Below are 57,218 nucleotides of genomic sequence, written 5' to 3'. Positions count from 1 at the left end.
AGGACCATCGTATAGCACCTTTTTGTACATTTCCGTCCAGCCTTCTTTCTCTGAGAATTTGACCACGAAATAATTGTTAGGGATATCAATCAGCTCAAAATCCACCATTCTCCATGTTTTGCACAGTAATTCTTTTAAAGTATGTACATTGTATTTCCTGCCGAGTACCGTTATGATAAGAGCAGCGTTCCATGGCTTACACCACTCGGTGTATTCTTCTGGATCAATGGGAACTACAGGGTATTGGTTCATTAATTCCTTGAGCTCCGCTGATGGTTCCGGTAATTCCCAGTCCTTATTAAGCATGTCCGACAATAGTTCATCTTCTTCCATGCAGCAGCTTCCATTCGCCACTCCATTGAAACCCAATAGTGAATCACGATAGGAAATTGGTTTATTGATACAGCTGCTAAATGCATTTACCCTACCTGCCTCTTCCCTCCTTTGTGCTTCCTCCATTACTTGCGTCCTGTATACAGTAACCTCTGTCTCCATTATCTCCATTGGTGATTGCTCGGTTTCAATCTTGGATTTTTTCTGCATATTACTACATTCATTGTCATCTACGGGTCGGTCTGGAGGAATTTTCCGGTGAGAAAGATCGTCCATTCTTCCCTCTGAGCTTCGATTGATTGAAGTTTCTGAGTGCGAGGAGTGAGCGAGCGAGCGTGAGAGAGAGTTCTCGAGTCTTAACATTCAGTAAGAATGTTTCTAGATTAGCACGGTTTTGCAAAATTCTTACCGCAAAATTAAACCTGAGTTTACATGATTGGTGTCATGTTTATATATATATATATATATATATTTCTTCCAGTTTACCACCCTCATTTCATTTGTGCCTTTTATAAAATAAAAAATTATAAAAAATGATCAATTTGTCATTTTATTTTGAATTGTGTGTTTAAAATACCACATAGGAAGGGGGCTTCATGCTTGTGGGAATGCTGTTGGTAACCAACCAAAAAGGACGCGGAAAGAAATAGAGCAGAGAATTCAGGGGCCACGGAATGCTTGTGGCTTGGAAGGGAAGCAATATGCAGTCCTGAGAAATGGATGATGTACAACAGATTATCCCGAAACGCCTATTTTTTCAGCCGAAAAATATCTGATGATTGTATTTTTTTTTTTTTTTTGCTTTCTTTCTTTCTCGTTGTGGATATTCTCATATTCCCGTCCTTCTCATCCTGACTCCCATCCATCTCATGCCCATATCTAATTTCAAGCTACGGGGCTCCACCCCGGTTTTGTCCCTTACCATTGATGCTCCTTGTGGACCCCACCTTTCTACATCCCATCTTACGTGTCCTATTTTGATTGGAGACTCCTCAGCTCTTCCGTTTTTGGGAAGTTATTGCGTGTTCCACATCATTTGCATTCTGACCAGTACAAAAAATGACGAGTTACATGTCATCAGGCCCCACGACTTTCGCAGCTTTCAAAACCCCGAATTCCAGTGGAATGGAGGCTCATGACTCATGAGTGATGAGATGTAAATTAAATTTTTTTTTTAACTGGTCAGAGTATATATGAGGTGGAATTCATGGAGGACGCAAGAATTTCTCTTGGAATTGTAGTTTCGCCGACTTGGCCAAATTTTTTCTTTTTTTATTTGTTTATTTAATTTATCATCACATTTTTACTTGACGAATTAATAACATAAAAAAATATAAACGGACGGGTTCGTAGGTTTAAGCTAAAAAAATGATTCTTTTTTTTTTTTGCCAACTAAGCTAAAAAAATGATTCACAGAATTTATAACTTAAAAAAATATAACTTCTTTTGGGGGGGGGGGGGAGGTGAGATGGCCATGACATACCATATCCTCACCAGAAAATGGAAAACAGAATTCAGTTTCGGAGTTAGATATGAAGTTATCATGCGTCCATCATTCTGGGGAAATTTGGGTTTTTCAAAATGATAAATTTATAAAGCATATTCGAAATAATTAAAAAAAAAGGTTGGAAAAATTAAGTAACATAACACTCGCACTTGATATACACTCCAATTTTAAAGAAATACATATTGAAAAATTGATGACAAGACGTTACCAAAAAAAATTGATGAACATGTTGCATTTAACAATTTTATTGGTAAAATATTTAATATAATTTTGAACTAAAAGCTAAATTTTGTATTAAGAAATGAAGGTAGTATGTGAAATTTTATATAAAGAAACACCAATACTTCAATTCATATCTTTCTAATCAACAAAATTTTCAATGGGAAATTTCCATCCACCTCTCCTTTGCAAATTGGGTTGATAATCTTTAATGATAACTTAATAGGCGTGCTTAGTAGGCTCGCTAATCATTAATATTCATTCGGCCGTCAGATAAGTATGAAAATTTGGCACTTAGCCTGGCGGCGAATTTTTTCACCATTCTTAACGTGACCTTATTTAATTAAACTCTCAGTCGAAAATCAGTTATCCTCGTCATATCTCAACTATTCAAATTTAATATAAACAGTTAAAATTTATTTTTTTTATTTTATTTTTTAAAAATATTTTTATTTAAGAAGTAGGTAATCCAAAATAGATGTAATCTTTTAATTATTGTAAGTTTTTTAAAAACTATTTTTTATTTAAAAATTGTTTGTTAAAAATTTTAAATCGACATCACTAAAACTGTATCTGAATTATGTAGATTATGTTCATCATTACAATGAGTACTAAAATTGGTTCTCAACATCATACGATAATTTAAAGATCAAGTCCATGATTTGCATATGCTTTAGAGAGAGAGAGAGAGAGAGAGATGATATATTAAGATGCAAAAAAGTTGACAAAGTGCTCGAACAAATAGAAACATAATTATCTCCTAAAAATTTAGAAAATACATTAAAACGAGTTAATTTAAATGGAAGAAGCATGAAAATCACGAAGAAAAGCTAGAATATTATGTGGGTATTAAAGAACGATGATAAGCTGCCTTCCTTTCATGATGATTAAGTGATACAAACATGTGGGATAAAATAATTTTTTATTCTATAAAACGCATTCTCAGCTTATCGCCGGGGTGCATATGAAAAGTTCATACATCTCGCCTTCTCATTAGAAAACCATTTATTTTCAGCTGGAATTAATATTTTCCTTTAAAAAGCTGATTTTTTTAATAAGCCTTTTATTTGATATCATATAATTAATTTCAAAACCCTGAGCATAATAATTAAACAACCTTTTGTTTAATAACAACACTCCTTTAAGGAATCGATTCCCTTGGGTCCTACGTACATGAGCCAGGGAAGAGATGACATGTGAATTTGGCAGATCAAATGGGTTAATTGGCCAATGATGTCAAGCGGGTCCTTCTTTTATCTTCTTATCCTTAGTGAGCCGACATCATCACAATCTTCAATCATGCATGCATACCCCAAATGCCCCTTTTTATTCCATGGGTGCTCCACTTGCACACTTGTCCATCTAATATAATACTACTTCTGGTCCTTAATATAAAATCTCGTTTGACTTTTTGTTTGATCCTAATTATAAGACCCCAATCCATTTTGTCTCTCATATTTATGTATTTTTTTCCAAGATAGTCCTTCTAATAATGATAGTTCTAGCCAATACACTTAATTAGCAAGGATATTTTAGGAATGACAACACTTATTTATTACAAATAACTAACTTAACTTACTTCCTTAATCTCCTCAAATTAGTCAACTGGATCTTATAATTAGGACCGGAGGTAGTACTATCTGGTTGTAATTATAAGACCTAATTGACTAATTTAAAGAGATTAATGAAATAAGTTAAGTTAGTTATTTGTAATAAATACGTATTGTCTTTCTTAAAATATCCTTACTAATCAACCATATTGGCTAGAACCACTATTATTAGAAGGACTATCTTAAAAAAATGTATAAATATGAGAGACAAAATAGATTATGGTCTTATATTTATGATCAAAATAAAAAGTAAATAGAGTCTTATATTAAGGACCGGAGGTAGTACTAAGTCCGACCCTAATTATAAAACTTTAATTAAATGAGGTTTTATAATTATGATCAAAGGTAATGTCATTTTAACATTTTTTTAAAAATATATCTTGCCACCACGCTATTATTTATACTATTTTTTATGAAAAATAATTAAATAAGATGTGTGCGTATTAATTTCTTTAAAATAAAAATATTCTCTTTAACTATGTGCGTTAAAATTACCTGAGAAATAAGTAATAAATAAGAATACTTTAAAAAAAAATTATACGTTTAAAAAATAAATAGATTAAAATGTTATATTTAGAACTAAAGTAAATTATTGTTTAGTTTTTATATTTAAAATTAGGAGTAATATAAATTTGTATTTGGAAGAAAACAAACACGTATCTGGTTGTGAATAATTCAACATGAATGGATTATTTTGAAGAAAATCCACCGCAAATTTGGACAGTGGTCGAGGAAATTGGGGTGGTCCGAGTCGGCTGTCCTGTTGAAGGGATTTTTCATAAGCAGGTCGGTAGGCTCAACGTGGCGAGGATGCGGAGAGCGAGCCATGAACTTGTGGCCTCAATTATCTCAATGTTGGGTTCTTGCCGCCCAGGATTTTAGCGGCCAAATGCCCCGGCGGCACCCTCCGTTTCAGAAAAAGGGGGATTCTTAGGATATTCATTCCCATACTTTTGAGAGGCGTGTGTTTGTGGCCAGTGGCTGCTTGTTAGAGCCGGGAAAACAGGTCGAGCCCATCGGGCCGGCCCTTTTAGGTCCTGAAATTATGAGGGTCGGGCTTGATATTTTTCTCTTAAAATAAGAAATAAGCCCTGGAGGGCCGATGGCTTAAAAGGGCCGGCCCTTTTAAGCCATTTTATAATTTTTTTTATTTTTTTAAATTTTTTTATATAATATTAATGTTAATTATTTTGAAGAAAATCCACCGCAAATTTGGACAGTGGTCGAGGAAATTGGGGTGGTCCGAGTCGGCTGTCCTGTTGAAGGGATTTTTCATAAGCAGGTCGGTAGGCTCAACGTGGCGAGGATACGGAGAGCGAGCCATGAACTTGTGGCCTCAATTATCTCAATGTTGGGTTCTTGCCGCCCAGGATTTTAGCGGCCAAATGCCCCGGCGGCACCCTCCGTTTCAGAAAAAGGGAGATTCTTAGGATATTCTTTCCCATACTTTTGAGAGGCGTGTGTTTGTGGCCAGTGGCTGCTTGCTTGTGCCGCCCAGTCATGGCCTTCACCCCCACATCTACGGATCCCAACTTCATGAGTCATATTCCTTCCGTTTTTATTATAAAATTTAATTTTTTTTGAATGTGTTTATTTTTTTATATAAAATTTCCTTTGAGTTTATCTAAATATTTAATGTATTATTATATTTTACTTATAATTTATATATTTGATATATTCTCTTTATTCATTTATCTCACTATTACTCTATCATATTTATCCATTTATCTATAGAGATATATTTAGGAAAAAATTATATTTACTACATATTAATTGTTTTAAACTAATTTTATTGTTTTTTAAAACATGTAATTTAGTTAAAAAGTATAAGAGACGAAGGGAAGTATCAAGAAGAAAAATAATTACTAAAAGATTCTAATAACAACCTGAGTAGCCTGTAATGACAAATCCTACAATAAAAAATAATAATATCTGATATTTGTTTTATTATTTTTTTTATGAGACGTGATTGTAATTCTCTTTTCTTTCTTTTTAGTCTTGTGTCTGTAATATCGATATTTTTATTAAGAGGCTGATATTCAAAAAAAGCTGTCCACAAGTTTTTGACCAAAAACAAGCCAAGTGAAGTGCCAGCTTTCGTGTGTGTGTGTTAAGCACACGTGTCTTTTTATTTATAATTTCAATGGCTTTCTCCTTAAATTTGTGCCTGGGAACACAATCCGACGAGACGCTCAAATACGATTCACTTAACTCGGGTCTTGTACTAGCATTCAATGTACTGCCACCTGTCCTTTTCCTTCATCAGCACGTTCATTCTCCAACTCTATACAAGGCACCGAAAGACTACCCATCCTATTACCATTCCTTAGGACGTGTATCCCCATTCTCAGGCTTTGCTTCTCCTTGTTGTACTTGGACCACTGTTTAATAAGTTTGTACTGTGACTCCATTCAGTATATTCTCACCAGTGCTTTCCTTTTAAAAACTCGTTATGCTTGTAACTAGAGACTGGACCTTTCCAATTAATTCTGCTTGCAGCCTTAGCTGGGAAAATCTCATGAACCCAGAGAGACAATTTGGCGCACCTGTTCATTCCCCATCTTTCATCCAAGAGGAGGCGAATCATGAAACATAATCTCCTTTTTTTTTTTTAATATAGAAACAAGTATTCTCTTATTAGAAATAATCTTGTTTGAAATATTGTCAAGCACTAAGTATAAGTATCGCTCCCAACGAACATAATCTCTTGTTGCTGTAGGCTTAATTTTTAGTTTAAAAATCCATGGCCCAGCACTGTTATCTTGCGGTATAAAATGAAGGGCATGAAATGGGCCTATCCTTCGCTCGAAAAGGAAGCCCATGTTTCGATTGACGTCCTCGTAGAACCGAGGCCTCGTGCCTGTCATGCTCAATCCCATAATACCACTTTTTTTTTTAAATAAAAAAATTTGAACACAACCCAAACCCGTAATGCTTGAATATCGGGGATATAAATCCGTGCAATATTGGACCAACAAGAAGAACCATCTTATTAGACAATTAGCATCAACATATCAAATTAATTAAATTATCTATATATATATAAAATCAAATCTATAGCCGTGTTTCATATTTACAAAGCTGAAAAAATATATGATTTATTTAACTTAACTCTGTAATATATCACTAGTTTAATTTGCCTAATAAATTATAACATTTTGATCAATATATATATTTTTTGCTTCAAATAAGTCATGCCTTTTTTTTTCCAGGTAAAAGAGGCAAGCTTCGATAAGTCACACACTAATTAATTGAAATTAACCCAAGTCGATAAATTAGTTGTAAAAAGCTCCATAACTGGTCATTTGTATTTTTTTATGACCAACACTTAAAATCGGATTTTTTCCCCTTGAAAAGAGCATGCATGTGATGATTTTTTTAAGCAAAAATTAGTCAAATCAAATGCATAGAATAATACTCCTTCCCGTTTTATATATAAACTTTAAATAACTAATTTATAGATAATAAATAATTAGTAAAAATTAGTTAAAAATAAAAAATATGTTGGAAATATAATCTTATTTTTAAATTTACCCTTATAATAAATAAAAAAAAAGATTAAAAGAAATGCATAAAATGTAATAAGAAAGAATATAAAAGAAAGAGAATAAATAATTAAAAAATTAAAAAAAAATTAATATATTGTTATCCACCTCAAGATTCCTTGTTTTTGCGCCAGAGGGGATCATCCAGAATCTGAGAAGTGGATACGTGGGCTATCTTCCTCTCAAGGGTTCCCCGAGCACCCGACGATCGCCACTCATTTCCATTAAGCAGAGCAACAAGCCAAATCCTCTCTCAACTTCCTTCACCCACATCAACCATGCTCTCTCCCACATTCTTCTACTTTTTCTCCACCACCACCTCCTTCTCTCCTTCATCACTAACCCCATTCCTACTTCCATCTCTCATCCCTCTCTCTTCCTCCTTTTCATTATATTCCTCTCTATGCAACATGAATCCCACTTGCAGATTCTCTTTCTCCAAGCACACCTCTCCTCCGCGATCCTGTCTTCTTCGAAATTCCAATCCCCTCCCGCCCCACAACACTTCCGCTTTTCTCTTCAACCCTCTACCGTCACCACCGAAGCCTTCATTTACCATTCTCAGGATTAACAACTCCAAACTCACACACCCATTTGCTACTTTATCCTCTTTCGCCGAAGCCGAAGGCGAAGAGAAGCAGAAACAGGAGATTCAGCTCAATGGGCGGCATCAGGTGAACGACGACGACGATCACTTGCCAGGAATTGCTCAAGCCTTCCACATATCTCCCAGCGCGGCTTATGGGATTTCGATATGCATAGCATTTGCTGCTCTTGCTTCTCCTTTCTTCATGAAATCCCTTGGCCAGGGATTGGCTTTGAAGACTAAATTGCTATCTTATGTTACCCTTCTGTTTGGGTTTTACATGGCTTGGAATATCGGGGCCAATGACGTGGCGAATGCCATGGGAACGTCGGTGGGGTCGGGGGCGTTGACGCTCCGGCAGGCGGTGCTGACGGCGGGAGTGCTGGAGTTTTCAGGGGCGTTGTTGATGGGGACGCACGTGACCAACACGATGCAGAAGGGAATTCTAGTGACTAACGTGTTTGAGGGGAAACATACTCTCCTTCTAGCTGGACTGCTCTCTTCACTTGCTTCTGCTGGTTCGTGGTTACAGGTAACCTCTACGGAATTTTGCTATGATATTTGTGCCGTAGTTCACATATGTATAACATCCTGTCTCGTTAGTTGTTTTTTGTGTATTTATTGATAATTTTACCAAGCAAGAGACATCCTTAGGAAAGACAAAAGGGGAGATAATAACAAGAGGTATTTGTTAAGTTGATTAATTCATTTGGGCATATCAAGAGAATAGTTTTCCTAAGACATTATGCAACCTTTTTCCCCTTTTATGGGTGAGGTCAAATCGGTTTTCAAAAGAATGTTGCATCTCTTATTTTCTATAGGCAGTTTTCCTACACAGTCTGCTGCTAGTTCAAATAAACACATGATAGCATTTTAAGACATTATTCCCTTTCTTAATGATCAGGTGTTGAGTATGAAATTGGAAACGTAAGTGTGAACAACTGCCCAATAATCATTGTATTGAATGATTGACAAGTTAAAAATTCGGAAGAATAGAGACTTTTGTAGTTTTCTTTTTCCATGGGAGGGTATATTTTAAATGTGTCATACATATGCTATGAAGATCTTCAATGTTTGATCAGGAATTTCTCCAAGCCTTCTCTTTGCATGTTATTTTGTCTCAACCGAGTTCCTTCACTAAAAGGATATGAAAGGAGCAGCCAATACCAAAAACGTAGTTTGAAACTAAATTTCCTTCATATTTGCAGCTGATGACTCCATGTCTACTTCATGCTTACCTGGGACTCAATTGGGCTAAGATATTGTGTCTTTACAAATTCCTCTAAGCAGCATAAATATTACTGTACAATTCCTCCTTTTGCAAGATGCACCTCTTCATTGAGATTTATGGCAGTATGGAACCAATAATATTTGTCTCCTGAAATACTTGAAAAAAGGAACTACTTTTCTTTGGGATATGCAAACAGTCCAATGATATTGTTAGCTCTCTACTATCCTGTGTAGTGCAGGTTTCATCATATTTTGGTTGGCCAGTGTCTACTACTCATTGTATAGTAGGAGCTATGGTGGGGTTTGGTCTTGTCTATGGAGGATCTGGAGCAGTTTTCTGGGGATCCCTGGCAAAGGTGACTTCTTCATGGGTTATCTCTCCGCTAATGGGAGCAGCTGTGTCATTTCTTGTCTACAAATGTATAAGAAGGGTATGCTCTTGATATCTAGGACTCCATACAGCTTGTTGACAGAATGACAGTAATACCTCTCCTGTATCAAGATTTCACGTTTGTTGAGTTGGTTTTGGCTTGTAAACTTTCTGACATTCCTGAAAATGTTACCTTTTTCTTTTCATTAATTCATGTTAGTGATTAATGAACAATTTTCTTTTCAATTCCCCACATTTCTTAAAAACATGATATTATTGGCGATATCTTATGTTAAATTCTTGCTGTTGCAACCCCTAACCTTCTGTCTCATTCAGTTTGTGTACAGTGCCCCAAATCCAGGACAAGCAGCAGCTGCTGCAGCACCAATTGCTGTATTTCTTGGTGTTACTGGGATTTCTTTTGCTGCCTTCCCTCTCAGCAAGAGTTTTCCTATGGCTTTGGTTCAGGCTTTAGCCTGTGGAGCTGCCGGTGCTTTTGTGGTCGATAGAATCATCAGAAAGCAACTTGGTCATCTACTGGTCAAGACTACTAGCCGACAGCCTGAGCCAAAAGAGGACACCGCTCACAAAAACATGGGTTTTCTCTCTGATGTTGCTGGCCCAAAGGGTACTCAGTTAGAAATAGTTTATGGGGTCTTTGGGTACATGCAGGTTCTCTCTGCATGCTTCATGTCATTTGCTCATGGTGGGAATGATGTCTCCAATGCTATCGGTCCTTTGGCAGCTGCATTAGCCATTCTTCAAGGTAATATCACGGGAACTGAGATTGTTATTCCGATTGATGTTCTAGCATGGGGAGGATTTGGAATTGTTGCAGGGCTTATGATGTGGGGTTATAGAGTTATAGCTACAATTGGAAAGAAAATAACAGAACTCACACCAACTAGAGGATTTGCCGCTGAGTTTGCTGCTGCCTCTGTGGTTCTGTTTGCTTCAAAGTTAGGGCTGCCTATCTCAGCTACCCATACTCTAGTTGGTGCAGTAATGGGGGTGGGATTTGCAAGGGGTCTTAACAGTGTTAGATCAGAAACTGTGAAGGAGATTGTGGCTTCTTGGGCTGTAACTATTCCTGTTGGTGCTTTTCTTTGCGTCTTCTATACCTGGATCTTGACTAAGGTTTTGTCTTGTATTTTATGAGAGTACCTTCCAAGATATGAACAACAACGTATGTGTGTGACCATGAAGGACAGATTTCTTGTGGTACATATCGGAGAAGAGGATAGTGGGGTACCAGATGTGTTCTAAACAATGAGGCTCCTTATGATTCATTAGTTGGGAGAGGGTACGTCTTTTAAGTTTCAGATCATTGCTCAATACCTAAGCCTGGCGAGCTCGGTTCCTCTTGGGATTGAAGAAACTATCTCCTGCAGCGTTTTATGACTCTGTATCCGACAAAAGCTCATCAAGAGTACCAAATTTCAGGAGTGTAAATATTGAGGCCCATCCACTGGGAAAAACCATGCTTCGCATGGAGCAGCCATGTGTAATTGATAGTGTTTCCCCTTTTTTCTTCTATCTTTATTCTAAGTCCCTGAATAATGTTGAAAAATTCTTCATTAGTGTAAAGTAGCCCTGTTAACCATGAATTTTTGTTGAAGCCTAGACCGGCGCTTTGTGGATTAGCAAAACAAGAGTGCTCGCATGGCAATTATTACTTTCCCATCATAGAACGCGTTTTAGAATTTAAGAAATCGGCGAAAGGACCGTGTGTAGAACACCGATTTTGAACTCTATGCCATCAATAAAACCCATACCAACAAACTTGGATAGAGGTGACCATCAAATCAGGAAATCATGTGCAGATATTAGCAAAGATCCTGAGGTAAATAATGCATCTGAAAAGATCAAAAGAAGTTTGATATTTCTACATTATTATAGGATGTAAAAGCTATTATTTAGAACCGAGCAAAAGAAATCAATGACTCTAGTCGTATAAATGTTAAAACTATATTATATGGCCAAGTCGTACAAGTAAAACCATTAAACCATAACAAAATCACGGGGAGAGCTCTGGCACACTTGGGAGGCTGGGTTGCCATCCCGAAATCCGATATGGTCTTACCCTTGGAAGAGGTGGCACAAAAGGCTTCTTTCCTTTTATTCCTTTTCGTCTTGGATATCGCTTATCCCAGGACCCGTGTAAGCCCTCTGAAGAGCAGACAGGTTCATTTTCAGATCCATCATCAAGAGACTGTTTTGCGTTTGCGTCCAATACAATTTTGATTTTTCTGTTCTCTTCTGTTTTGCGTCCACCAGGAGACAAGGAAGTCTTGGCCTCGAACTCCTCTTGTCCTACCTCATTGTGAACTTCGGATTTACCATTTTCTCTGCTATGTCCCTTTGGAGACTTGGTGATATTCACTTTCAGTAACTCTGGAGCCACCCCATTAGGCTCTCTGATTTTGCCTTCCTCTGAAAGTTTACGTTTCAGCTTCCCCACATCTCGAAACGAGATTATAATATATTTTTTACCAGGAAGCAAACGCTCTTCTGGCCACAACACTGACTGGTGAGGATTTTTGAAGACTTCTGGCCGGGCAACACACATGCCAGGATATTTTTCCATCAACTTGGATGCAAGGATTGCATCTTGATACAGCTCTTGTTTTCCACCTCCATGAACTATCCTCACAAAAATATCATTTGATTTTTGAAAGCTGTAGTCTGGGGATGCCTTAGTTCCTCTCAGCTGGCTCTTTCTTCTGGGATCTTTATCATTCTTCTCCACCAGGCCTAACGAGTAAGCAACGCGCTTGAGCATAGCCTGCAGCCAGTGTGACCCCAATCTTTCATTCTCACCTAGTTACTGATGGATAATGTTGGGTAGGGTCTAAGCGTGATCAAAGTCAATGATATTTGAACATTTAGCCACCACAGATTCCTCTTGTTTCCAATGGCCGGCCAGCCACTAAAATAATATTTCCCCCACGTCACCAATGATAAAACCAAGGATCAGCACATTCTTAAACATATGCGTGTGAAGGAGGTAAATGGTTTCTTTGTCATTCTTCCTAGAGTGAGAACAAAAATTTTGCCTAGAGAGGATGAGAAAGGATCCACGCTTCTCGAAATTAACTTCAATCTTGATACGGTGTCAGCTCTGCAGACACATCCTTGTGCCGGGATCGTACTCCCATAAACCTGACAAGACTTGTCGCTCCAACTTCTTCAGCCTCCCACTGATCCAGTTGTTATGAATAACTACACATCCCTTCCTCAAACACGCTGCTTTGACATCTTTGCTCTGCCACAAATCTAGGTAAGCACCGTTTGGAAAAAGGTCTCTGTCTAAAAAATATACTGTCACGTTTGTTTCAGGCTCCATACATCTTTTATCACCTGCTCTGTTGATTCCACCTTCCCCACATAACATGTCATAAAAGCTTGGCTGCTCAGATAAGCCTGAAGTTGCTGCATGTTTCACCACTTTCTCCATAGCAGCAATTGTTTGATTATCGGAATGAGCATAATAGAAGCCAGAGTTCAAACGTCTTGGTAGGTTTATTGGTCCTGCATATGTGGGATTATCTTTCTTAACAAGGAAAATAACAGCTAATAATCCACCTTCCCTCAAGATTGTTTTCCTATATGGCGAAAGAATGGAGATTTCATTACCATATGACTACGCATTACGATGTTTCTCACTCAATTCATTTTTATACAAGTATTTTATGTCCTGAATTATGAAAAATAGAATGTGAATCTTAACTGAGGGATGCTGACCTTCCTTCTTGAATTCATCAGACTGTGCAGCAAGAACCGCAGGGCCAAAAGATTGAAGCAATGGAACTGGGTTTTTAAACCAATATACATCGACATCACTGAGAAGTACATTGTAACCTAGCTTGAGGATCTTCAAAACTAATCTGGACTTCACCTTCGTCACCATCTGAAAGCACTTTGTTCCGAAGTGGCAATCATTAAAGCTAATATTACTTGGAGCTAAAGGATCCCTGAAAACAGGAATTCCCTGCCATAAAAGTGAAGGAGAAAAGAGGAAAATCAAATTCAGACGCATAAACCTGACTGCTTTTAAATAGTCCAATAAGCTTGTAAGGTCATATAAATGGTGGTATCAAATCAAAACACTAGAAATGTCAAAAATCTCTTGGCCAAACAAAACAAAAATTCATAAATCATAGTGTGACTCAGTTCTTTTACGGTTATTTAACAATTAAGGCTAGGAGTTTATGTAGGGTATAACTATGACTCAGTTCTTGAAAGGGGAAAAAATTCGAAGTAACTAATGCAACATTGTAGAGGGCTATTAGCTAGATTTTCAAGGTTCATCACCGTAACTCCAACCAATGTGATCAGTTCACTAGGTCTCAGGTTTGTGTAAAACACCAATATAACATGTTTAAGAAACTCCATAATTCCGCACGAATAAGTTAGAATATACGCAAATTATATTCTTCCAAAGAAACTGCACTATACCTGCAAGATCGAGAATTGATAGGTTTCCTGATCAAGAGCACAAACTATAAAATTTGCAATGGAGAGGTGACGCAATCTACAAACCCAACTCATGAGCATGTCCTTGTAACTATATCCAGCAACTGTAACTACAATCGTCTTATTTTTGTCTGCAGTAACAGACAGGAGTGATTCTAAGGAGAATGGAAGTTCCAAAGGTGCAGAATGCAACATCTTATCTTTGAAAGGGTACTCTAATAATCCGGCCAGTGATCTCCGGTCAGCAATGCAAGTTACTGTGCTTTTCTTTAACCAAGAATGGAAGATATTCCCCTTCCACTGTCTCACTTCACCTCGACGTCCAATTAGATAGACACTATTTTTCAGTCTGTCAATTATAAAATATTGATCACCACATCTGAAAAGTTTAAGCAGGCTAGAATAGTTAGCTTCATTATAAAAGAATGAGCCGTAGCGTGACCCTAGATGGGAATTGCCCATGTACTCCCATTTTCGGCTTTCAATATCTAAAGTGGTAGAATCCGTAACTGTAGGATGGAAATCATCCTGACCATCCAGATGGAGGCTTGTGATGGTCCAGCTAGCATCAATCACCAATCTGAACTCAGATGATAGAGCCTCATGGATTATCCAACTATTATGTACATTTCTCCCGAATAAGAAAGGAGGAAGAACTCCATTATGTAGGGGCATGTCCCCGTTGTTCCACGCTATGAGCATTTTTGTATCACAATGATTCCATTGCCAATCCTTTTGAAGTATTTCCCGCAGCTGAAAGAACAAGATATGAGTTAAATTTTATTGATTTACTTCTGGAAAACACGGAACAGTCCTTCAGGTTCTGTTCTGGAAATTCTTTCATACCTCTTGGATCTGCACCCGTTTCCCATTATCTGTTTGCCAATGTTTTCCAGAGTTGTCCAAGTGGAATGGAAAGTAAGAAGCATTTCGAGATGAAGCAACAAGAAGCCAATCATGGTCAAGTTCAAATGCACGATTTAGGGTGGAGATGAATCCAGAAACGATAATGGTTTCGGGATCAACTATAACATATACGTCTGAAGTGAACGAGCGTGATTTTGCAATCATGGAATGGAAGAATGGAGTACCAAGGAAGCTGGATGCATAAAAAGCATATATTAGAAGACAGTAACTTGGAGCTTACCCTGCAGAGTAAGCAACACCGCTTTACCTTATTTTCACAGTTTTGATACCAAAAATGAATCATTATATCTTATTTTAAAGCTTATGAAATAATTGACCCTAGTTGCTTTCTTGTTAAATAACTAAACATGCAAAAGATAAAACTTTTCTAAATTTTGGAATAGATACCCTGCTTCCCAATGCTGCAGCCGCGTTTCACTTTGGTTAATAATCCCTTAAGAATTTGGCTTCAGTAACTTACGATGCCCTGAGATTGTATCAACATGCTTACCCACTTGCATTGATCACTAACTAATAGGCTCAGCTTTTAAACTTCAAATCCCTTTTCTCTGGTTCAATAATTACACACACACATATATGTCAATGAATAAGGAACATAATTATAAATGTCTTCTTTTCCCCCCTTGTGAAGAATAAATTTTCGTTCTCAGATAATTGACACCTGCGACCGCTTTCCGAAATTTGAATTATGAGTGTCCATTAGTAATGCAGCACATCCATGAAACGTTTATTTCTTCTCTGTATTGGAATATGCAGAGTTATAGCATTACTTACGTGAAATCAATGTCAGTATTAACCAGAACGCGGGAACCAAAAGCGGCGGAGAAAGAGGCAACGGATGGGTCTTGGCTGTACAGAACAACAGAAACATGTGGAGATAAAGCGAGCCATGATCGAACAGCTAGAGTCTGCCTGGTGCCAGCAGAGCCCGTGAAAGGTTTAGGCGCTGTAAATATAGTGATATTGAGATTTCTCGAATGCAATACAGTATTTGGGTTTATCTTGGGAGTTCTGATCTGATCCTTAAGCGAAGGTAACTTTTGAGTGGCATACAGAGAGAGGCCAATCAAGATAAATCCAGATAGCCAAATCAACCATAGCTCCAGCTGAAATGCCTGTCAATTAGATCCAAGATAAACACAATAAGAAACAAAGAAGACGAATAAAAATGCAACTCACAAGTGTTCAAATAAACTCAATAGAACTCAAAGGAAGAGAGGAAGGACCTTCATTGTTGTGTTGTTGAGCTCACAATGAGCTCAACATTCGGGTTTAAACGATTGTATTATTGAGTGTGAGTTTGGTAATAAGGAGAGAGAGGAAATGAGACTTTAACGGAAAGAAGGTAAAGAAATGCAGAAGTAACAAACCCACGAAGCCGGTGGGAGCAGAAGCACCGAGACGGGAAGGCGATGGGACATGTGAGGTTTGGCGTTGCAAGCACGTCAGCTTCCATTGAGGAAAGATCTTCATTTTGAATTGAATTGAATAATGGAATTCTCAATGGAGGGAGGAGATCAGAGAAGGCTACGTGAAGATCCCCAAAGTCAAAAGTCAAACCTGCTAAATGACAAAAACTAACGCTATAACAATATTTGTTCAAGGAAAGGCCGAACGCTTTCCAAATACGTTTCATTCCCTTTTTTTTTTTTTTGCCGGCGTTAAACATACGTTTCGTTCAAAGACCGACATCATTTGTTGATACGGTGTGCAGAAAATTAGTGTTAATCAATTCAATATCCACTATTAACATGAAAATATCTATTTTGATCCTGATTTAAAGATAATTTAATTTAAAAATTATAAGTATTTAAAGCTCATCATGGGATGATCCTGATTTTCCCGAAAAATTATTAATTTTATATTTTTAAGGAATAATAGTTTTTGAGCTCTTGGCCATACCAATGTTTACGGTTGATGTGATTATGCGCTTTGGTGAAATTAAGTTCATAATGTTAGATTTTTGTCTTTGGTTGCCTTTTATAATGTTAGAATTAGGTTTTATTCTAAAGTCGTGCTATTGAGTCTATTGAGTCTGTCTGGCAGAATGGTTCAGGAGCCCTAAAGTTACTTATTTCAACTTATTAAGCATGTTTAGAATTTTAGTACCTGGCTTTTGGCCTATCTTATTATGATTATTTTTTTAAAATTTGGCCTATCTTATAAGCTAAAAGTTACATTCAGAAGCAGGATTGCCTTAAGTTAAAAAAAAACTACTTATAACTTATTAAAAGTTACTTATAGGCCTATCTTACTTATAACTTACTTTTTATTCAATCATAATCTAAACAATTTTTTATCCAATCTAATTTTTACAAACTAATTTTTATAAAATTCAATTCAAATATAAATTATATTAAACAATTTAACTTTTTAAAAATTAAATTAAAAGTAAATTATTTTTCCTATCACTAATTCAAATGGACCCATTATTACTTCAAAAGTGTTCGTAAAAGAGCCATGGGTCCTAAGGAAAATTATTGAACAACATACACACTATTGAACTCTTTCAAAATCGGTATAATGTTATCTTTTTAAAACCTTAATTCTCCAATTTTTTTAAATATAACTTATTAAAATTTTTTCTTCTATTTTTTCCCATCATTTCCCTCGCCACCAAACATAAGGTTAATGTTAAGTCGACCGTATAGAAACACGCACAGAAAAACGTGCGCGAATAAGTACAAAAACGAGAGCGAGCAAGTATTAAAAATAATCAAAATTGATCGCGATAAAATACTGAATTTTTTTTGACCTGAGATAAAATGTTGAAAATTGACGGATATGGATTATTTACTTATCTAACATATGGTACAATCGTGATGCTTGCTTCAAACGAAAGTAGGATGTGATTCCTCTTCTTTGCATGGAATTTAAATCAAATTCTATTATTAGTAACGTATTGAGAATGCGATTTCTCATACACAGATAAATTATGAAACAAATAGGAATTAAGATTTTTCAAACATTAAGAAACAAAGTTAAAGATACACTTGCCTTAATGACAAGAAAAAAGAATAAAATTAGTTCAAAAGGTAAGGAATAATTGTATGCTTTTTTTAATCAATTTCATAAAATAAACTAATTCAGACTCGGGCTAAAAAAAGTAATTTTTTTCCCTAGGCTAAACAAGGCCTAAATTTGACACAAGTAATCTGCTTATGAAGTAGAAAAACAGGGCAGTGACCAAGTGATTTGCAATGCCTAATCATGCAGCGAGGACATACATTCAGAATCAAATTTCATTGCCCTCTATTGCATATGTCGCCAAAACCAGGACATTGACATGGCTACATACAAACAGACTTCCAGCAAACAAGATGGGAGATACTAGAGACCATAGATTTTTTTTCCCTTTCTTTACATCAAAACCTTGCCACCAAAGCGAAAAGACATTCCTATCACCGTTTCCACTATGTATTTCTCCCTTGAGAAGGGCAGAACCCAATAAAATAACGGGGTATGGATGTATCTGACTTACAAAAATCGTGCTACTCGTGAAACCTCACTGATATTCTTTCTCACACACGACCTTCGGACTTCACGCCCACACCCTCCAATTGTCTGTCCTTTCATCTGAATTTCGTTGATGCAACCATCTCCGTCCTCTTCATTCAGGTATTTCTGGCTAATCATCGATGCCGTCGACCAGGTGATCTGGATCTTGATCTCCTTCCCCTGCATAAAAGCAAAAACAACACGTAAACAAGGCAGCTCTAGAAGGCACATATTAAGAAGCTTGGCAAATTCACCTGAGTAGCTCATTCTTATATGATGGTGGTGATGGGAGTTTTGTCTCAAAAACTTAAATCATAATCAGGTAAAACTTTGTGGCAACAAACCTGGAAGTATCAAGAGAAGAATAGGGAGAATGCCTGCGCTGAGAATGCTTGCTATGAGGAGACCGCGAAACTTGTCTAAAAATGAAACCACCGTACTGACTTGGTGAGTTAAAAGGCACACAAAGTTTAGGACAAAAACTCAACCTTGTACAGAGTCAAAACTCCATAGGAAGCAGCTTGTTACTGTAAATCTTTTTCTGTTTTCGATTAATAGAGTAGAAGACGCAATCAAAGTTTACTAGCTACTAAAACCTCAATAAAAGCTACAAAACTAACTGATGAGACCCTCTCCTAGTTCAATTAGATAGAGCGGAACAACCATCGTGTACCACAATTTTGTTCATCAAAAATTGAGTTCTTGCTATAAATAACTGGTAAACAAAAGAAATGCAATAGTACTTTATCACAAGCAGATACATGTATGACCCAAACAGTTAGTTGACTTGTAAGATGCACAGAATTTATAAAATTTTACCGTATAACTTGCACAGGGAAATGGCTAGAAAGAAATTGAATGAGATCTCAGCTTTAAAATACGGGAATTGCTAAAATCCCAGGCTCAAAAGGTGCAAGCAGAAACTAGCTATTAAATAGATCAACTATCACTAGATGAGTAAAGACAACAATTTATTTGGATTAATATGCCTTTGGGACCTTTTACATCTTGGTCTCAACTACTAACTTGTCATGTAAGAAGTCACTTAACTTGCCCCTAATCTTTTTATTACTTTCATAATTTATCATATTATTACATTTTAAAAGATTTTTTAAAAAAATTATAAGAAATAATATAATGCACGTCAAGCCTCTAGTAATATTGACAGCTCCTAGGTTCCGTTTGATATGAAGCATTAAAAATGAGGGGTAATAATTGGAATTAGGATTGAACAAATATGTTAAAAGAGTATTTAGTATGAGTGATTACTTGTTACTTAGGATTAGACAAATCCATATAAGTGGGATTGGGGAATACCATAGGGGAAAGTAGTATTCCCCAATCCCACTTATATGGGATTGTCTAATCCCATGTAACTAGAAATCACTCCTACTAAATATTCTTCTGCTCTTTAAATAAGACCTATTTAACTAATTTGATTAGATTAAAAAAGTTAGGTAAGTTAGTTAATTATAAGAAATATAGCATGTTTTTCCTAAAACACCATAATTATCTTTTTTAATATCCTCCTTTCCTCTTTTATTTGATTATGGTTGAGGAAATATCAATAGGGGTAATTTAAACAAAACTGATAAATATGAGAAATAAGTTTTATATTTAGGACTAAAATCAACTTAACAACCAAGTTTTCTATTAAGAACTAGAGGAGTACTCTTTAACCTTTTTTTTTTTATCCCAATCTCAATCCTTACCTTTTATTTTTAATGCTTCATACCAGATAGGACCCTAGTTCAAATTTAAAGTCTCTGCAAGTTTGACATAAAAGTTGCACTCATGCAATAATATCATCTTGTAAATAATACAAGTCAGCCAAGCAGAGGCATAATGATGAGCAATGATACATGCATTAACCGAGTGGCAAGAATCCAAAGCTCGGATATATTTCTGACCCGAAAAATAAAATAAAACAATTGAATATACAGAATTGTTAGGCTAAACATCTGGCCTATGAAAAGTGAGATGTGTTCTTTCGGTTATGAGAATTCAGGCGAGTGATTGTGGCATCATAAGACATCAACTAAGGCTGAAACCAGGAAATGAAAATGCCAAAAAGAAGATAACACAATAGCAGCTAACAGACGCATGGAGAAGAAGATAAAGGATTTGGCTATATGACTAACAGAAAATACGTTCTAATTCTTCCATGGTACCAAAGAAAGAATCAACTTAGTTCGCACATAAAATAAGTAAACAAAAATGTCACAAAAAAAAGAAGTAAAGTAAACAAAAAGTTATTAACCACAACCACCGAGATTATATTTGCAAAAAAAAAAAAAAAAGAGGATATGACAGAAACCTGTGTAAGTAAGCACAAACTAAATGATAATTAATACGATTGTTACTCTTTTTATATCTGGAAGGAAGAAGGAATTGCTTTAAGCAAAACAGCTCGTCTCTGTATCTAAAAGACCTGAACACCAAAAATTGATAGCACAAACCTGAATATAAATAATGAATGCTTAAATAAAGTATACCTTCTTCTAGACCTGACAGGAGATGGTGACAAGTCTCGTTTTCTGGCATGTGGCTTCCTGCAGTACAACAATGTCATGATGCACTCTACGTTACAGTTAAACGAAGAAGGTTAAGGGAACTCTGTCCAAAACCTTTTTGAGCCATCTGAGCCTTCATCACTTGACTCACTCGTGCGATTAACCGCCTGGTCTCTGCTGCTTCTACCTCTACTGCTTACTGATGATGAACGTTTCCTTTTATGCCTGTCAGACTTGCTTGACTCTTTGTGTCTTGATTTGTGTTCCCCCTTATCCCTTGAATGTTCCTTTCTTCGGCTAGTTTCTTCCATGGAACTACCTCTGCGGCTTTTTTCTGCTTCCTTGTTGTCTCCCTTGGCATCTGCAACTGAGGACTTCTTCCTTGACTCAGAATCCCTAGTCTTCTCCCCATGCCTTGCACTGTCATCCTTCCTCCTTTCTTTTACCTCATTGCTGCCATCTGCTTTTTCCCTTTTCTGATGTCTTTCATCCTTTCTTCTATGATCCTCATTAACTTTTTCATCTACCTTAGCCTTACTACTTTGTACATCCTTAGCAAAGTCCACTGAAGAATTCTGGCCATGTCCATCAGCTTTTTCCATTCTTTTTCTGTTTTCCCTAACTTGAGGATCTTCTGTTGCTTTTTCAGCACCAGTAGCCTTTCCATTAGTCCTATCATGCTTTCTTTCAAAAGCATTAAGCTCATTCTTCCTATCTTCGGGAACATTCTTGGAAGCTCGTAGATGATCTAATTTTTTTGTCACCTTCTCGTCATGCAACTCTGCAATAGCCACACCATTGCTAGTTTTGCCCAAATTAATCGCCAAATTTGTTTGACTTCTGCCATTTTCATCAAGTTTCAACAGTGAACTGCTATTAGTAGGTACATCATGCACATCTTTCAATGAATTCTTAATGCCAGCCTGATGACCATCTTTTAAAGGCAGCACACTCGAACTATCCATTTCATTATCTTCATCCTCAGCATCAGAAGCATAGTTCCCAAGACCTAAAACATCTCCTGGAGAGCTGGAATTAGATTTTTCATTGTCAGCATCGTGTTCAGGTTCTTTGACTTTAACTGGAACTAGAACCTTTGCGGATGCCTTATGAACTGGAACTGAGGGCGGGGATGCTGATGCCTTATGGTTTGAAGCCACTGGAAGAGAAAAAGGCAGAACTTGTAACGTTCAAGAGTCCAGAAAGTTAAAAATTCAATTGTCCATTAAGACTAGGGTTTAAAAGGAAAAACTAGAGCACGTCAGAATATTACCTTCAGAAGTCAGATCATCTTCCCTAAGAACTTTAGTTGCAATTTCATCAAAAAGCTCATCAGTTACCTGCTATGAACCTCTAGTTAGAACCACAGGATAAATGAATTTCTTTCTTTTTCTTTTTCCCCCTTTTCTTCTCTTTAGCAGGTAAATGTAGTGAGATAAGGTAACCAATATTTCTAACAAAACTAACCTTCAAAAGAACTTCAGTTAACACGCGTTTTATTTCCTGGTTAATGGCAGCAGTTCGAACAGCTTCAACATCATCCTACATAAAAAGAACATGGCTGATCAAATTTCAAAAACCAGAGCTGATATATAACAATTAATCAAAATTGCAGAATATATAGAAGACTTGTTTAGCAAAAAGAAACTTTATAGTAAAAAATAAAACCTCTTCATCTTCCTCCTCCTCCTCGGCTGATTTAGAAGAATCAATGCTTTTGCTATCTTGCTCGTCACCCTTTGTATATGACTTATCAACACCATCATTCATCAATTTTGATTCCTCCTTAGGGTGCTCAGCAGAAGGAGTAGCAATAACAGCTTTCTTTATTTCCTCTCTAAGCCAATTAGGTACTGAGGCCTGAAAAATAATTGCAAATGAGATTTAATAATATGTATGTACGTATGCATCCAACCAAGCACAAACCTTGAAAGCATAGGTACCTTTTTAGGACGTTCTGGAACACCAGAGACCCCATAAGCATCGACAGAGAAAGCTGATGTGGGATGTATTGTAGTTCCCGCACTTAGGGCAAAAGGTGCAGCACCTGGTGGAATTGGAGGAGGGAGGCCAGATCCAGGAAACCTTCCAAATGGCGGTGCCACATGCCCAGGAACAGGAGGTGCGGTAATAGAAGGGTCATGCTGCAAGATGTACTAAATGTCAGCATATTCATATGAAACCCATGAATTAGGGAGCAAAAAGACAATCAAATCAAGACCTGTGGCCCTGAGGCAAGAACTGGAGATATGGGTGGATAAACAACACCAGGTGCCACTGGAGGAGCCCAATTATTGATTGAAGGCACTCCACTTACAGGATCAACGCCTCTGATAGAAGTAGCTGGATCATGATGACCATAAGTTGATTGCATTTGTAGGTCACCATCACGATTAAACCTAGGTGTAAAATCTAGAGGCTGATCAGCAAGACTGATAGCTGGGTCCACTGAATGGCTACCAGATGCAAAGGGTGCTTGCACTGATGGCTGCACATGATGTTGTTCCTGGGATGACAAACTTGACAAATGCATCGATGTGTATGATTGCTGACTCTGATGATCAGTTCCATTACCTGTCATTTTAATCATCAGTCAACTTGGGAAATAATTGACAGAAGAAGAGAATGCTTGAAGTTCAAAGTAGGCCGCAGATGCCTGGAATTCCACTCCTCAAAGTAATGCTGTTGCTTCCTCACGTTTTGTATGATAACCCAACTTCAAATATCATACTTGGAAAATATGCTATATATCAATTATTCATCAAAGATCTAACAAAACAAATTTATATCTAGGAGATCCTTTACCACTATAAAAGTGCATCTAAAAAATGTTTCTCTAATTTCTCGTTTAGATAATCACCATAAAAATGCTACAACTACACCTAAACCAAGGAACAAAAACTACACTAACTGATTAGAAAACACTGAATAAAAAATAATATATTCACCAAATTGACAATTCTCTCAATTTTATATGCAAACCCAGTAGCATGGCCTGCCCATTTTACATTTTAATTGATGCTCAGAATTTCGAACAAAATACCATTAACATCTGTTAAAAAGAATTCTTTCTATGATTCCATTAGAGCATCTTTCAACAATGTAACATGACCCCCAATCAAATATTAAAATGAAGAAGCACCATAGTGATACGCAATTCACTAGGCAAGTTAGCGTCTGTCAAATGTGACAAATTATCAATATGAGGTAGTCCCAGCAAGTGAGGCGCAGAGGCGCTAAAAAAGATGAGTTCCCACAACGATGATATGCTATATTAGCAGCAATATGTTCCATCCTACAGAAGGATTACTTACAATACTTGGGATGACAACCCTCATAAAAAATTAGCATACAGTCGTGCAAATAATGATTCATAATGCATGATGAAGTCCACATTGGATATTGCCCCATCATTATATAACACGTATTTTGCTGAGAATTCTGAATCAATCTAAACATATAAACAAAACTCTTCCAACTTTAACAAGGTATGAATCAAGCAATTTGATGGTTAGTTTCCTATGTTTAATACCCCAAAAAAAATGTTAGAAAATTACTTGAAACAGCTACTAATGTATTCGTCACGTCATGCCTAGACCAGTGCAATTGCTCAAGCATATTAATGTGATCTAGTTTATTGATCTAAAAATATTTATTAGACAAGGTGTTATGTAATTGTAAAATGGAATTAGTTAGGGAGCTAGTTAAGGGTAGATGGGACCTGGAATTTACTATGCATTTGTGATGTTAATGACTATTGGCGATATTGTAATTAGGCTTGAATGCCTGGATAATGAATTGAGTTTTCCCTTTCCCTCTATCTCTTGTTCTCTGTTCTATATTCCTCTCTTCTCTCTGTTCCCCCTCTCTACCTTCCCCTCTCTCCTTTCCTCTCTCCTTCCCAATTACTATTATATATCAGTGGCGTCAAGAGCCTGGTCATCCTCAGCCAATTGTGATGGAACCCCCTTCATTCCCAGATCCCAACTACCCTTAACTAACTCCATACATAATCCCTCTTCTTATTACAATCACATAACCGAAAGATTGTAATAGAATATTTGTTCAAAGGAAATATAGCAGGGACGAGCTAGGGTCAAAGGATCTCTCTTTGGACCAAACTTAGAGAGCAATAAATTTATGAAGCTACGATATTTTGCAAATTGACATGCTTGGTTTACAACAGGTCCTCAATTCGTCATCATATATACTACAAGAAAAAATTAGAATATTAATTTATGAGCCATTTCAACACGATTCTTGAGCAAAGCTTCACTATCGAATTCAATATACTAAGTAAATAGTTACCTGCAACAGAACTATAACTAGAAGGTACCTCCTGCTGGTGAACTGATGTGTTCGTAGGTAGGTTTCCTTGGTGCTGAAACGCAACAGTTGGATCTCCAGTAGTGGTTCCATCTCTAGAATTGTATGACAAATGTCCATCTGATGCATAGGGTGCCTCTGAACTGACAGATGCATGCTCCTCCTGATGTCCTGGAAGGCGTTGCATGGATGCATCTGAAGAGGAAAATTGTGGATAGCCAGATGAAGGATGAGAGTGGTTTTGAATATCAGGATAACGTGAGTCAACAGGTTGTTGATACTGATCATGATAATGGCTTTGCTCCTGTGATCTTCCAGCAGGTGAAAATTGTGATTGCGAATGCTGATGCTGGCTTTCCATGGCAGCCTTAGCATCTGCCCATGCTCTGGCTCTGGCAGCCCAGTCTTCTTCGTTCTTATGCGCTACAATTACAAACCCATTAGTTAAAAAAGAAGATAGAGGTTGAAAATAGTTTTTAGCAACTCCCAAAGGGGCAGAAGAGGACTAAAAGGTAAAGCAGAAACACACATGAGAAATCACAAAATATGTAATCATATTTCCCTTCCAATTATTGCATGTCAAGCCACTTATTAGTAATAACTCTTACAAACTACAAACGCCATGACAAAAAAGAACACATAAGATGACAAAACAAAAAATGTACAGAAAAAGGATGGGAGAAGACAAAACAAAAACACAGGTTACAAATAAAAGCAACGATTCTCGTACAAAAGTGCGGCAACTAACCTGGATAATCCCAGCTTTGGTTGGGAGGCCAGTTAGGAGTGCTCCATTCCTAGAATAGTTGACGCAATTACGAGATTAGCCAATCAAACAATCTTAAACCAAAAGAAGCTCACATTCAAAGTCCACATACATGAACTTATAGGAATCTTCAAAAAAGTTATCAACTAATTAATCCAAGAAAAATAATTCAAGGAAAAAAAAAACAAGATAGCCAATGATGTAAATACAAAGGCACCACTGTGACGAAAAGAACACGTGCTCATAAGCACCAGATTTACCTGAGGATAATGCTGAGGAATGTGGGTGTAAGGAGGGAACTGAGGAGACACATGGGAGCGAGCAGGGGGCGGAGGTGGAGGGAACTGGCCGAGATGGTAGGAAGGGGGAGGGGGATAAGTATTAGAGTGGGGAATGTACGAACCCGTCAGAGGAAAATGGTCGGGGTGAGGAGGAGGAGGAGGAGGAGGTGGTGGTGGGGCCCACTGTGGTGGAGGTGAAGGAGTCTGAGACGGGTGGTACTGAAATTGGTTGGAGAACCAAGGGCCTTGAGGAGGGGCCGGTTGCCTCGGTGGTTGTATCTGATTATGTTGATGAAACTGAGAGTGGTTGGGATCCGGCGTGTGGAGCGGAGGTGGCTGTGGCCTCATGTAACCGTGAGGCTGCTGGAAGGAGTCCATGAAGGGCCTTCTCTTGTAGCTCTGAGCTGGTGGAATTCGATTTCGAGATTATGAGGTATGTAGATTTGGACCGCAGGGAAGAGTTCGCGGGGCCAGAGAGCGGAAGGGAATGAGAAGAACGGACGTCGGAGAAGGAATTTTAGGAGGACGAGGGTTCACAGAGTCGCCGTGGGGCCTAGCGCTTGGAATCAAAAGGCTTCGATACATCGATATTCATATTCATACTCTTCCGGCAAGTAATTAAGATTTAGTGTGTTCGGCTCTTAAAATAGAATAACTATTTTTTATATTTATTAATTTTTGTTAAATTATTTTTATGAATACTTCTTCAACTGTAATTAGGTAGAAGAGGGAAAATGAGTATTAAAAAAGATGATTATAGTATTTTAGAAAAAATATGTTACATTTTTTATAATTAACTAACTTATTTAACTTTTTTAATCTAATCAAATTAATTAAATAAGTTTTATATTAAGTACGGAAAGAGTATTGTCAAATTAATATGAATCCCCTTTTTGGTACAAACTATGGGGTTAAAAAGGCCCAACAAAAACGGAAGGAGACTGGGTGGGATTGAGATGCCAAGCTTTTGGGCCTCATTGTCTTACCCAATAAATAATAATAAATACAAAGCTAACTTTTTACCAACAAAATATGAACCTTATACCATAAAACGAGCAATGCCATACGTACTGAATACTGCTTACAACATGACTATAAAGTGAAGGTAGCCAGAGATGAGGGGAATGTGCAGCCAGGCGAAGGAAAAAAAAATTCATAATGAACATATAAATAAACAAGTTAGAATGACTTCTATAAAAATAAATTATAAAAATTGTTTGCAATGGTTTGTTTACATTAAAAAAAAAATCTTTGATTTTGGACACACTAATAAGGAGGATAAATTAAACAGTATGAAGTCTTATAAAAAAAAGAAAAATTCACAAAAATAAGATAAAGAAAAATTAAAGAGAATATTCAATAAAGTTATTGATATGATTTTTTTATCAACAATCTATTCAAAAATTTGGGCATTAATAAAGTTTAATTACATCATGCAGTCAATGTAGTTAATCTTATAAGACTTTGTGGTTATTGTTGTTATGGAGAAATAAGAGATTTATATTTTAAATAAAAAAATATTTATATTAAAATTCAAGAATTGCGAAACAGATTAAAATTATTCAATAATACGTTTTTTTTTCCTGTGAACATTGGATATCGCATTAAATACAAGACAAATCTCCAAAGTGTTCTTCATGTCACGAAGCTCTTGCCTCTTACACTATGTTTGGTACAACGTTTTTGGAGGGAAGGGGGGAGTTGTTATCCTCTCCTTGTTTGTATGGTGCAATTTTTTAGGAGGAGAGGAGAGCAACTCTCCTCTTCTTGTTTGGTTAAGATATTTTTGAAAGAAAGGAAGGGCTCATTTACCCTTCTTTTCTCTTCTAACCTCCCCTCTAAAAGTAGAGTTTTTTGAAAGAGAGATGAGAGATAATATTTTAATTCCTTACATACCTTTTCAATATGTTAACCCCTAATCAGTTGTCAATATTTCTCCATAAAAGAATTCTTTTAAACATTTAGTAAGAGGTTGTCAAGATAATTGTTTCCAAAATTAGTGAATATTTATAAACCTATTTTTTTTCTCTCTTCTTCTAATTCCAAGAGGCCGTTGGTATTTTCTTTCACCTTCAAGGTCTTTTTTTTTTAATTGAAATCTATCACTCACAACTTTTTATCTTGATATCTTATAAGTGTGTGACTGTGTCTTGTAAATCAAAATTAGTGAATTGTATTATATATATAATTATATCTTAACAAAATAAAAAAAGTGAGAAAATTTATTTAAATTTTATAAGGTCAAAATAATCAATTTCTTATTAGAACAAAATAAGGTATTATTAAAATTGCTCTCTCACCTCCCCTCCAATCAATTCAAACAAGAGATCATTAAAATCCTTCCCGACCCTCCCTTCCCTTTTGTAGCTACTATTCCCTTTTCTTAATTAAAATCCCTCCTTTCCTTTTCCCTCCCTTGAGCCAAACACAACGTTAGATTTTTTTTTCAAGACAAAAATTTACTACCACAAACTTAAAGCTGATACTAGCATGAACGGCGGTTGGATTGAGTAGAAAAAGACTCTATTTTTCCGAAGATCAGATTGGGAAAAAAGAACTACTATTAACCGAGCATGATAATGTTTAAACAGATTTGATATTACCGAATAGAGAATTTCATCAAATGGGAAGGGCTGTCAGAACTCACAAAGCAACATCTTGTGCACTGGCTGCCCAAGGTCAGGAAATGCGTTATTTACATCATCCATGAATTCATAGATTCAATAGAACATACAGGCAAACCTCCAAGGTGGCCTCCTGGCTATCAATCAAGCTTGGCTCTCAGGCTATCAGCGTTATGCCCCCTTCTTTATGCGTTAGCTTATGCCTTTTAAGAACCTGCTTCTGTCAAACTCTTCAATCCAAAACAACAGCAAGATGTATATATGTACTTGATGAAACCATAAGTTTCGCTTGTTTAATACTATCAACACATGGGTCCAGCAGTAGAAAAAATTGCTTGTCCCAGGACACCGCGGAGGATGAGAAAGAAGCAACAAAAAATCGATGAAAACTCATGCCACCGAGTCAGCCTGTTTACTGGTCAATCGTGCATATAAACCATCTCTTAAGAGAAGTTCACTGTGACTCCCAATCTGTGTGGATACAAACAGTTCGGCTTCAGATCAGGGAAAGATAAAGGAAACAGAAATCTCATGTCATAGTTTCTCGCCATCACAAAGGAAATAGTTTGTTTCAGTATATTTCGTGAGAGTTTAAGGAATACTTATTCTTGATGTGAGTTTTATGATTACTTTCCCCAGAAAAATGAAATAATAGATACAAATGAAAGAAATATGGCAAAAGTTGCTGGCTTCATAATCTAATACATAGAACACGTATGATCATCCAGACTAAAAACAGATGATGAGATGATCAAATAAAATAAGCTTCAAAAAGGGACATCAAGGAATAACAGTAAGTAAAGAAGGCGTTGGAAACGAGAGAATTAACTAACCTCAACAATTTTACCGCTATCCATGACCACAATCCTGTCTGCTGCTTGTATGGTAGAAAGCCTGCAAAGCAGGTCATAAATTTCAAATGCGGAATCAAGATAGAATTTAAACGATAACTTCAATAAAAGATGACCCACCTGTGTGCAATTACAATAACACTTCTCATACTCAGGGAGTCATTTTTAACAGAACGAACACACCCTGCAGATAAAGGAGACTCAATCATCAATATATCTTTCTCTCAAATTTATGGTGCCTATAGTCTATACTGCCAAGTGGCCTTAGGTAGCATTTGGAAGCAGACCTTGACATTATGCTCACTCTCAGCATCCAGCGCACTTGTGGCTTCATCAAGGATCAATATTTTTGGATCCCTAAGAATAGCTCTAGCAATAGCAATTCGCTGCTTTTGTCCCCCACTTAACAAATCATCATCAACAAGTGTTTCATAGCCATTAGGAAGTGCTGAGATGAAGTCATGGGCATAAGCTTGCTTTGCAGCCCATTCAACATCCTCCTGCTTAATCTCTCGAGTGCATCCATATCTTATGTTTGAACCAATATCCATTCTGAAGAGCTTAGGTTCCTGTACAGACAAAATTTTTAGGGTCAGGAGAAATTACTTTTAAGTCACTGTAATTCCACCATGTTGGCAAATCACTAACCTGTCCAACAAATGCAATTCTTTCTCTCCACCACATGATGTCCAACTCTTTAAGAGGGACGCCATCAACCAAAATCTGCAATCAAACTTAACATTAAAAACGAAAAAGACACACACACACACACACCCCTTCAAGTAAAAACCATCTACTCAAGTCATATTAATGTAGAGCATAACTGGTCACAAAACAGTTACTACCTAACTAGTTCCCCAGAAACATTAACCAATATATAAAGAAATGACAGAAAAAAGTGACTGAATCTCTTTTTCCCCTCTCTCAGCAACAGCTATTTCATATCACAGATCCTTTTTTCAGCTGTTCCTTTCTAATTCAATGCTAGAAGCGCCAAACTATCCGATTCCCATATTTCTAATATTAAATTTTAAATATGAAGCTAAACTAATGCTACCTGACCATTGGTGGGCTCATATAAGCGGAGCAGAAGGTTCACCAGTGTACTTTTTCCACTGCCACTAAGACCAGCCTATGTAAAAATAAAGGAAATGAGAACTTAATATCTCAGTCATTGTGCAGATGAGGAACCATTAAAAACATTTGAAGTAGTTTCTTACTATGGCAACCACCTCACCAGGTCGAACAGCAAAATTTACATGCCGCACTACAGATACCTGTTACAATGATTGTTCATTAGTTGTGCACCTATTGGTGACAACATGAGTGTTAACCCTATGCATGTGCGCAACAAATTTATATTTAGGAGGAAGACCATGCAAAGGGACAAGGGCTGGCAGAGATATTGTCAAGTCAAGATATTAATATCCATCACAGTAAAAGCATGCTACTCACATCAGAAATTGCATTTTTATTCAAGATATAAGTGATAAAATGAAGATAACGACAACGAATGAGATAGAAGCACCATACAGTCATAAAACTCTCCATCCTCCCCCTCCCTCTTTTTCTCAAAGAAAGAACCTGAACCTGATTTATTTTCAGACGTTTTCACAATTTATATTACAAATACGAGTTGAATCTTCAAAAGAAATAACATAATTCACAACTTCATGGATTAACAATGCACAAATTATTCCAGCACTACTCATAATGCATTGAAGCAATTGTTTTCAGCACCGAAAAGAGCATCACATGTTTTTGAGAAGCCAAATGAAGATATTATAAAAAGAAGAGCTATACCATTGGCCTTGAAGGATAGTGAAAAGATACATTTATAAATTCAATATTCCCAAGTAACCTCTGCAGCTTTACTCCTGTAACAAAGCCACGTCCAAATTTCAATATCAATTTTACATAACTATGAAAATCTCGGAAGAAACTTGCACCTTCTGCAATACGAGTTTTTCTTATCATTTTATTACTTATACAATGAAAGGTAATCTCCTCATTAAACGTGGCCACCAATCAAAGGAAAAACGCAAAAGACTTGTTCAAAGTTGTAAACATGTGAAGTAGTTGACATGACCCATAACAAGACTTGCCTTTTGCACGGAACTGACTGCTAGGTGAGAGATCCATCAGGTGAAATACTTTTTCACTAGCCCCGACAGATTGCATCAAAGATGATATACTGTCCCCCACCCACCAGGTTGAATAAATAAGCCATTCACTGTATAGTATAAACTTAGTAAGTTTCTCTGCTGTAATATGACCTGCTAGAATAGACATTCCTCCAAACAGCACGGCGATAACCTAAAAGATTAAACGTTCAAATAAAAGCAGAGGTCATGTACAGACTTTGATAAATAATTATGAATGAGGTGGTCCTAGAAGACTTTCTTTCAATGGTGTGATAATATTTTTAGTAGGAAAAAGAACAAGACATTCACACAGTTAGCATTCTCCATATTTGGTGTTGGACCCAAAAAACATCTTTATTAAAAAAACTATGACACATGCCAGGGCTTTAGGTCATTGTCTCTAAACCCAATATTTGCAAAGGCAAATGAGTTCACAAAATTCTTGTTTTAAAAAATATTTTGATGGCCTTGCATTTATTATTTTATTTTGCAGAAAGCTATGCTTATACCTCATTTAAAATGGGGGAGGAGATTCGACTCCAAACAGAATTGAGGAAATACATGAGGGACTATGCTCAAGGTAATTTCACATCCAAGGTGATTTAGCATTCCAGCATGTGAATTTATAACTTTACTTCCCAAAGTGCTTAATAGAAGATTCAGACCCAAATAGTTAAACACAGTTACCGTCTCTCTTTAACTATTGAGTAAACCCCTTTGGATAGAAACATTATTTTTATAGTCGATCCGTGGAGGTTAGCAATCTCTACGTATCCTCCTTTGACCATACTGTGCTTAATGTTTCACTCAAGGGCAAACTGAATGCAAGGCAATCTAAAATTTTGGATTACGTCTTCATAACCTTGCATTTATTTTGTTCTGGAAAAAGTACCCATGTATCCCTACATTAATTGTCAATTCACAAATGACCTAAATAGAGTTTTATCTGTTGTTTCTTAACGTGAAAAAGTGAAGGCATTGTTTTTTTTTTTTTTTTGGGTCAAAAAACCTAATGTAAAGATTTTGTGCTCAAATTGGCTATACCTGAGTTGAATGATAAAGATTATTGAAGCTGAAATTCCAAAATCCATACGCAGCACTTTGTCTCAAGCTTATATCAGCTAACTTTCCCAGCCACCATTTGTACCTGTAGAGAGAGATGGATAATATGCCTATCAAAGTTACTGAACTGTAGAAATTAATGTTTTATTTAATACGTCATAATTCAAGTACGCTCACCTTCCAAGTTCCTCTTCTTCTGTTCCATAAACACGGACAGTTCTAATCAGAGAAAATGTCTCTTGTGCAACCTATGATTCAACAGTGAAAAAAAAAAGGTCATATGCCACTGAAGAAACAAGGGGGAAAAAGTGTAAGGAACTTATTTACTTCATTAGCAGAAGCAGTGACTTCTTGGATCAACTTTGCAGCCTTTTTCTGGTACCTATGCAGACAGACACGACCAAATAACACAAATGATATACAGGAAACAAAGAAAAAGGGAAACACCAGGCAGAGACAGAGGAAGCTAATAAGGCAAGCTGAGACTCTGATAGAAAATTTGAGGAGACTGAAAAAAAATTCACCTTCCATAAAGTAGCAAAACTGCTGATAATATAGAGCATATCATCAATGTAAATAAACCAAGTGGCCAAGACAAAATAACAAGTAGGTCAATGCACCTGTTCCCTGTACAGATGAAAAAACAAATTCAGGGCCCAACAAGGGGGTTAAATTTTTAAAAGCATCGAAACTTCATAGGCAAAGCAACCTGAAGAACATTGCGCAATATCAAGTTAAGATCATTTCCAATAACACGTGAAACTTGTTGGCAATCAGCACCAAGCCTACTTGTCAGATCACCAACTGTTACATCGTCAAAAAATGATATATCCTATGACAAAAAGGGCACTTCCAAATGAATCAAAAGGACAGTAATGGGGCAAAGAAAATGAAACAGAGAAAGATTAAGATATCAAGTATTGAGGGCAGAAGAACCTGAAGAAGAAGGGAGGAGTATAATGTTTCTCGCATTCTTTTTACCTGCAGATATAATTAATGATTAAACTCCATTCAACGGTAAATATACAGGCGCCAAAGAAGTTTAATCAGACGAGTCAACGAAAACCGGGAGCTAGATTGGACATTATTTAAGTACTGTATTATTAAATTTGAAAAAATATATTGTGCTGTGTCAAGTCTCTTAAAATGAAACTCAGACAATGTAACCGCCTCCTATTTGTCGTGCATCAAGGGAGACATGACGGAAAAACTCACCAGTATCATATTTGCAATTCCAAAACAGCAGCCTCTTATCCCACTGAAGCATATTCCACATGCAAAATGAAAAGTTTCAGATGGATAACTAGTGACAACAACCGTCAAAAAAAAAAAAAATCAATCTCTCATATGCTGCGATTTGCCTGTGCTTTATTTCACCTGCCTTCAGAACCTTTAAAACATCCGCTTATTCGGCTGTTAATCAGGAATTTTCAAAGAGAACAACTAACCAAGGAGACGAGAAAAAGGTATAGAGAATGATACACTTGAGCTAAGTAGAAGAAGAGCAATTCCATTCCGTTCTTTATTGATTTTATTTAGAGCAGCAAGTGGCATAGAAAAGAGTCATATCACTGTCAGCAGGTAGAAGGGAGATATGACCATACAAGATTTTGACCTGCATATTCCCGAAGTTATACAGAACAGAACCAAGAGAAGCACATGGCGCCGGAAAACTGTAACATCCGCGCTCTGTGCGGAGAAGATAGAAGCTGTTAAGAAATGCGGTATGGAAATCTCCGAAACCTGAAACACAACGAAGGAATAATTGATTTTGACCACATCGTCAAACTAAGTTGCAGAAAGCAGTCAGCATAAGAATAAAATTTGACTGCACGCACCGCCGCAAGAATGAGAGCAGAGAATGCAGAGAAAATAATCCATCGGTCTTGAGCAACAAGTTGCCACATTTTGGCAAGAGCGCGCCACACAGTGACGGGTTTGGCCGAATCTTGAATTTCGACATTTTCGGAGAAGTTCCACCAGCTTCCACCAGGCAAAATCGAAGGAATGAAACTGAACCATCTCCTAAGCCTCTTCAGAAACTCTTTATCTTCTTCTTTTTCTTCACCTAAAGCTTCTGGATTCTTCTGCACAGAAAACCCATCTATGGACGCTGATTTTGGAGGGCTCCCAAGTATGCATCTCCGATTAAAAGAAGGACTGGACAGAACAGTATGAATTCTAGTATTAACAGTGAAATGGAAGCGTCTACGACAAACTCTGATACAAGGTCTTCTATGATCGTGACGAACAGAAGTTAGTATCAGAGGTTGAATGCCGCCCAGAAGCAGAGCCATTGACGATGGAAAGGAGCATTCCAGACCATATAGAAGTTATGGTGTGAGTTTTGGATAAAGCTCCGAGCTTGAGCGCGTTTAGCGAGGCTTGGTCATCTCAGGCTCCCAGCCATGCACGACCAATCAAAACGAAACGACGCCGCTTCATTTCTGGTGACGTGTTCGGTTTGGCGTGCACGAATTCTAATTCGTGAGTAAAACTTCCAACTGCAACAGTTGCCACACGGCCCTCGCCTCCAGCGTGCCACGTTTTCAGTTCTCACTCTCAAAGTCCCCAACGTACTCGCCCAATTCAGAAACCTTTGGAATCCTTAGGGATAGATTCATGGGCATTTTGGTCCTTACGTTTTACACCACCAAAATATCTTCTTGACTGTCTTTTCCATGGGGAACCAATTTTCTCTGATTCTCAACCCTGCCTCCTTCTCCTCCTCTCCTCTCTTCTCTTCTTTGATTCGATGGCCGTCAATCTGGGGAAATTGTCTCTGTTACTAGATGTGGCGTCGCCGCGGGGTGTGATACTGGAGCGGAAGGCTCGAACGGTGGCTCTGGACGTCATTTTGAGCTTGCCCAAGAGAGATTGTCACGCCTACTGCGCTTCTGTTTCATCTAAGGGTTTTGACTACGATGGAGAAGCTCGGAACAGAGTCGTGGCTCGTGGAAAGTCAAATTCAGAGGTAAACGGTGTTGATTTTGATGCGGAGTCTAGTGATGAAGAGAACAACGAGAACGGGCTTGATGAGGAGTCTTATGATTGGGAGACGCAATTGCGGATGAGACTGAAGGAGCTTGAGGAGAGAAGAGAGCTAGAGAAGAAAGCTGAGGAATTGCAGAGTCGGATGGACGATGATGAAGGGGAAGGAGGGGAAGAGACGGAGGAAGAGAAGAGGATGAGAGTCAGAAAAGAGCTTGAAAAGGTTCGATTTTTCTTGATTTGCTTATCTAAGGATTATCAGAATGTACAAAAATTAAATAATTAGACCAGAATCAGCTCTAAGTTGTTGTTCATGGATTTGATGATTTAGGTGGCTAAGGAGCAGGCGGAGAGGAGAGCCACGGCTCAGCTGATGTTTGAATTGGGTCAGAAAGCTTATGGGAAGGGTATGTATGGACGTTCCATAGAGTTTCTTGAAGGCGCACTTACGATTATTCCCAGACCTACATTGTTTGGTGGTGAGGTTAGTTGATTGTTGCATGTAATGCTCTTTATTTAATGAGCAAAACAAAGCGAGTTGGTTTTCTTTATTGATTTTTTTTTTTTTTGGGGGAAACTTTCAGATACAGATATGGCTTGCTATGGCTTATGAAGCCAACAACCGCCATGCGGATTGCATAGCTCTGTACCAGCAATTAGAGAAGAAACACCCTAGCCTCAGCATCCGACGTCAAGCTGCAGATCTTCGCTACATTTTGCAAGCACCAAAGCTCAAGATATCCCAAGAGGAAATGGTGACCATACCTTTGATTGGTTCTAGTTATGACAGGTATTTTGATGCTGTCACTTGCCTTATTATTTTTGCATAATTGTTGTTATCGCTATTATTCTCATTTGTTGCTGGTTGCGTCAAAATAACTTCAAATCAAAGCGTACAGGGTTGAGTAAACTTTTTTGATACAGTTTTTCTTCATTTTTCTTTTTTGATACAGTTACATGGTTGAGTAAATGTCCTTGAGTAATTTTGCGTTAACTTAACATGCTTTCTCATCATATGAAAGCCTTTTGGGCTTAATTAGGTTTTCTATAACTTGCACTGACGCTTGATCGATCCGAAAGACTCTGTATAGTGTGAGAGAGAGAGAGAGAGATCATGGGTGTTGAGAGGGGAGGTGAGTCATGTACGCAGTCATACTCTTTTTTGTCATTTTCACTCTCATTGCATGAAGGATTCAATTTGAAAACTATATACGATTAATGAAAAGAATGAATGATGGCAATTATCAAATTCCTGACCATTTGGTTATTAATGGTTACGTTAGAGTTCAATGATTAACTTCTGTTCTGAACATCCCAGTCTGTGAAGAACCCTTGCCAATTGTGGAGGGAGAGGGGGTTGGCCAGAGCCACACCCCCCCCCAAAAAAAAAATTCAAATTTTTTCTTCTGATTATAATGCAAGTGTTACACAACTCTGTACCAACTTCATACTTTAAGCCTGGTTCCGCCCTGTGGTCTATGGTGTCAGTTGAAGGAAGGCATTGTTGTCTGAGAACCTTATAACTGGGTACATGTAGTTATGATGCATCCCCTTCATATAACATTTGTGACTCTGAGCAATTCAAAATCTTGGATAATTTGATGTGTGTATGCCATGACTGTAGCTATGCTGGAACATGGAGTGATAAATACAAGGACAAGGATAAGAATAGAAGCGGGACAGTGACCAATCAGCTTCCATCAACGAGAGACTATCTGGCAGACTTCCTTGTATGGCGGCCGCCGGTAGGATTGGAGAAAAATCGAGCTTTCTGGGTTGGTCTGACAATATGGCTGGGATTAGTTGGAGCTGCACTCGTTCTTCACAGATGAATACGTATGCAGTTTGAATTGCACGGCTTGTGATGTATTTATTCAGAATATTTTGTAAGGTTCTGGTTCTTGCATGTTGTAAAATTATTGTATGTATATGTAGTATCGAGTATATAATTTAGTGAAGTGGCTAAAAGTATATATTTTATTAAAATTTCCTCTTCATGAGATTATTGTTAAGGGCATTTTTCATAGTATTGTGTTTAGGTGCTTCTTAACGTGAAATCAAGCCCGTATTTAGTTTATGAATTTTTTAATTTCGATTGGACTAGTTTGTGCTGTTCCGATCTAGCATTGGGCTGATTGTCTCCCTCGCAAATATTTGCTTCACCGAACATTCTTTAATCAAGTTTTGTTGTCTCCTATATAATTCTAAAACGAATATTTTGGTCCCCAAGCCTACTTCATTTGAAAATTTAGGCCCGCCCTCCTCCTCTTATGTACGGCAGGTGGAGGTTACGGAGGATGAGATAGTTTTGTTGCCTTGTGTTCCTTGTTTTTTGAGTTAGCTATACAGTTCATATTAAAAAAAAAAAAAGAAAAGAAATTTAGGGTTTGTTTGGTTGGAGGGGAGGGGAGGGAAAATGAGTCTCCCCCCCTCGTTGGTTAAAAATTTTGGAGGGGAGGGGAGGGGAGGGGAGGGAAAATGAGTCTCTCCTCTCATTTGGTTAAAAATTTTGGAGGGGAGGGAAGGGAGATGTCCCTCCTTTCCCTCCCTCCTCCTCTCCCCCATTTTGACTCCCCTCCAAATGGGAGTTTTGGAAGGGAGTCAAAATTTTGGACCAATATGCCCTTATATTTTTTTTAATATTCATTTCTACCATAAAATATTATTATAATATTTATTTCAAATAAAAAATATTATCCTAAGTAAAAAAATAAAATATATATACATTATTATAATTAAAAATATATTATAAAATTATTTAAAAATAAAAATTTATTTAAATAAAAATTTATAATATTATAAATTAATTGTTTTTTATAAATATATTATTTATTAAATATATTTTAAAGATGGAAAAAAAAGATAGCCTAAAGAAAATAAAATTTCATTTTTCTTAGAGCATATAAATTTGTTAATTTGATTATTTTAAATATATTATTATATTAATTAGAATAAAAAATTACTGTACCGATTTTTTAATACACATATTAACATGATAAGACTGAATTTTTATTAAATTATATGATTTAAATTAAGATGTAAATTAATTTATATAATATATCAATAAAAATATAAACTAATATGTAAGGTTAAAATGGTAAATTGATTATTACTATCCCTCCCCTCCCCTCCTTGAACCAAACAAGGAATCATTAAATACTCTCCCCTCCCCTCCTTTTTAATCAAACCAAATAAGGTGAGGATGAAACCTCCCCTCCCCTCAACCAAACAAGCCTTAGGCTCCTATCTTTATGCTATGATTGGATGGAGAGAAAATAAGGGATGAAAGAAAACTAGGAAGGAAAATAGGAGGAAAAATGGTTTTTCTTCTATTTGGATGAAAGAAGAAAGTAGGAGGAAGACAAGTTGAGGAGAAAATAAGGCGGGTATCATAACCTATTTTCTTTCCAACTTTCTCTTCATATATAAAGAGAAAATAAAAGAAGAACGCATATTTTTCTTCTGTACCATTACATATGTTTTTTCATCAAAATAATACTTTTTTTATTTTTTTTATTTTTTTACTTTATTTATTATTATCAAGTCTCTCTTCTGTGTTTGCTTGATTAAAAATAAAATAACTAAAATTGCAAAAATCTTTTTAAAATGAACTGAAAGGAAAAACAAGTAGAGTTGTTGTTTTGGTTTTTTTAGCATTACATTATACAAAAATGTTTTTTTTCTTTTTTTACAAAATTATTTGATATTAAAATATAATAACATGATAATATCTTTATCAAATAATTTGATTTTAAATTATATGATTATGTTAATGTAAATATGGTTTTTCATTATGATATTTAATTTGATTTTAATCAAGATATATTTTGATATAATAAAGGGTATTTTAGTTTTTTAGTCATTTATATATTTACTCATTTTCTTTCCTTTTTGTTTTCTCTTGTCCATCTAAATATGAGAGGTGATAATATTTTCTCTCCTCTCATTTTTCTTCCTCTCAGCTTTTCTTCCTATCCAAATAGAGGGTTAGTAAAATTGCAGATCCGCTGCCACTGAGAACATTAACTCCAAACCTGTCCCAACTAAAGTAGACCGGATACTGGGGTGTTTGGCAACATCAATAAGTGCTTTTAAAAAGTATTTTTTTTCTAAAACGAAACAATCTCCTTCACATATTTACTTTGTATACTGTAAAAGCATTTTTAAAATAATAGTTTGGTTTTTATCCAAATACTCCTATAGTATAATCAAAGAAATTTGTTGCTATCCTTTTAATCAAACAAAGCTTAAATAGGCTCTTGAAGACGAGGCAAAAGCAAATAGCATTATTTAGTAGAATTTCATCACTAGTTTAGATTACCTCTTACTTATAAAATAAACATGAAAAGAAGGGCCGTTTTCGTCTACAGTAATTAAATTAAATATTTATACATTTTTAAAATATACTGACTCTCGTTATTTTTTTCCTACACCAGTCTCCTTATGATTATAAGTTTCTGGCCCAAGAAAATAAGGTTCAGGCCCAAGTAAATAGTCAGTCCATGGGCTCCAATAACGAAATTTTATTTTTCCAGTTCTGCCCTTGTCTTCTGAAACCTAGAGGCAGAATTGCTAACAAATCCAACATTTCCATTCCATCTAAATAAATAACTGAAACCCTAACTCAGCAAGTCCTCGGGCCGCCGTTACCTGCTGGGGGAGAAGCTTTGCTGAGAGAGACAGATCGGAGATGACGACCCCGCTTCAAGAAGAATCGTAAGAAGCGTGGCCACGTGAGCGCCGGTCACGGTCGTATCGGCAAGCACAGGAAGCACCCAGGTGGTCGTGGTAATGCTGGTGGTATGCACCACCATAGAATTCTCTTCGACAAGTATCACCCTGGTTATTTCGGGAAAGTAGGTATGCGCTACTTCCATAAGCTTCGCAATAAGTTCTACTGCCCTATTGTGAACATCGACAAGCTCTGGTCATTGGTTCCTAATGAGGTCAGAGAGAAGGCCTCCAAGGACAATGTTCCCTTGATTGATGTTACTCAGTATGGGTACTTCAAGGTTTTGGGTAAAGGAGTTCTGCCGGAGAACCGACCTGTTGTGGTGAAGGCCAAGCTTGTTTCCAAGAATGCGGAAAAAAAGATCAAGGAGGCCGGTGGGGCTGTGGTTCTTACTGCTTAGGTTCTGGATACTTTTTCTGTTCATTAGAATTTTGTTTCTCTGTTGGTAGTTCCTTTGGAATTGATTGAAATTTAAGCTTTGATCTATCGAACTCTTGTCAAGGTAATGCTTTTGGTTTTCTTTTCCCTCAATCCCGCGCTTTCCTAGTTCTCTGAGTTTCTTACTGTTGATCACATCTTTAATATTATTCTCTATGAAATGGACGATTTTTTACTTTTGATTCAGAAGTTGATGTGCGTAGTGACAATAAATCTTATAGGACTTGGGTGCTATCCCCTGAACCAATCACGCAATCCTTTATCATTTTGCTTTACCCTCGATGTTGTTCAGTTGTGAGCTCACCGTTCTCATGATATATTCGATTGGATTGGAATTTCATGTAATGCAGTATTTTCCCCGCAGCTCATACTAGTTTTAGTCAGTCATCTATATAACGATATATAGTGTAAAAACTTCAACAAAATGAGCAATGAACCTCATTTTTCAGATTTCATGCAATGGACTGACACTAATTTTTGCGAGGGCAGAATCGTTTCTGTTTGATTTGTTTAACGATGTTGTCTTTGCTTCATGTACACATTTAAGTCCAGTGAAGAATTATACTGGTTGGGTTTGTTCATTCTATATGATTAAAAGGATTAAGATAAGGTGGACAAAGTTTCCGTTTTCTGATGAAGACATTATGCTGTGGCTTCTTTCAGCGAACTGCGGAGGAATGATCCGCTTATTTGTTCTGTGCCTGAATGAAGATAATTCTATGTTATTTTTGTCCTTATAATTCAAGAATTTGCTATGCCATGATCCTGGTGTTCATGTCATGGTATCTTCTTTTTGGATAAACATGTTGTGCTGTGCTATCTATGCCTCTGTCGTAGCTATACTTTATGATGTATTTGAGTGACTTGTGTGAATGAAAATTCCCAGGACAATGATTTTTTTCTTTGGAGTCCACTGGTATGCCGGCAGTATAAAGGGCATTTAGCAAGTAAATTGAATGTGGTCACCGGGAGATAAATAAGAAAATAGAGTTTGGAAGATGATACGGACAAGGGCAATCGAGAGATCCATTCTATTCCTAGTTGCATGATAAATGGCGTGGAATCGCGTTTAAATAGTTTATAACTGACACTAGCCAAATGGGGAAGGCATTATTTATTTTGAGAACAAAAAATAAGCTTTTGTGATGCAACATCAACAATGTCTCCAACCAAAATAAATGGCCAGATAACCTGCAGCTGAAGATGGCTTTGCTTTCATTTTCATTGATGGGTCTTCTCCGCTCCGCTTCTGGTTGAACCTTATGCCCATCCATTTTTTAGGGGATATTTAGTTTTACTTCTTCTAAAATGATTTTGTATGGCATAAGATTGATATTTCCCCCTAAATCCTATATTTATCAAGAGATGCCTGCGATTTTATACCAAACTCGGCCATCAAAATTTGAACTAGTTCATCATGCGTAGTGCCTTGTTCTTCATTTTTAGGGTTTGCTTTAATACAATTTAAGTCCTCCAACAAACTAAGCAAGTCGTATGACATAAATAATATGGCTCGTCGCTCAAATTTCATCCGGTTTCCAGTAATCATGCAAAATCTAAATCACCTCTATTCTATCTATTCCGGCTATGAAGACAATAAGGCAACTCATTTCTCATACTTAGCCTTTGAGACTTGAAGTCTCTATTTTCTTCAATTTTTTATTTCAGAAAAATATTTACTTGTAATTTAGTTTTTGAAAATCTTTCTATTCTTTCAGAGAATTTTTAAGACTCCTGCCAAAAGGATTATGATAATTTACTCATTTCAGACTATTTTTTATACTTTTAAACTCAAAATTAGAATGTTACAACTGAAGCTCTGTCTTGATATTTGTAACATGGTTGCTGACATCATTCTGGTTCATATGCCCTGCAGATCATTCATTTAAAAAAACTGTATCTCTACTCTTTTCCCTCTTTTATGAGGAAAATGAATATGAGGGATGCATGATTTATATAGTTGACATTGACATATGAGGACTTCAAATACTAAAATCTCCTTTAAGGATTTTAGAACTATCAGTTATATTCTGCAACGCTATGACTTATTCTTCTAGGTTTCAAGATGGTTTTTTTTTTTAATTTAGGCATCCCCCCGGAGGGGGGGCATGAGGGAATTGAATGTATGTGCAGTTCATTTCAAATTTCACTTGCAATTTTGTAATTCTAAATGACCCAGATCCTTTATTTAAAAGGGAAAAAATCTCGAGGTAGAAACAAATTTAAAGCGTTTATGTAACACAGAAGATCAGGTCAAAATTAGAGATTGGGAAGAATAACTTTAGAAAACTGATTCTTTTTAATGCTTCAATAGCAACACCTGAAAGAACAGCTTGAATGGTGTTGAGGGAGTTCTGGGCGATAAAGCTGAAAATGGTGGGCCGGCGAGGAGAGGTACCAGAGCTTCTTGAACTCGATGGAGAACTCTGAAGAAATCGGCGCGGCCATTGATGGAAGGAATGTCATCGGAATCCGCCGCAAAATGGGTGGCGTGCGAGGGGGCTCAGCGGGCAAAGGATGCTTGGGGAAGACTCCATGACCTCCAAGGATTGGGCTAAATTGCATGAAACCAAACCCTTTCCCGGCTAAATCTTCCATGCTGAGCAAAAGCTTATTTGTATATTTTAAGAAAGAGTATGACGCAAATGTGTGTGTGAAGTTTTATGTCGTCATCACGTTCACACATGTGTGGACTATAAACAATCTGAATTAAGTTCATTCAACCTATTTATATGAATAATATTGCTTTAGTAAACAACCTCAATCAAATGAATACGTGGCACGATCAAAAATTATGTAAAATAAGACAGTTGATAGACAAAATACACAGACATTACCAATTCTCATTGATGCTAGTTATAAGGGCTCCTGTTTCCTAAAGAAGTTACTGTTGATTCCATTTCTAACTCCTCTGTATAGGCCATAGAGTAAACTTAAGAGGTGTTTGGTTAAAATCAAAATCATGATTTTAAAAGTACTTTTACAACATACAAAGTAGATATATAGAGGAGTTTGCCTTAATTTGTAAAAAAAACTTTTTAAAGTACTTCTTCAGCAATCCAAACACCCCATTAGTTGGAAGTGGTTTGTCCTAAGTGTCTTGCATTCTAAATAAAATTAGTCTCTATTATTCACAGGCAATACTCCTCGTCCGTGAAAAAGGAGGAGGAGAGAACATACAAACTTATGTCAACATGAACAACTTGATTTTCAATTCCTGCCAGTATATCCCTTTATTTGAGCTGTCTATAGTCTCATTTGGCTTATTTTTAACAATATTTTTTCAGTTGTAATCCCTTTTTTTTATTATTTTCTTTTAATTTCTTGTTGCCAGTTATTAGTTCTCGCAAATAGAGACAATACGAGTTTTTTTATTGATGAAGCTGCGAGCGCGTATGTCGAGATTTAACAAATTAATTTATAGTGGGTTTCTAGTAACTACTAAACGACTTGACGTTCTCTTGCATCTATTCAATCTATTATGTCAATGTTATCCCATTCATCATGATGAGTTGGCGTGATTACGATGTTTTAAGGTTCATCCCACTTGGCAACACAAGCAAGAATTTAAGGTTGGTTTTGTCACATAATTAGTTTTTACATATGATTAGATTAGATTTACATTCATATTAGATTAGATAGATTAGCACCTTTTTTTTAGAAAATTATTTTGAGGATAGGATGAGCTAGTTAGCCGTCATAAACGCAATCATGATGGGAATGGGATTATGTGTCTTAAAGTCCCAACAAAGCGGCAGCAAAGTGCTCCATCGAATATTGTCGTTCATGTGATTTTTTGTCGTTTTTGCAGCGGGCAGACTGGCCCTCTCAAGCGGGAATGTTCTAGTTGTTTACCGGGCGCCAGCCTTCCAATCTTCCAGACGCATCCTCCTACCTTTTAAGATTGGATACTCTCTCTCCTGTATCCTCAATATATATAACGTCATGTAACTTTTTTTTTCTAAATTAAAAGTTAATTAAGTTAATTATTCGAGTATTATCTTCTCGAAAATATTATTATTAATCATATTCATTTGAACTACTTTTAATGAAAATTATAATATACACAATCATATTACTTGAGAACAAAATAAACAAATATAAATGACAAAATGAACTTAGGCCTTATGTCTAGAGCATAATTGAATCTACAAATAGTTATCATATTAAAACGAGAGGCAGTGCATATTAAGTTTTAAGTTAAACAAAATCATTTTAAAAAAAATAATAAATACATCAAAGAAAATGAATTTATTTTGTGATCTCCACGTAGGCGCGTGCGCGCCCAAAGCCTCCTGCCATTTTTTTTTACTTCCATTTTCTTGAAAATGTAAATTTTTTAGGAAAATAATAAACAAAACCCTTGAATATATGAAATCACGGTTTAGATTTGTCAATCTCAAGTAAAAATTACGAAATATTGGTTAAAAGATAGAAATGCCCTTCTGCTTTTCATATCCTCTTCCCATATCCATTTCTCAATCTCTCTTGTCATCTCTATCTTCATTTGCTCCATCCTCCCCAACTCATCTCTTAAAACCTTAATTGCACTCATTATTTTTTCTAGGGGTGTTCACGGGACGGATCGAGACCGGGACAGGCCCGTCCCGGTTCCGTCCCGATGAACAGTAACAGGATAGATTTTCTGTCTCGTATCCCGGCCCGTCTCGGGGTTGTCCCGGTCCCGGTCGGGACGGGACGTCCCGAAATTATTTTTTTTTTAATTTTTTTTAATTTTTTTAAAAAAATCTGATTTTTTATTATATATTTTTTTGAGCTTAAATCTTATAAAAACATCTTTTATTTGTTTGGGCACTCTTAAACAAAAGCTCAAATATTACATAAATAGTCATTAAAAACTCTAAACAAAAGCTTTTAAACAATAAAAACTTGCTAAAAATTCTAATCATCAATAATCTCAAATCATTAACAAATATAAAACTCTAAATAATATATCCATAGTTCTATACAATAGTCTCAAATCTTAAAAAAAATGAAAAAAATGATATTATATAAAAAATTAAAAAAAAAAGGAACCGAGACAGGACCGGGACGGGACGACCCCGTCCTGTGTCCCGTCCCCGTCCCTTTTTTGTCCCATCCCGAAAAATTTCGGGACGGATCTGTCCCCGTCCTAATAAGACCAAGACTAAAACGGGTCGGCCTTGAACACCCCTAATTTTTCTACTGGATGTCTGGATCCCTCTTTCTCTATCCACCCCCATCTTCCCCAATCTAATTCTATGTTTCAAAAATTGTCTTCTTGCAAGAGAGATAGACACCACTGACAAAACCAAAGGATACGACTGAATGTAAGAAAGAAGGAGAGGTAACCCTTCTTCAATCTTTGAAGGTGAGAGATGAAATGAGCGAAAGGAAGAAGGACACCATTATCATTGTTCGTCTCCACCTTCAACACAGAACCAAAGAGGACGTTGTGGAAGCTAGATCATGAAAATAAGATTTATGAACCTAATAAGTAATGTTAATCAGTTAAATGTTGGTAATAATATAGAGCTATTTAATGTGTATACTTAATCAAAAAGTGGTGACAACAATGCAGTGACAAAAACACAGAAATTCTGTCATTTGAACAGAGAAAATTAAATTCCTATAAATTGCTTATCAGAAGTTGTCATTCGCTTTATTGAACTTGTCATAAATTGTTTATTTAAAACCTGTCATCTGCTAAAAAAAATCTAAAAATTTCATTTAAACATAGAAAAATTAAATTATATATTACTTATCGGAAGTTGTCATCGTCTTGTTGGTGAACTTGTCCATGAATTACTTGTTACATCTGCCAAAAAATCTAGAAATTGTCATTTGAATAAAGAAAATAGATGTATATGAATTGCTTATCAGAAGTTATCATTTCTCTTACTGAACTTGTTATAATTTGTTTATTAGAACATGTCATATTGGTAAAAACAAGTTAATAAGGCAATCAAACTTCTGATATACATTATTAAATTTTAGAAAACTGCCCTATACCCTGGAATCTAGAGTATTTTTTATTTCACGCGCATAACTGAACGGTGATATATTATTCTTTCAATAATAAATGATATTTATTTATAAAAAATTCTAATCAATAATGTGTACGTGACAAAATTTAAAAAATTATTGCAAATAGAAGAAATTAACGACTGCACACATAAAATAAATTCTAGAACTCACAACTTAAATAATTGTTGTTTCACCCAAAAAAAATTAAAAATTGTTTGTATCATCATATCTTTCATGACTGAAAAATTGAGCAACTCAAAGAAAATCAAAAGGGGATCATCATAAGCAAGATCTTATATAACACAACAGATCAAACAGATCTTATAAAGCTTATAACTAAATACTAAATTAAAAACTAAAAGAAGAAATTGAAGAGATTAACATTAGCACAGAGCCAGACAAAAATACCTTACAGATGCATGAATAATCATATTACTAAACGTGATTGAGTTTAGTAAAAGAGACTAATACTAATTAATGTTCAAATTCTTGTGGAAAAAAATACTTATATTAATGTTAGACAATATCTTTACACATGATTTTATATGAGGGTATCTACGTATGGAAAATATATAAGACGATAGAAAAAATATTATAACATTTTATTCTATTTATACTGATAAGTAGCTTAATTTAGCGAAATAAATGAAAAGCGAAAGTCTTCGAAGCGGATAACGAGTCTTCTTTCCTGGCCACCCAGAAGCGTTGAGTCTTGAGAGCACGCTCTTCCTTAGCAATACCAGTAAGTTACGTAGGAGTCAAACTGACGCTTCTTCCTCCGTTACCTCCCCTGAACCAATCCCAGCCCACGCCGCCGGCTTCTTTTTCTCCCTTCAAACTACTTTCCGAAACACACATGTCAATGTTGTTATGTCCGTTCACGACAAAAAAACATGCGAACCAGAAGAACAAAGAATTAGTTTTATCGACTTGAGCCAGAAGAAATAACACCACCCACTTCTGGCCTCGCATGAAAGGCAGCTCTGATACACACCCCCTCCACAGAGATTACAGGAATTTCTTACCTTTTCGTTTCCTTCCCTCTTCCAAGATCACGACCAGTAAACGGTTGGGTTGACTCGGTGGCTGACTCATTGACTCGACGGAGGATATGGCATCGGAGAATCAGCGAATCGAAGACGAGCTCTCCTACCCGATTCTCCTGGCGGAACGAATCCGAAAGGCTGTCGACGAGGCCGAATCCTTCAAATTTGAGTGTTCCGAAGTGTGGAAGCAAGTCGATCGTCTTCTTCAAATGCTTCGAACCCTGGTTCGCTTCGCCAGCACAACCCCTTCGCTCTACGAGGTACCAATTCGGCGTGTGGCCGCTGAGTTGTCGAAAAACCTCGAACGCGCCCCTTACCCTAGTCCGAAAATGTAAGCGACAGAGCTTTCTTCGACGGGTTGTGAACATTGTTAGCACCGCCGATTTCCGGAAAGTTCTTAACTATCTAGAAGCTTCTGTGGGCGACATGAAATGGCTTCTTAGTATCTTCGACACCGACGGCACCGGTTGCGGTGGGATTGAGCTGTCTCTTCCTCCGATTGCCAGCAACGACCCGATTCTCTCGTGGGTTTGGTCGTTCATCGCTTCTATCCAAATGGGTCAATTGAATGATCGCATTGAAGCTGCGAATGAACTAGCTGCGCTTGCTCAAGATAACGATAGGAATAAGAAGATTATAGTTGAAGAAGGTGGGGTTCCCCCATTGCTGAAGCTTTTTAAGGAAAGCACACTTCCAACTGCTCAAATTGCAGCTGCTAGTGCGTTATGTCACTTGGCAAACGATCTTGACAGAGTTAGGACGATTGTGAACGAGCTAGGAGTTCCAACTGTCGTGCAGGTTCTTGGAGATTCGCCGATGAGGGTTCAAATTCGAGCCGCGAATTTGGTGGCTAGAATGGCAAAACATGACCCTGTTGCCCAGGAGGATTTTGCCAGGGAGAATGCAATTAGGCCGCTTGTGACATTGTTGTCTTTCGATACTTTTGATGATGATCATACCGGTCAATTGGGTAAGCAGAGTATTCATTCTATTATGCAAATTAACAAGGAATTGGAGAAAAAGTCAATGGTTAGGTCAAGCAATCGCCCGCTTACGAGTTCACATTCGAATTCATATTTGCATATGGAGGGAAGTAGCCGGGCGGGGAATCACAGAAAGGAGAGGGAGAATGAGGACCCTGAATTGAAGCTTAAGTTGAAGGTTAGTTGTGCCGAGGCTTTGTGGATGCTTGCCAAAGGAAGCGTGTCAAATAGCAGGAAAATAACTGAGACAAAAGGGATGCTTTGTTTGGCGAGGTTGGTTGAGAAGGAGCAAGGAGAGCTTCAGTACAATTGCTTGATGACAATAATGGAGATTACTGCTGCTGGCGGCTGAATCAAATGCGGACCTTCGCCGGGCAGCATTTAAGACTAATTCACCCGCTGCTAAAGCCGTGGTGGAACAGCTCTTAAGGGTGATTAAGGATTTTGACAACCCACTTCTAAAAATTCCAGCCATAAAATCAATTGGTTCACTAGCTAGGACATTTCCTGCACGAGAGACTCGGGTAATTGGTCCTCTAGTAACACAAATAAGTCATAAAATGTCTGATGTAGCAACTGAAGCGGTCATTGCGCTCTATAAGTTTGCTTGTCCAGAGAATTTCCTATGTGTGGAGCACTCGAAGGCAATAATTGAGTTCAATGGCGTCCCTGCTCTTATGAGATTCCTACGGCGTAATGAAGATACTCAATTGCATGGACTAATCCTTCTCTGCTACCTTGCACTGCATGCTGGGAACAGTGAATCCTTGGAACAAGAAAGGGTATTGACAACTTTAGAGGGTGTTGATCGAACAGTTATTTCCCAGCATCCGGAAATAAAAGAATTAGTGTCAAAGGCATTAGTTCACCTTAATCTGTACCATGCCGGATCCCATTCTCAAAGGATTTCATATTATCCTTGAGTACTTATTCAGTAAGTTGGTGGGCTATGTTTTCATAGGTTCATGAGAATGCTATCGAAATAGTTGCATCCTATGAAGCACTGATACTGGAAAAGATCTAAAGAAGTCATATTCTGTCAGGCATGGATGCTGCCATGCACTAGACGCTCCAATCAGATATGAAATGACACTTCAAATTGCACTTGAACGCTACTTATTTCTTTGTGTCATGTTTTGTGTGTGTATATATTCCGTATCAGTCTTTGGCTTATTAGGTTACATCTGGCTAACCCTTTGTGGATAAAGGGGGTCTATAGGAACAAACCGTACCTCTTGTAAGAATATACTTCAGTTTTTCAGCTTAGGCCGTCTTATCTTTTTTCCCGTGAACTGGGGAACGTGGTGAAGGTCAGAGGTTAAATTTATTTTGGATAATAAACTCTTTTAAGCCCTTGGAATTTCTCTGTATACCTATTTTGTTGATTAAATTGATTCTCTATCATTCCTTTCGATGCTGCATTGTCTTGTAGTGGGAATAGGATTCTCTGAGATTTGATTTATCCATAGAATATGCAGCTGATATCTTCTTTGCCTCAGACTTGTCTTGATGAATCCTGGACGCTGATATTCTGTGAGTTTGAATATGCTTTGTTCATCTTTGTTTTGGATCTTGTCTTTGTTAGTTTTCTATAGTTTTTTCTGTGGCTACCGTCTACAGGAACGTCACCAATGAAAATACAATATACACATGCTTCAGATGAGATGACATGCTGGACATAATATGGTTAGTTTGCAGATGAGACAGAGAAATCCGTTCATGTTTCTGAAAAATATCTAATTTAATGTTGGAATAATTCCTCCCCCTGTTCTCAAACAGTTCATGTAGCTTTTTATGAAATTGAAAAATTCTCAATATCTGGTTGTCCTCAGGCTCTGAAATTACCGAGTTTGTGACCTTGGGAATTCTTGAACTCATCCCCAAAAAAAAGGGCTGTGACTGTAAAAAACGTTACTATTGATCGAAGGGCTTGATTTGTCTTTGTTGATGCTCTTTAACTTGTAAGTTGGGTAGCTTATTCTGGCTTCTGGTTTCATGCTGTGTTGTCATTATCTAAAAGCTCTTCACTAAGAGGAGTTAACTGATTTATGGTCTTCAGAGGAGTTAGAAGATGCTCAATAAATATATACACTTTAAAAGTCATATAAAAGCTGAGGCGTAAAAATAGAATGTGATGATCCACTTTAATGACCAAGGCGGGGGGCACTTTGGATTATGGTCAGGCAAGTCACTAGTTTTTGTGTGAGACGAGGTTGAAGAAATTTTTTTCTTTCACTTTCGCAAGATGTTTTGGCCTTCTGGTTACAAGGCAGTAATTTCTTTACCAACAGCGGGCTGGAGGTGGGGTGGGCTTTCATATTCTGTTGTGTGGCGAATAAGATAGAATAGAATTCATGATCTATTTTCACAGCGGCTTCAATTTCTTTTTTTTTTTTGGGTGATAAAACAGGGGCTAGGCCCACTACATTACAGAACCATTACAAACAGTATAGACTCTTTGGGGAATCTCAGTGCCAGCTAAATCTTCATCGAGGATTCTCCGTATTTCAGGCGGAGTGTCCCAGATGGTTCTTGGTGAATCAAGCTGTAGGCTAAGGGGCTAGCTTGTCCTGTCGGTTTCCCTTCTCTAAAGACATGTCTGATCCTGATTTGCCAATCCTCTTTCATCATCTCCTGAATTTCCTGGAAAACATTCATATGTCGGCTGCGCTCTTTGTTCTGCACTAACAGGTCCACACTTGCTTAGAATCACATTCCACTTCAATTCTCATGAATCCCATGTCTCGGCATAGTTCTAGTCCTACCAAGATACCCCACGCCTCAGCCTCTACCACCTCACAGCTTTCTAGTTGCACCGAGAAGCCCTTTAGCCACTCTCCACCATCCCCCCTTATTGCTCCTTCAATTTCTGAATACAATACGGTGGACTTCAATGTATTGCAGATTTTAAGGGAAAATTAAGAAAAACTCTTTCATGCAAATTTTATTGGTAAAATGGACTTTGACAAATTTTTATACATAAAAAAAATATCGGTAGCATACAGAATGAAAAGTAAGGAAGAAAAAGTGGACCAGACACTAAACAAGTTAAGTTAGCAGTTTGAGAGTTAGTTGGTGGGATCGAGTCAACTTGGATCAAACCAGTTATATTAAAATATAATTTAATTAAAAATAACAAAATATAATAATATTAATAATCACTAACAACAAAAGACAAGAAAATATAACAATAACAAAGTACAACAACATTAAGAATTTCAAGTTTGATGATTTATCACTAACTAAAATTACTAACATTAATAATCATTGATATCAAAATCATCATTAAAACTCATTCAAATCTATAATGATTGAAAGTTAAATGAGAAAAAAATAGGACTAATAACAATATAATTATCTAAACCAGTTCATTATTAGTTCACTCCAGTTCAATATCAGTTTAACTCTCTTCTGGTTCAACATCCAAACTACCATTTTTTTCCTTTTGAAAACCACTCTGTTTTTTTTGCCAGCATGAAAACCACTCTTCCATTAGGAGATTAATTCGTGATTCTTACAAAACAAAGCCTACGATCGGATTGCTAAACCTTCCATATTGGTTCATTTAGGTGCAGTGAATAGTGATGAAGGTCAACCGGATAGAATGAGCCAAACTCTCTGCATTCAAGCGGACATGTCATACTTGTCATCGATCCAGACCATCCCATTAAATTTGAACAGTCGAGGTTTGATTTAATTTTAAATAAAATTTCATCAATTAGGTAAACTCTCACTTTTTTGAAAAATAATTTTATCATCTAAAAGTTCCAAATTAAAAATTTTAAATGTAGATGACTCAAATTTCACTTTACGTCTACTTGATGCAGCGAATTATAAGCTTGTATTCTTCCGAATAATCATCTCTCAAAATGCATTCTACCAATTTGTCCATCCATAAGAGAAATTGGCATCATATAATTCACTACAGCTTTTATGAGAAGGAGGAAAAGCTCAGGGAAAATCAGCATATATTACAATCAGATGACCCAAATGTTACATATACCAGCATCGTCGCCCTTAGTTTTATCACACTACAGTATTGGTTAGAACTGCCCTACCTGACACGAAAGCTTATAACCTACCCAGACAGTTTTTTCTTCAAAATTCCACAGGGGGCGTCGTGCTCCAAAAGGAACATGGCTGCTGAATTGGAGGCATTAACGAACAAGTTCTGTGACTTCTAGGGACCCCAAAACTAGTCCGAAGGGTGGCCTTGTATAATCTTACCATCTATTGTTTGCTTTCAGAGCTACAAGCACAAGCTAGGTTATTTCATAAAGGAAGACCACTATGGCACTACTTTCAAAATTTGTAGGAATGGCATCCTAGTCAGTTCCTTTTTTTAGCCCATTTTCTGGCTTGCTTTGTCGAGTCCATTGTCAAGAAGTTGCAACATCAGTAGTCAAGGCAAGGGGAATATGAGACTCTTTGCCAGGAATGCATGACAAGTCAACATGAAGGCAAAGCACGCCACCTGTCAGCAAGATGCATGGCGTGATCCCGTGAAGGCAATGAAAGCCTCTGTAGAACTACATTCTTGACACGAGCGGCGGCTCTTTCACCAGCACGTGTGGCAAGTTCTAGGTATACCACAGCTTTCATCGAGTCACCCTCCTGTTCAGATGCAACATCTCTGTTAGAATCATGTATAATCTGAAACACATACATATAAATAAGACAAAAACCCAAAATCTTATGCCCAGGAACACTTAGCCATTGCTGACAACTATTTCAATCTTATGTATAGATGTCATATAAAAAACAAATTATAAAAACCTAAAGAAAGGGAATACAAAGGTAAATTGGAACCCCCATTAGACGCATAAATGCATGAAAGGCTGTTTTTATAGAACCTAAAACAGGAAGAATACGCAAAGTTCATGTAAGTCTAATTTGTGTTAGTAACCTAGTGGAACTGAACTCTGAAACTAAATATCGTGATCATGTAAATCTGAGTAGAAATATGGATGATGTGAACTGAAAGTCATATACTACACCTGGACAAAGATCGCGGTTTAATTACTAACGAACTTTAAAAATAAAGGATGGTGAGACCTTAAAGCTCAAAAGCCAAATCATGAAGTCTAGTTTGATATAAGAAACAGTCACACAGAAGTTGTACGTTTCATTTTTCTTTCTTTTTTTTTCTTGTTTTTGGGGAACCATGAATATTCAAAATAAGAGGGCTCATATTGCTGGTCAAGAAAATAAAAGGTATAGGTCGATTGCTTACAGAAAAGAGAGAAAGTCCATGCTCGAATTGAGCTTTACTGTGACCATGATCTGCAGCCCGCTTCATCCATTTTCTTGCAAGCTGATGATTATGTGCCAAACCTTCACCGGAGGAGTAGCATAAGGAGATATTGTACATTGCACGCACATACCCTCCTTCTGCAGCTTTCAAATACCATTTAGCCTGTTCCGTGGAAAACTCGTTAGTGGCAAAGATCAGCATACACATGCTTGTGCAAGAACAGAATGGCATACTATGACAAGCATTTCTTACATTAAAAAGCCAATTCACAAACAAAGGTTTAATACACCCATCAAATAAAGAAGGAATATAGTTACTGATATCAAGGGATGCTTTATGTTGATGTCAAGCAAATTAACACTTACAGCTTCTCTTATGTTGCAATTGACCTTGTGACCTCGATGAAGGCAAAGCCCCAGTTGGTATTGAGCACGGGCATTCCCACCAATTGAAGCTTTGTATAACCATTTTAAGGCTTCCTTAGTTTTTGGAGGTTCAGCTGCAGAGCAAATTTATACCTTCATAAGCATTTTTTATTGTCATAAACTTTGGTGCCATCAAGGCATGATATGTATGGACAATTTTTATTTTTTAGGATAAAATATATCTCAAACAATCTTTTGTGAAGGAATGCAATGCAATTGCAAATATGGAAAGAGGACCTACTTAAATTAGCTTTCATTTTCTTGTCACTTTCAAGCAAGGAAAAAGCTTTCTTGAAGAAATGCAGAATTCATTTTTTGGGATGCGGGGTTCATATACATGCAGGATAATTATTATAGCAAAGATAAATTGTAACAAATCTGAGTACGAGTTACAGATAAGTTTCATTGATATGCACCATATAACTGAATTATGAAGCATGAAAACCATCAAACATTATGCAGTCCCAAAAACCGCCCAAGTTCAAATTAAGGTTAAAAATAAAAAATAAAAAAAAAAACTTACTTGCGTGACTATCGTGAGCCAAGTGAAGTTATATCTTGGAAAGAAATCCTTTGAACGCCTAATAAGGCAAAGCAGAAATACAGATAAAACCAAAACCTCAGTTATTTATAAAGAACCGGTCCTCGAAAACTGCAGTCTCCCATGACATCGGACAAGTGAAATTTTCCTTCAGCACTCATAGATGCCATAATATTGCACTCAACCCTGAAGGACTAAATGGTTTCACAGCAATGAGTTTCTGACTTTCTGCTGCAACCCGAAGTACGTGCATAATCTTCCATTGTGTGCTTTACGTTGTTTTTATGTTTATTGATTTTGATTTTAACCTCGGCGCAAACTGAAACTCATATTTAAGAAAACATTTGTGCATGAAAATTTCAAGAGCATGGATATCATTATTACATAACACACAGCTAAGAATCGCTATTAGTATATGTAAATAGTGCACTCAGCAGAAGTGTAGATGAACTATTGAAATGTGATGGCAAAAAGATGAAGTATTGAAATATGAAGGCACAACATAAGTCTAAAAACATTACATCTTCCACCTTCCGACTTCCAATTTCATTTCTTCTATGCAAATTCTAAATTCACAAGTCCATATTATCAGAATTTATAAATATGCAATATGTAGTTTGGATGAAGGCCTGAGGAGAGGCACTTGTTCTCAAAAACAGGACGGGAAAAAAGGATTTTAAGACTAAAGATTGAAGCTTCAACTGAGATTTTAGATGAAATGAAATAAAAATGGTAACTATAAAGTTTAAATTCTGGAAATACCTTGCAAATAGGAAATTCCCAAATTGCACTGGCCAGCTGGGTCTCCGAGTTCAGCAGCTCTCTGATACAAAACAATTGCCTTCTCCTTCTCGCCCATCTGCCAGTAAATCAGACCCGCATCAACCATAGCCAGAGCGGAGCCCCGAGCCGCAGCTTTCAGGAAAGAATCTAGGGCCTTGTCTATATTCGGACGAACGCATCTCTTTCCATGCTTGAATCTCTTTCCCCAACTCAGAAGACGCATCGCCTCCCTCAACGGCTTAAGCGCCTCCGACCACGACCGACAAACCAGAGACGCCGCTTGAAGGTTCGGGAGGGTAAAGGAAGCGGCGATTTTCGCAAGAATGTCATAGGGGAGGGCAGAGAAATCGGCATCACGTGATGAAGATCCTGATGGAGCAGACACTGATGATGCCCTTGAGCAGAGCCGAGTTGAGCGACCTGAGTAAGCCGATGCTTTGAAAGGGTTTTCGAGGTAGAATTTTTAGTGGAAACATCAGAGTTGATCATATTAGGAAATGGAAGAGATGAGAAACGAGAGACCCCAGAGCGAGAAGGCCATGTTCTGTGCTTCATCTTCGTTTCTTGGTGTCACAGGGCTCCGACAAAGGAACTGAAGAAGCCACTGATTCGTTAAGGACGGGACGAACGGAACAGATTGGGTGACAGACGAAACGACGTCGGTAATTGCTTTCACCTCACGCATTCGCAATTTCGCAAGTCGTGTCCCTTTCTTTTTCACTCCTCTTTTTTTTTCTTTTTTGATAAGAAAATTACATGCTTCTATTGCAATGTGAACATATAATTTCTATTTCAGAGTGTCGTTGATGTTGATATGTCGTCTCAGAAAAAAATAAAAGAAAAGAAAAAGACAAGCCATCGTTTTCAACTCTGATATTGAAAGCTTTCATAAGATTTTTTTCTAATTCGTTATTTGCCTAATTTTGTATCAGGTCAATTTTTGAGTTGGTAAATTCATTTTTTTAAAATGTAAAATAGATCTTAAAATTTAAATCTTTATATTGTATATAAATTATTGTATAATTAAAAAATAAGTTTTTAATAAAATATTAACTTATCAATCAATCATTAGTATATTATACTCCTTCAATCCTTAATGTAAGACTAATTAACTAATTTAAGTGAATTAAGAATATTAGTTAAATTGA

General features: G+C 36.9%; 6 protein-coding genes and 2 pseudogenes across 6 annotated transcripts; 4 read left to right on the top strand and 4 right to left on the bottom strand.

Annotated features, from left to right (window-relative positions):
• The first annotated feature begins 7,441 nt into the window (after positions 1–7,441).
• On the top strand, positions 7,442–11,043 carry LOC114713984 (inorganic phosphate transporter 2-1, chloroplastic). The gene is made up of 3 exons (XM_028898679.1): positions 7,442–8,332; positions 9,270–9,461; positions 9,737–11,043. The coding sequence occupies exons 1-3, from the start codon at positions 7,493–7,495 to the stop codon at positions 10,556–10,558; spliced, it is 1,854 nt and encodes a 617-aa protein (XP_028754512.1). The 5' UTR covers positions 7,442–7,492; the 3' UTR covers positions 10,559–11,043.
• Positions 11,044–11,417: 374 nt separating this feature from the next.
• LOC114714015 (uncharacterized) lies at positions 11,418–12,310 on the bottom strand. The gene has a single exon (XM_028898714.1). The coding sequence runs from the start codon at positions 12,180–12,182 to the stop codon at positions 11,418–11,420; it is 765 nt and encodes a 254-aa protein (XP_028754547.1). The 5' UTR covers positions 12,183–12,310.
• Positions 12,311–12,352: 42 nt separating this feature from the next.
• Positions 12,353–26,744, bottom strand: LOC114714014 (uncharacterized). The gene is made up of 17 exons (XM_028898713.1): positions 26,167–26,744; positions 25,889–25,937; positions 25,123–25,563; positions 23,036–23,388; positions 22,758–22,958; positions 22,483–22,674; positions 22,282–22,356; positions 22,088–22,154; positions 20,929–21,973; positions 20,797–20,853; positions 18,615–18,720; positions 18,308–18,481; positions 15,578–15,918; positions 14,723–14,975; positions 13,859–14,629; positions 13,145–13,391; positions 12,353–12,931 (listed from the first exon to the last, which is right to left on the bottom strand). The coding sequence occupies exons 1-17, from the start codon at positions 26,563–26,565 to the stop codon at positions 12,516–12,518; spliced, it is 5,187 nt and encodes a 1,728-aa protein (XP_028754546.1). The 5' UTR covers positions 26,566–26,744; the 3' UTR covers positions 12,353–12,515.
• Positions 26,745–28,935: 2,191 nt separating this feature from the next.
• LOC114714011 (ABC transporter B family member 26, chloroplastic-like) lies at positions 28,936–35,338 on the bottom strand (annotated as a pseudogene).
• Positions 35,339–35,553: 215 nt separating this feature from the next.
• On the top strand, positions 35,554–37,883 carry LOC114713992 (uncharacterized). The gene is made up of 4 exons (XM_028898689.1): positions 35,554–36,082; positions 36,191–36,343; positions 36,444–36,649; positions 37,484–37,883. The coding sequence occupies exons 1-4, from the start codon at positions 35,624–35,626 to the stop codon at positions 37,689–37,691; spliced, it is 1,026 nt and encodes a 341-aa protein (XP_028754522.1). The 5' UTR covers positions 35,554–35,623; the 3' UTR covers positions 37,692–37,883.
• Positions 37,884–40,553: 2,670 nt separating this feature from the next.
• On the top strand, positions 40,554–41,215 carry LOC114714013 (60S ribosomal protein L27a-3-like; the record flags this gene model as incomplete). The annotated part of the gene is made up of 1 exon (XM_028898712.1): positions 40,554–41,215. A coding segment is annotated over one exon (438 nt), but the record flags the coding sequence as incomplete, so codon positions are not given.
• Positions 41,216–48,076: 6,861 nt separating this feature from the next.
• On the top strand, positions 48,077–50,478 carry LOC114713994 (uncharacterized; annotated as a pseudogene).
• Positions 50,479–53,164: 2,686 nt separating this feature from the next.
• LOC114713993 (F-box protein At1g70590-like) lies at positions 53,165–56,737 on the bottom strand. The gene is made up of 5 exons (XM_028898690.1): positions 56,507–56,737; positions 56,050–56,465; positions 54,687–54,820; positions 54,301–54,483; positions 53,165–53,681 (listed from the first exon to the last, which is right to left on the bottom strand). The coding sequence occupies exons 1-5, from the start codon at positions 56,623–56,625 to the stop codon at positions 53,517–53,519; spliced, it is 1,017 nt and encodes a 338-aa protein (XP_028754523.1). The 5' UTR covers positions 56,626–56,737; the 3' UTR covers positions 53,165–53,516.
• Between the last annotated feature and the right edge of the window lie 481 nt (positions 56,738–57,218).

Source organism: Neltuma alba, unplaced genomic scaffold, assembly GCF_004799145.2.
Source record: "Neltuma alba isolate B1F8T4 unplaced genomic scaffold, ASM479914v2 tig00011483_pilon, whole genome shotgun sequence".
NCBI lineage: Eukaryota > Viridiplantae > Streptophyta > Magnoliopsida > Fabales > Fabaceae > Neltuma > Neltuma alba.
This window is presented reverse-complemented; position numbering and strand designations above follow the sequence as displayed.

Excerpts from the sequence above, each read along its gene's own strand:
- LOC114713984 (XM_028898679.1), top strand. The coding sequence starts at position 7,493 with ATGCTCTCTCCCACATTCTTCTACTTTTTCTCCACCACCACCTCCTTC. Across the intron at positions 8,333-9,269 it reads CTGCTGGTTCGTGGTTACAG|GTTTCATCATATTTTGGTTG; the intron begins GTAACCTCTACG and ends TGTGTAGTGCAG. Across the intron at positions 9,462-9,736 it reads TCTACAAATGTATAAGAAGG|TTTGTGTACAGTGCCCCAAA; the intron begins GTATGCTCTTGA and ends TGTCTCATTCAG.
- LOC114714015 (XM_028898714.1), bottom strand. The coding sequence starts at position 12,182 with ATGCTCAAGCGCGTTGCTTACTCGTTAGGCCTGGTGGAGAAGAATGAT.
- LOC114714014 (XM_028898713.1), bottom strand. The coding sequence starts at position 26,565 with ATGGACTCCTTCCAGCAGCCTCACGGTTACATGAGGCCACAGCCACCT. Across the intron at positions 20,854-20,928 it reads GGCTCAGATGGCTCAAAAAG|GAAGCCACATGCCAGAAAAC; the intron begins GTTTTGGACAGA and ends GTTGTACTGCAG. Across the intron at positions 13,392-13,858 it reads ATCAATTCTCGATCTTGCAG|GGAATTCCTGTTTTCAGGGA; the intron begins GTATAGTGCAGT and ends CTTTTATGGCAG.
- LOC114713992 (XM_028898689.1), top strand. The coding sequence starts at position 35,624 with ATGGCCGTCAATCTGGGGAAATTGTCTCTGTTACTAGATGTGGCGTCG. Across the intron at positions 36,083-36,190 it reads TCAGAAAAGAGCTTGAAAAG|GTGGCTAAGGAGCAGGCGGA; the intron begins GTTCGATTTTTC and ends TTGATGATTTAG. Across the intron at positions 36,344-36,443 it reads CTACATTGTTTGGTGGTGAG|ATACAGATATGGCTTGCTAT; the intron begins GTTAGTTGATTG and ends GGAAACTTTCAG.
- LOC114713993 (XM_028898690.1), bottom strand. The coding sequence starts at position 56,625 with ATGAAGCACAGAACATGGCCTTCTCGCTCTGGGGTCTCTCGTTTCTCA. Across the intron at positions 56,466-56,506 it reads ACCTCGAAAACCCTTTCAAA|GGCATCATCAGTGTCTGCTC; the intron begins GCATCGGCTTAC and ends GCTCTGCTCAAG. Across the intron at positions 53,682-54,300 it reads ATGGACTTTCTCTCTTTTCT|GAGGGTGACTCGATGAAAGC; the intron begins GTAAGCAATCGA and ends GCATCTGAACAG.